Genomic DNA, 72,089 nt, shown 5'->3' on the forward strand with positions numbered 1-72,089 from the left:
AGGTGAACAGGAAATTGTCCGCCTTGTGCTGCAGCGGAATGTTGTCATTGTACATAGCCTTTATTACCTTCTTAAAGGTTTGTACGAACCTCTCAGCCAATCCATTTGTGGCTGGATGATACGGGGCGGATGTGTAATGCCTTACCCCATTCTTTTTCAAGAACCTCCGGAACTCTTCAGACACAAACTGTGGTCCGTTGTCGGAGCAAATCTGTTCTGGCAAGCCATTCCTGGCAAAAATGGTCCGTAGGACTGCAATAGTTTTCTCCATGGTTGTGGAGGACATTTTGATGACCTCAGGCCATTTCGAGTGCGCATCCACGGCTATTAAAAACATTAAGTCCATGAATGGACCAGCAAAATCAACATGCACTCGTTGCCATGGAAATGAGGGCCACTCCCATGGGTGTAGAGGGGCCTGTGATGGTGCATTTTGGACTTTCTGGCATCCTGAGCAGCTCTTGGTCAGGTCCTGGATTTGTTTAGCGATTCCCGACCACCACACATAAGCCGTGGCTAGGCTTTTCATTTTTACTCCTCCCAGATGACCCTCATGAAGCTCATTGAGCACTCTATCCCATAACTTGGGTGGAATTACCACTCGGGATCCGCACATCAAGGTCCCCCGGCACACTGACAGCTATTCTCTCCTTGTCGAGAATGCTGTCAACAGCGAGTCACCGTGTGCTGGCCATCCCTTCACCGTCAAATCATATACCCGAGACAGTGTCGGGTCATTTCGGGTTTCCTTTTCGATACAAGCATTAGTTACCGGTAGGTATTAAACGAAAGTCGAATGGAATATTTCGACAGGATCCACAGCTGGTGCTTCCTCAACAGTAGGCTGTGGCAGGTGTGATAGCCCATCACCATTTCCATGCTGTATGGTGCCCTTATATTCAATCTGAGAGTGGTGCGCCCCTAGAAAAGGTGACCATCTTTGTAATCATTGCGCAGTATTCACCGGAACGCCCTTCTTCGGATTAAAAATGGAGACAAGAGGCTGGTGATCAGTCAGCAAGGTGAATTTCTGCCCATGCAGATAGAGTCATAGAGTCATAGAGTTTTACAGCAAAGAAAGAGGCCCTTCGGCCCATCGTGTCTGCACCGCCCATCCATCCCTGTCCAGTCTAATCCCATTTTCCAGCATTTGGTCCATAGCCTTGTATGCAATGGCATTTCAAGTGCTCATCCAAATGCTTCTTGAATGTTGTGAGGGTTCCTGCCTCTACCACCCTTTCAGGCATTGAGTTCCACATTCCAACCACCCTCTGGGTGAAGAAGTTCCTCCTCAAATCCCCTCTAAATCTCCTGCCCCTTACCCTGAATCTATGCCACCTTGTTATTGACCCCCCTACTAAGGGGAAAAGTTCCTCTTTATCTACCCTATCTATGCCCCTCATCATTTTGTACACCTCAATCAGGTCCCCCCTCAGCCTTCTTTGCTTCAAGGAAAACAGCCCCAGCCTGTCCAGCCTCTCTTCATAGCTGAGGCGCTCCATGCCAGGTAACATCCTGGTGAATCTTCTCTGCACCCTCTCCAAAGCAATCACATCCTTCCTATAGTGAGGCGACCAGAACTGCACACAGTACTCCAGCTGTGGCCTCACCAGCGTTTTGTACAGTTCCATCATAACCTCCCTGCTCTTATATTCTATGCCTCGGCTAATGAAGGCAAGTATCCCATATGCCTTTTTAACCAACTTATCTACCTGTTCTGCTGCCTTCAGGGATCTATGTACATGTACACCAAGGTCCCTCTGACCCTTTGTACTTCCTAGGGTCCTACCACTCATTGTATATTCCCTTGCCTTATTTGTCCGTCCAAAATGCATCACCTCGCACTTTTCAGGGTTAAATTCCATTTGCCACTTTTCCGCCCATCTGACCAACCCGTTTATATCGTCCTGTAGCCTGAGGCTTTCCTGCTCGCAATATACCACCCCACCAATTTTCGTGTCATCTGCGAACTTACTGATCATACCTTTTACATTCTCATCCAAATCATTTATGTAGATCACAAACAACAAGGGACCCAGCACCGATCCCTGAGGTACCCCACTGGACACAGGCTTCCAGTCACAAAAGCAACCTTCGACCATCAACCTCTGCCTCCTGCCACTCAGCCAGTTTAGGATCCAACGCGCCAAGGCACCCTTGATCCCATGGGCTGTTATCTTCTTGACGAGTCTCCTATGCGGGACTTTGTCAAAAGCTTTATTGAAGTCCATTTAAACCACATCTACAGCATTTCCCTCATCCACCCCCCTAGGCACCCCCTCGAAAAATTCAATCAGATTTGTCAGACATGATTTACCCTTGACAAAGCCATGCTGACTATCCCCGATTAATCCTTGCCTCTCCAAGTGGAGACTAATTTTGTCCCTCAGAATTTTTTCCAATAATTTCCCTACCACAGATGTTAGGCTCACTGGCCTGTAATTCCATGGTTTATCCCTGCTACCCTTCTTGAATAATGGTACTACGTTAACTGTTCTCCAGTCCTCTGGTACATCCCCTGTGGCCAGAGAGGTTCTGAAAATTTGTGTCAGAGCCCCTGCAATCTCCTCCTTTGCCTCCCACGGCAGCCTGGGATACATCGCGTCCGGGCCTGGGGATTTATCCACTTTTTGGCCTGCTAAAACCGCTGGCACCTCCTCCCTCTCGATGCTAATATGTTCAAGTATGTCACAGTCCCCATGCCCGATTTCTATGTCTGCATCGTCTTTCTCCATAGTGAACACAGATGCAAAAAATTCATTTAAAACCCCGCCTACCTCATCTGGCTCTACACACAGATTGCCACTTTGGTCCCTAATGGGCCCTACCCTTTCCCTGGTTATCCTCTTGCCCTTAATATACTTATAAAACATCTTAGGATTTTCCTTTATTTTGCTCGCCAGTGTTATTTCATGGCCCCTCCTCGCCCTCCTAATTTCTTTTTTATGTACGCCCCTGCACTTTTTATACTCATCTAGGGCTTCTTCCGTCTTTAGTCTTTTGTAACTGCCAAAAGCCCCCCTTTTATTCCAAATGCATTTTTGTAGATCCCTTGTCATCCAAGGTTCCCTTTGCTTGTTGGTCCCACCCTTGACCTTTACAGGAACATGTTGGCGTTGTACTCTCTCTATTTCCCTTCTGAAAGTCTCCCACTGTTTTGATGTTGATTTTCCTATAAGTAGCTGCTCGCAGTCCACTTTGGCCAGATCCTGCCTTATCATATTAAAATCGGCCTTCCCCCAATTTAGAACCCTTATTTCTGGGCCGTCTTTGTCCTTTTCCATGACCACCTTAAATGTCACCGAATTATGGTCACTGTCGCCAAAATGCTCTCCTACTGACACTTCCACCACTTGCCCGGCAACATTCCCTAGAATTAGGTCCAGTACCGCCCCCTCTCTTGTAGGACTTTCTACATGTTGGCTCAAAAAGCTCTCCTGGATGCACTTTAAGAATTCTGCACCCTCTCAGCCTTTCACACTCTGACTATCCCAAATTATATTGGGGAAGTTGAAATCCCCCACTATTATTACCCTATTATTTTCGCACCTTTCTGAGATTTGCCTACATATCTGTTCCTCTATCTCCCCCTGAATGTTTGGGCGCCTACAGTACACTCCCAGCAATGTGCTTGCCCCCTTTTTGTTTTTAAGTTCGACCCATATGGCCTCAGTAGAGGAACCCGCTAATATATCATCCCTCCTTACAGCAGTAATTGACTCCTTAATTAATATTGAAACACCCCCTCCCCTTTTACACCCCCCTCTGTCTCGCCTGAAGATTCTATACCCCGGAATATTGAGCTGCCAGTCCTGACCCTCCCTCAACCATGTCTCCGTGATAGCAACAATATCGTACTCCCATGTGTTCAACAACAACTTCAGTTCATCCACCTTATTTGCAAGACTCCTTGCATTAAAATAAATGCCTTCCAGCCCTGCCATATTCTCTTTTGCCTTCACATATTTGCTCTGCCTTCCCAGCTGACTTGTTTTTCCCTCTGTATTTGGCTGTAAATCACCCCCTACTATAGCTCCACTCTGTACCCCATCCCACTGCCAAGTTAGTTTAAACCCCCCCCAGCAGTGCTAGCAAACCTCCCCGCAAGGATATTGGTTCCCCTCTGGTTCAGGTGTAAACCGTCTGACTTGTACAAGTCCCACCTTTTCCAGAAGCAGACCCAGTGATCCAGGAAACTAAAGCCCTCCCTCCTGCACCATCCCTTTAGCCACGCATTCATCTGTTCTATCTTCCTATTCCTATACTCACTAGCACGTGGCACCGGGAGTAATCCAGAGATTACAACCCTTGAGGTCCTGCTCCTTAATCCTTCACCTAGCTCCCTAAATTCTTGCTGCAGGACTTCATCCCTCTTTTTACCTATGTCGTTGGTACCAATGTGGACCACGACCACTGGCTGTTCACCCTCCTCCTCCAGAATGCCCTGCAGCCGCTCAGTGACATCCTTGACCCTGGCACCGGGGAGGCAACAAACCATCCTGGATTCACGTCTTCGGCCACAGAAACGCCTATCTGTTCCCCTTACTATAGAATCCCCTACCACTATTGCTCTCCCACTCTTTTTCCCCCCTTCCTGGGCAGCAGGAGCACCCCCAGTGCCAGGAAGTTGGCTGCTGCTGCCTTCCCCTGGTGTGTCATCCCCCTCAACAGTATCCAAAGCGGTATACTTGTTTGAAAGGGGGATGTCCGCAGGGGTTCACTGCACTACCTGCCTGCCTTTGTTGCTCCGCCTGATGGTCACCCCCTCTGCTGCCCTACTCTGAGGAATGAACAACTCGCTAAACGTGCTATCTTCGAGCCTCTCAGCATCGCGCATGCTCCATAATTCATCCACCCGCAGCTCGAGCGCCACAATGCGGTCTACAAGTAGCTGCAGCTGGATGCATTTCCTGCACACATGGTCGTCAGGGGCACTGGCAGCATCCCTGACTTTCCACATGGAGCAAGAGTAGCAGAACACGGGTCTGAGCTCTCCTGCCATGAATTACTCCCTTAATTAATTAAAAAATTTATTCAATACCCCAGTTACAGGTATACTCTAGGGCGTTTTATTTACCAACTGTCCCCACTACACCACAGAAATGTAACACAACAGAATTCAAGCTTGTATTGAAAAGAGAGAAATACTCACCAACCAATCACTTACCTGCTCCCTGGTGACGTCACACTTGGTTATTGAACTTTTTCACTCCCCACACTAGGCTGAGGGCCTCCCTGTCAATCTGGGCATAGTTACGCTCGGCTGAGGTTAGTGATCGTGACGGAAAGGCTATTGGCCTCTCTGAGCCATCCGAGAATTTGTGCGACAGCACCGCTCCAATCCCAGAGGGTGACGCACCACATGCCAACCGAATTGGTAATGCTGGGTTGTAATGGGCCAATACCTCTTTCGATGTGATTAGTGTTTTGCTCTTCTGGAAAGCTCGTTTACATTCGTCACTCCACTTCCATGGCACCCCAGTTTGCAGTAGGGTGTTCAGTGGGTGTAATTTTGTAGTCAAATTTGGCAAGAACTTATGGTAGTAGTTTACCAACCCGAGGAACGACCTCAGTTCTGACACATTTTCCGGTGCTGCAGCCTGGACTACTGCCTCAATCTTCTCTGGGGTCTTATGTAACCCCTCTTTATCGACAACGTGGCCACAATACGAGATAGTTCCCCCCTTAAAGGCATATACATTACATAACCCGTGCTGTACCTGTCCTGAGAGTATATGATGAGCAGTGTAGAGGGAGCTTTACACTGTATCTAGCCCGTCCTGTACCTGCGCTGGGAGTGTTTGAAGGAACAGTACAGATGGAGCGTTACTCTGTATCTAGCCCGTCCTGTATCTGCCCTGGGAGTGTTTGATTGGAGGTTGTAGATGGAGCTTTACTCTGTTTCTAACCCGTGCTGTACCTGCCCATGGAAGGTTTGATGCGACAGTGTAGAGGGAGCTTTACTCTGGTGAGACTCTAAACTATTATTTTGGATCGGTCTTCACAGTAGAAGATATTAAACACATCCCAATAATAATAAATAATCAAGAGGCTATAGGGAGGGAGGAACTTAAAACAATCTCTATCGCTAGAGAAAAAGTATTAGGCAAGCTAATGCGTGTAAAGGCTGATTAGTCTCCTGGACGCGATTGCCTGTATCCTGGGGTCTTAAAAGAAGTGTTTGCAGCTATAGTGGTTGCATTGTTTGTAATCTACCAAAATTCCCTGGATTCTGGAGAGGTCCCAGCAGATTGGGAAACGTCAAATGTAACACCACTATTCAAGAAAGGAGGCGGACAAAAAGCAGGAAACGGAAGGCAAGTTAGCCTAACATCTGTCATTGGCAAAATGTTGAAATCCATTATTAAGGAGTTAATAGCAGGACATTTAGAAAATCATAAGACAGTCAAACAGAGTCAGCATGGGTTTATGAAAGAGATATCGTGATTGACAACTTTGCTAGTGTTCTTTGAGGATGTAACAAACATGCTGGATACACGGCAACCAGTAGATGTAGAGTATTTGGATTTCAGGAAGGCATTCGATAAGTGCCACATAAAAGGTTACTGCACAAGATAAGAGCTCACGGGGTTTGGGGTAATATATTGGCATGGATAGCGGATTGGCTAACTAACAGAAAACAGAGAGTCACGAAAAATGGGTTATTTGCCGGTTGAAAATCACTAACTATTGGAGTGCCACAGGGATCAGTGCTGGGGCCTCAACATTTTGCAATATATATTAATAACTTGGATGAAGGAACCGAGTGTACTGTAGACAAGTTTGCTGATGATACAATGAAAGATGTTTAACACTTTGTGAGGAGGAGACAAAGTGTCTGCAAAGGGATATAGATAGGTTAAGTGAGTGGGAAAAATTGGCAGATGGAGTACAATGCGGGAAAATGAGAGTTTATCCACTTTGGAAGGAAGAATGAAAAAACAAATTATTATTTAAAGTGGTGAGACTACAAAATGCTGCCGTAAAAAAGGCATCTGGGGCTCTTAGTACATGAAACACAAAAGTTAGCGTGCAGGTACAGCAATAATTAGGAACGCTAATGCAATGTTGGCCTTTATTACAAGGGGAATGGAGTATAAAAGTAGATACGTTTCGATGCAAATTTACAGGGCACTGGTGAGACCACACCTGGAGTACTGCGTACAGTTTTGGTCGCCATATTTAAGGAAGGATATATTTGCATTGGAGGCAGTGCAGAGAAGGTTCACTATGTTGATTTCTGGGATGAAGTGCTTGACGTATGGTTGAGCAGGTTGGGCTTATACTCAGTGGAGTTTAGAAGAATGAGAGGTGATCTTATTGAAACATATAAGATTCTGATGGGGATTGACAGGGTGGATCCTGAGAGGAAGTTTCCGCTAAGGGGGTATCTAGATCTAGGGGGCATAGTTTGAGAATAAGAGTTTGCCCATTTCAGCCGGAGATGAGGAGGATTTTCTTCTCTCAGTGGGTCGTGAATCTCTGAAACTCTCTACCCGAGAGAGCTGTGGAGGAAGATTCATTGACTATATTGAAATGGAGATTGACAGACATTTGAACTATAAGGGATTCAAGGGGTTTGCAGAGTGAGTGGTGCAGTGGTGTTGAGGCCAAGATTGGATCAGCTATGATCTTATTGATTGGCGGAGCAGGCTTGAGGGCTCGACTGGCATACTCCTGCTCCTGTTGCTTATGTTTTTCGTATGTTTCTCTTATGTATCTAAGACGTGCTGTACCTGCCCCGGGAGTGGTTGATGGGGTAGTGTAGGTGGAGCTTTACTCTGTATCCAACTAGTCCTGTACCTGCCCTCGGAGTATTGGAGTAGAGAGTGTAGATTGAGCTTTACTCTGTATCTAACCCGTGCTGTACGTGCCTTCAGAAGATTTGATTGCACGATGTAGATGGAGCTTGACTCTCTATATAACCCTTCCCATAACTGCCCTGGGAGTGTTTTATCGTACACTGTTGAGGGAACTTTATCCTATATCATACGGGTACTGTTCCTAATCCGATGATTCAACCACTTGATACCACAGATGACCCCTCCACTTATTCTCTCTGATGCTTTGAGCGGGGTCTGAGACAGGACTGAATGCACAAGCTGTGTACATGCCCAATGAGAATGCGCACCAGGAGCAGAGCCTGGCCATAAGACCCTGGAAATAATCGAATGTGCGGAGCTCCGGCTGCTATATGACATTACTCCAGGCTGCTATATAAATGTCTCCTGTCTCCTTTGTGGTGTCACCTGGAGCCAAGTTTGCGCCCCCGGTTATGCCCCATCAGTGGTGTGTCATTTTGGGCAGAGCTGGTGTGGTCAGCAGATATTGTGAATGATGTTACTTCCTATATATAAGGGCAGACAAAATAACTATTTTAAATTAAAGTAATTAATTCAAATAAATTGTAAATATTTTAAAATTAAATATATTAATATTCTCAAAAATTGTCTCTTTGTTTTTCTGTAACAAAGTTTATAATTAAGATGAATCATGTTTATCTTAAAAGTTTCTTTGATTGAGCAGTATCCCAGGAAGGTGGAGAGAGTGAAGACGAATCATCACTACACTAACTGGGGTGCGAGAAAGGTCGCTAGGTTCATACAGAAGATCTGGTGGGACCAAAACACCCAGTGTCGAAGACCAGAAATGGGAAGCTTCAAGAATGATTGCAAATGTGAGGAGCCTTACTGAGAATCTCTTCAGTCGATGATTTCGCCGCGGTCAGAGTCTAAAAAGGTTTTGGGAGAAGTTTAGCATCTGGCATAATACTCGGCATTTGATGCAGTAATTTGACTGGGGATTCACTGGTATGTAAAACTAACGGATATCTCTAGTTCTTGATCCACTCCCCAGAGGGAATAGTTTATTCTATCTGCTCTACCAAAACTCATATCATCTTCAAGACCTCTATTATGTAACTTCTTAATTCTCTGTTCCAAGGAGAATAGTCCTAACTGTTCAAACTTATCCTCATAACTGAAGATCATCGTCTCTGGTAACATCCTGGTGAACCTCCTCTGTTTCCTTTCTAAGGCTTCTACATCCTTCCTGAAATGTGGAGCTCAGCAATGTCAACAATGCTCCAGCTGAGGATTTGCCAGTGATGTATAAAGTTCTAGCATGCGCTTTTAGCTTTTATATTGTATTCTTCTATTAAAAAATCTAAGTAATGTATAACATTTTTTAAGCACTTATCAACTTGCCCTGCCACCTTTAAGGATTTGTGTATGTGGACATCAAGGTCCCTGTGTACATTTGAACTTTTCAAAATTGTGCCATTTATAGTATATTGACTTTATATTTTAGTCCTCCAAAGTGCCACACTTACAATACTCCGCACTTCTCTGCCATGCTTCTTCCCATTGCACCATCCTAGCTATGAAATCCTGAAGACTATAACTATCCTGAACACTATCATCTACGTTTCCAAGTGCATCATGTGAAAACGAGATAATACTGCTCTCTCGGCTGTTTATAAAAAATTAAAAGAATAATGACTTAAAATGATACTTGATGAACACCATAGACAGCTACACCGCCCACTCGCCCCCAGTCTCAATAAACATCCACTCACTTCTACCATTGGCTTCCTGTCACTGAGCCTTTGTTGTATCCTTATCACCACTTTCCCCTTAATTCGCTCGGCTTATATCTTCTTAACAAGCCACATATCCAAGTTTGCTGATGACACAAAATAGGCAGCTTTGTCAGCAATTTAGATGGAAGCATAACATTACAAAGAATTATTAATAGATTAATTGACTGGACAGAACTATTGCAAATTGATTTTAATGTAGGCAATTGTGAGGTCACCGACTTTGGACGTAAAAAGGATACATCAGGTTAATTTCTAAATGGTTAATAACTAGAAAAGCTGAGGGCCCAAAGAAAGTTGTGGATCACAAAAATGTCATGGACAGGTGCAACTATACAAATCCCTGGTTAAACCACACCTGGAATACTCTGTCAGTCCTGTGCACCACACCTTCGGAAGGATGTATTGTCTTGGAGCGAGTGCAGTGTAGATTTACCAGAAAGATACATAGACTACAAGGGTTATATTAGGAGGTAGAGCTTAAGTAAATGGTTGGATTCCCTGGAATTTAGAAGGTTAAGATGTGAGTAGAATTAAGTTTTCAAGATATTAAGGGGAACTGATAGGATAGATAGAGAAAAAATATTTCCGATATTTGGGGAGTCCAGGTCTGATGAACACTTCTATATGCAAAGGATGGTAGACATTTGGAACGCTCTTCCACAAACAGCAGTTGATGCTAGGTTAATTGTTAATTTTAAATCTGAAATGGATGGATTTTTGTTAACTAAAGGTATTAAGGGATATGGGCCAAAGGTGAGTATATGGATTTCTGTCGTAGATCAGCAATGATCTCAATGAATAGCGGAATAGGCTCGAGGGTCTAAGTGACCTACTCCTGTTCCTGTTTAATGTCACTGCATTTGGGGAGGGCTAAGAACGAAAGGGGATACACGTTAAATGGTAGGAAATTGAGTAGTGCAGAATAACAAAGGGAACTTGGAGTACATTTCCACAGACTCTTGAAGGTAGCAGGCCAGGTTGATAAGGTTATTAAGAAGGCATACGGAATGCTTGCCATTATTAGCCGTGGCATAGAATGCAAGAGCAGGGGGGTTATGCTTCAACTGTATAAAACACTAGTTATGCATCAGCTAGAGTAATGCGTGCAGTTCTGGTCACTACATTGCAGGAACGATGTGATGGCACTGGAGAGGGTACATAGGAGATTTACAAAGATGTTGCTGGGAGTAGAGAATCTTAGCCATGAGGAAATACTGGATCGGCTGGGTCTGTTTTCCTTGGAACAGAGGAGGCTGAGGGCAGACCTTATTGTGCTGCATAAAATGATGTGGGGCCGAGATAATGTGGTTACAAAAGGACATATTTCCCTTAGCAGAGGGGTCAAAAACCAGGGGGCACAGAATTATATTAGTTGGTGCAAGATTTGGAGTGAAAGGTATTCACCCAGAGGGTTGTGGGGTCCTTGAACTCGCTGCCTGAAAGGGTGGTAGAGGCAGGAACCCTAACCACATTTAAAAAGTACTTGGAAGTGCACTTGGGCTGCGTTAACTGCAGGGCTGCGGACCAAGAGCTGGGAAGTGGGATTAGGCTGGATAGCTCTTTGTTGGCCGGCGTGGACACGATGGGCCGAACTGGCCGCCTTCTGTGCTGTAACTTTCTATGACTCTATGATTCTAGGAGGGGACAGATAGAGTAACAAAGGTAATAAGGCATCAGTGACTAAGGTGACAGCAGGGAAAAAGAGAAATATGTCAAATCTCAAGGCAGTATATTTGAATACGCAAAGCATTCGCAACAAAATAGGTTAATTAATAGCGCAGATAAAAATTAACAAGTTTGATCTAATAGCCATAATGGAGACATGGTTGCAAAGTTGCCAACGTTGGGAAAATAATATTCCAGGATACATAAAGTCTAGAAGGGATAGGTTAAATGGAAAAGGATGAGGGGTAGCCCTGATAATAAAGGATGGAATACAGACAGCAGAGAGCAAGAACCTTAGCTCTGAAAATCAAGAAGTAGAATTAGTTTGTGTGGAGCTAAGAAACAGGAAGGGGCTGAAAAAATTGGCGGGAGTTTTTTATAGGCCCCTAAACATTAGTTGTAATGTAGGGCAGAGTATAAATCAGGAAATTAGAGGCGAGTGTAGCAAGGGTAATATAGTAATGATGGAGGACTTTAATCTACATATGGACTGGGAAACCAAATTTGCAGTAACAGCGTGGAGGATGATTTCATGAAATGTATGCAAGATAGTTTTCTAGATAAGTGTGTTGAGGAACCGACGAGGGAACAGGAACTTAGAGCTAGTACTGTGAATGGAGAAAGGATGAATTAATAACCCTGTAGTAAAGGGGCACTTTGGGATGTGTGACTATAATAATATGACATTTTTATATTGAGTTTGAAATTGAGTTAGCTAAATCCGAATCTAAGGTATGAGGGGCGAGTTGGCTAAGGAAGATTGCGAAAATACATTAAAAAGTATGACAGTGGACGAGCAATGGCTAGCATTTAAAGAATTGATACATAATTTACACCAAATATACATTCCATTAAGGCACAAAAACCCCAAAGGAAAAGTGGTCCAACCGTGGCTAACAAGAGAAGTTAAAGATAGTATTAGGTCAAAGGAAGTGGTTTTTAATGCGGCCGGAAAGAGTAGTAAGTCTGAGGATTGGGAGGATTTTAGTATTCAACAAAGGAGGACCAAGGAATTGATGAAGAAAGTGAAAATAGAATATGAAAGTAAACTAGCGAGAGACATAAAAAGAGTCTGTAAAAGCTTCTATAAATATGTAAAAAGGAAAAGATTAGCGAAAGCAAATGTGGTTCACTTACAGACTGAGAGAAGAAAAATTATAATGGGTAGTAAGGACATGGCAGAGAAATTAAACAAATATGTTGTGTCTGTCTTCACAGAAGAAGAGGCAAAAAAACTTCACGGAAATAGTGGAAAACCAGGGGTGTAGCGAGAATGAGGACGGAAGTTTATTAGGATTAGTAAAAAAATAGTATTGGAGAAATTAATGGAACTGAAAGCCGATAAATCCCATGGATCTGATGGCCTGCATCCTAGTGTTGGCTATAGAGATAGTGAAAGTATTGGTTGTCATTTTCCAAAATTCCATAGAGTCTAGAATGTTTCCCGTGGCTTGTAAGGTAGCAAATGTAACGCCACTATTTAAGAAAGGAGAGAGAGAGAAAATGGGGAACTACAGACTAATTAACCTGACATCATTAGTAGGGAAAATGCTAGAATCTATTTTCAAGAACGTGGTAAAAGGGCACTTAGAAAATAATAGTAGGATTGAGCAGAGACAACATGGATTTATGAAAGGGAAACCGTGTTTGACAAAACTTTTAGGGTTTTTTAGTTTGTAACTAGCAGAATAGATAAGGGGGACCAGTGGACGTGGTGTATTTGGATATTCAGAAGGCATTCGATAAGGTGACACTCAAGCGGTTATTAAAAAATTAGGGCTCATGGGATTGGGGGTACGATACCAGCATGGATTGAGTATTGGTTAATGAACTGAAAAGGGAGAGTAGGAATAAATGTGTCATTTTCGGGTTGGCAGGCTGTGACTAGTGGGGTACCGCAAGGATCAATGCTTGGGCCACAGCTATTCACAATCTAGATCAATTATTTGGATGAGGGGACCAAGTGAAATAGATACAAATTTACTGATGGTAAATGGAATATAATGTGGAGAAATATGACGTTATCCACCTTTGTAGGAAAAACAGGAAAGCAGATTTCTTTTAAATGGTGCGAGATTGAGAAATGTTGATGTTCAGAGTGAACTGGGTATCCTTGTACACGAATCACTGAAATTTAACATGCAGTGCAGAAAGCAATTAGGAAAGCAAATGGTATGTTGCCCTTTTTTACAAGAGGATTTGAGTAGAAGAATCAAGACGTCTTCCTGCAATTATATAGAGCCCTGGTGAGACCACTCCTGGAGTATTGTGTACAATTTTGGGCTCCTTACCTAAGGAAGGATATACTTGCCATTGAGGGATTGCAATGAAGTTTCACCAGACTATTTCCTGGGATGGGGGGATTCTCCACTGAGGACAGATTGAGTAGACTAGGCCTATGTTTTCTAGAATTTAGAAGAATGAGAGGTGATCTCATTGAAACATGCAAAATACTTTCAGGGCTTGACAGGGTAGATGCAGTGAGGATGTATCCCCTGGCTGCGCAGTCCAGAACCAGGGGTCACAGACTCAGAATAGGGAGTCAGCAATTTAGGATTGAGATGAGGAGAAATTTCGTCAATCAGAGGTTGGTGAAACTTAGGAATTTTCTACCCCAACTGGCTGTGGATGATGAGTCGGTGAGTATATTCAGACAGAGATCGATAGATTTTTGAAAACTAAGGGAATCAGGGAAGATGGGGATAGTTCAGGAAAGTGGAGATGAGGTTTGTAGATCAGATACGATCTTATTGAACAGTGGAGCAGGCTCGAAGGGCTAAATTGCCTAATCCTGCTCTTATTTCTTATGTTCTAGTGTTCTTATGAATGCAAGCTAAGTAAGCGCTTCCATCATTTTCTGACAATCCGCCCACTGTTTGTGTGAGATTCCGGCCGTGTAGCACGTCTGGGAGATCCCATTGCTGAAGTAGACAAGTTGAAAGTAGTTAAGAAAGTATTAGTGGATTTGGAATTAAAATTCATTCATCCATTGAGAATAGGAGACACCTTGGGTAGACGTCATTATGTAGGGAGCAATATTAAGGATAACGTTAAAGCTTTTAAATTATCCAAAAATGCTGGCAAGTAGATAGTAAGGACTAGCAAAGACTGCTTGGTAAATATTCGGAGTAGTTCACAAGTGAAGCACTAAAGGAGGGCTTATATGATCGGCAGCGATCAACCGGTTTTTAAGTACAATTACAGTATTCAACCAAACAACATGGGAATCTGGAATCTAGGGACACAGACACCGCGAGATAAAGGAATGGGGACTGACAGGAATGACAGTTTACTGACACTGTTACAAGTTTCCTCAATTAGAGAACATTTATGAGGATCTGACAGCGGCTGAATTAATCGCAGTGCTTAAAAAAAGGCCAGGAGAGATCCAGTGGGTGAGCAGCTGGGAGGGGTGCAATGTAAAAGGGAATTCTATTGGTGTAAGGGACGATATGTCACCTTTAACTAACCTGCTTCGGTTTCTGAAACACATCACTGCCCTGTAGGGCAGGGGAAATGAACTTGAAATCACACAGTCGCATTGAAGCAGCAGACAAGGTCCCACATCTACAAATGGCGAGGAATTATGGGATGGGCTGGGAGATCTGGAACTGCACAGAGAGCTCATTACAAAATGTAAGAAGGTTATTGACAAATCGGAACCTGTAAGGGAGGGGTGACTATTGAACATCTGGGATCTTCCTTGATGCCAGTTTATTTATCATCATTTGTTCAATAGAAGCTCAACGGGGATGTGTGTATCTTCCAACCAAAAAAATTGGTAATAATACCAACAGAGGTAACTCTGTAAATCCATAGAAATGTAATGGGTGGGAGTAGTTCAATTGCCGCATTCTATCTGTACTGGATTCTTTGACACATCAATCAAAAATTATCGACACTCTTCCCCTCTCTTTCCACAGACAATTACTTTCTCGTTTTGAAATATTCACCTAATTTTCCCTTAACTATTCCCTGAGTTAAAAAAATCCAAGCTCCAGCAACCCTTTGCAGAAAGAAGGTTCTGCTAATCTCTCTGCTCATTACTTTTGGGACAATTTGAATCGACCACCCTTTATTGCTTGCTCCCCAATTAGATGGAATAATCTCTCCCTCTTCACTCTGACAAATTGTTCATAATTATTAAAAGCTCTACTAAATCTGCTCTTAGATTTCGCTGCTCCAGTGAAGATAGTCCCAATATCTTGCCCCTCATCACCAATATAGTTCTGATCCATGGCACGGTCCTGGGTTATCTACATTGCCCAATCTCAGTGGAGCTAATGGCCGTTCCACATTGAGGGTTTGAATCTGTACCTGGTTTTCCAACGGTGGCCTCGTCAGCATCTTGTAAAGGTTTATCAAAACATATGTTTCTTGTGATCTATGCTCATGTCTGCAAAACAGATATTTCTGTTGGTTTTCCCTTGGATTTATGCACTGGCAGGCATACTTTCTTGGAATTAATGTTTTGGATCTCTATCGCTGTTCATCCAAACCCTGCAGCTCCTTCCCATTGAGAGTCTGCACCCATTCCTTGGCGTTTCTGAAAGATTGAGTGGAGATCACCGATGAACAATTTGTAACTGATTCTAAGTTGCTGGGATATTTTAATTATTATTTGGAACAATATGCAGCCGCATAACAAGATGGTAATTTCCAAAGATTCTTTCTGACCATTTGCAAATGTTCAGCCAAAGACAAGAATGCTTTACATCACTTTCATTTTACCTGATTTCAGGCATTGTTTTTAACAGGTCACTTGCAACAATTGTAATAGTTTCGAACGTTATGAATAAACATTAATTCTTACATTCCTTAACATTTGTTTGGGAGACTGATACAGAATAACAATAATATTACCCATGATATTTTTATCGACAGCGCTGAACAAGAGCAGACACCATCTTTGTGCTGACTGAGAGACACCAGTCAGCGCACAATCGAGACTTTAAGTCAGTATCTGGGACAACAGAGGTGAAAGGTCACATCGATGAGCCGAGATCCGAAAGTTTCCTCCATTCGAACACTGATCACGTGAAAATCGTCAATGGGGAATGGAGTCCGATAGAGAGATCCCCACCTACAATATTCACATCAAACTTCCAGGAAAGTTACCAATATCGGCGATCGCAAGACCTTTGATTGTTTCGGCACAGAATGAAACTTTATTGATGATTTTAAACTGGTGCGCCCGATTCCAGTACCTGCAGTGTAAGTTGGATTCCTCTGTTGTCCACATGTCCGACTCCACTGCGGAACCTCAACATTGTTATCTATGATCCCTGAAATTGAAATGTGCTAAATTAGCAGGAATAGTTTATGATTACTCAGCAAAAGCACCCTAAAACTAAAGCAATGCCGACATCAAACGCATGCTGCAAAATGGTAGAAATGTTTACGAAAGAACTCACACTTCCTGAAAGAAGGACATTCTACGGTTGAAAGGACGTTGAAATTGAGCTTCAGTTTAAAAAAAAGCTTTCGTTTAACCTGCTTATTTTTACTCTCATTTTCTAACTAATCTCAGAATTAGTGTCCAGGAGGATTTCACCACATTCTGCAGCTCTTCTCTGAATTTGCTCTGCGTCTCTGCATCAATACACGGGTTTTGAAAGCAACTCAAAAACTTCAACAACGCTCCGGTTTCAGTGGCGATATATCCAGGATTTGTGTGGTTGCCTCGGTAATTAGTGGTGCTTGTCAGTCTGGTAGTTACTAAACTCACGGCATTTGTCAGCCACAATAGTATTAAACTGCCCGAAATAGTGAACAATAAAATGATGGATTTCCTTCGGTTCTCCATCTCTGTATCACTGTGACTCTCACTCCTGTGACCCCGGAGTCCCCTGCGGGATCTGCTGGCCACTAAAATACGTCGAATGGTTAAAGAATTAAACAAGGCGATTAAAGTAAAAGGAATCCAAAGGACCCAGGCGCTGTGAAACCAGACGTAAGCTATGCCTAGAGGTGAGGTAAAAAAGCCTACACTGTTCCGGCAGCCCAAATGCACCTTGTTAATTAGTTGTTCAGATTCAAATGCAAACAAAACGGGGATGTCCTTTAAATAGATGAGGACCGTGAACGATGTTATAACCGCGGCCGCAGTTCTCTCGGTGCAATACTTTGCTTTTAACCTTTCGCAGCAGATAACAACACATCGGTCAAATGTGAAGGAAACGGTGAACCAAACAAACAAATCGAGGTTGACAGCAGTCATATATAGAATGAACTTACACGCTGGAGTCTGGGACAGGAATGAAAGTGGAAAGTGATAACTAATAATATGATACATTATTACATTAATGATGATGACCATTAGATCTGCTGTTGCCATGGCCACCATGTAGACAGAGATACACTTGGAAAGGCCGCAGTTTCCTCGGGAGAGAATCACCATTGTCACGAGTTTCGCTGTAAGAAAGAGAGAGGAGAAAAATAATGTTCAAGTGTCTGAATGAAATAGATAGGGCAATACTTGTGGAGAGCACTTTACTCCATTCAGTGTGATTATCAGTATGGAGCAGCGTGAGAACAGGACTGGTATTGGAACCATTATCTGGGAAACGGACTCATACATTTTAATGAGCTACTGCAGCGCTCACTCTGCACGGGGCTGGGGCTGGAGGGGCGTGAAGACGGTCCGAAAAACCGCCAAAGTCCTTGTGTAGCTGCTTCAAAGAACATTGTAAAATCAGTGAGGTTATTTAATTAAGGGAAGCATGGAAATTATAAATAGGCGGTTCACGAGTTGGTTCCAGTCACTACCGACTAATTAATACTGACATCTAATAAGCAACTTACCTTTTCTGACAAGGCTGACCAGGTACACAGTTAATCCCGATAAACAGTAAACAGGTTACAATGGCTCACCAGGGAGAGCGACGGCTGCGAGAATCGGGTAATAAATCTCTGTTATCTGCAGAATAGTTGGTTGACCCATTTTCTATGTGAATGGAAGAATTCTGTGTCAGAGCTGAAAGACTCTGACTGGCGCACGGCTGAGGCAATGGAAGGGAACCTATATTTATCCACACATCAATCCTCCAGCGAGTCAATCAGGTTAAATCATAATTAGCATTTGTTACAGTCATTGATCAAATAGACTCAGGTAAGTTGTTTTTCATCTGATACGTCAGATTAATAGAAATAGTTGAAATTGATATGGGAAAGTTTACCAAATAACATATAATTAAATCATTCGTACAATTAGTGTGTTCAATCTCTCAGTACTGCTGCTGCCTCTGTTTCTACAGGAGCAATGAAGGCAGCCCCCTAGCCCTACACGTCCTGACCCTATACTTGACTCAGTTTTATTGCTCCAAACCCTCCAGAACAGGCGGTGATCAAATCTTCCGGTATTGGTGATGACTACAGTCATGCGGTATTAAAGGTAACCGCGTTCCTCTGGTAGCTGTAGTAAAGGTACACTTACACAAGAGGTGAGAGTGATCCTCCTGTACTTGTGGCAGCCCTACACTTAAACTAGAGGTGACTGTGTTTCTCTGGTGCTGTTGCTGCCCCTACACGTACACTAGAGGAGACAGTGCTCCCCTGGTACTAGAGGTACCCCTGCACTTACAATAGAGTAGACAGTGCTCCTTCAGTACTGGCGGTACACCTGCACTTACACTGGAGGGGAAAGTGCTGCTTCAGTAATAGTGGTGCCCCTACACGTACACTAGAGGATACAGTACTCCTTCAGTACTAGTGGTGCCACTACACATACACTAGAAGAGCAGTTTACTTCATTACTAGTCGTGCCCCTACAATTACACTAGAGGAGAAAGTGCTCCTTCAGTATTGTGGTTCACTACACTGATACTTGATTACCTTGCTCCTGCGGTGCTAGATATACCCTTGCACTTAGACTACTGCTGGAAGTTAACGTCCTGTTATAGTGGTTCCCACACTTTCACAAGCAGTGCTCCTTCTTCTATGGAACGAGTGATAACCCTACATATATACTAGAGGTGTCCGTGCTTCCGCAGAAGTAGTGGTAACCCCAAACTTTCAATGGTAGTGACAGTGATGTTCTGGTATTAGCGATAACCTACAATTAATCACGAGCTGACCATCCTCGACAGGTGCAAGTGTCACCCCTACACATACAATAGAGGTGCTCCTCCTGTACTATTGGTAATCCTCTACTTATATTAGAGGTGAACACGCTACTCCGTGTCTAGTGTTACCCTACACTTATACTAGGTGTGAACATGTTCCCCCTTACTAGTGGTACCCTTACACTTACACATATACTGAAAATGCTCTTATGGTATTAGTGGCAGCCTACATTTACACAAGAGCAGACCGTACTCCTCCTGTACTAGCAGCACCCCTACACTTACACTAATGCTGAACGTGTTCCCTACACTTTAACCAGCGGTGATCCTGCTTCTACGGTATGAGTGTTAACCCTACATATATATGAGAGGTGACCATGCTTCACCAGTAGCAGTGGAAACCCCAAACTTACAATGGTAGTGAAAGTGATGTTCTGGTATTAGTGATAACATGCAATTAATCACGAGCTGACTGTTCTCGACAGGTGCCAGTGGCACCGCTAAACATACGCCAGTTGTGACCCTGCTCCTCTGGTAATAGGGTGTCTGCACTTACACCAGATATGACAATGCTTTTCCTCTGCTACAGCTAATTATATTCCTATTCGAGGCCCCAATCTTGTTATACGGACGGAGACCCATCTATTGCCCTACTGGCGATGAATCTGCTGTTGCAGCGCCAGCGATATACCTGCAGCTGGAACAAAAGAAAGAATACAAGAATATAAGATATTATGAGGGTGCTGGATAGAGTGGACAGGAAGGGCCTTTTTCATTTAGCTGGGAGGTCAATAACCTGAAGGCATAGTTTTAAAATAAGTGGTAGAAGGATTAAACAGGAGAGGATGAGAACTGTTTCCAGCCAGAAGGTGTTGGGGCTCTGGAACTCACTGTCTGAAATGGTGGTAGAGACAGAATAACTCATCACTTTTAAACAGTACTTGGATATGGACTTGAAGTGCCATAACCTACAGGGCTACGGACCAAAAGCTGGAACGTGAGATTAGGCAGGCAAACTATTTCTCGGCTGGCACAGACACGATGGGTCGAATGGCCTCCTTCTGTACCATACATTCTCTGCCGTACATTTCTATGATTCTATTCGGCCCTTCGAGCCTGCTCCACTATTGAATCAGATCATGGATGAACTTCTACCTCAAACCCAGCTTCACACACTGTCCCCAAGTCCGTTGGTTCCCTGAGTATGCAAAAATCTATCGATCTCTGTGTTGAAAATAGTCAAGGACAGAGCATCGACAGCCCTCTGGGGTAGCGGATTACAAAGATTGACAACCCTCTGAGTGAAGGAATATCGCCACAAATCAATCCTAAATGGCCGGCTTCTTATTCTGATATTGTGACACCGAGTTCTAGATTCTCTGGACAGGAGAAACATCGTTCCAGCAATTACCCTGTCAAGCTCTTTAAGAATGATATACGTTTCAATGAGATCACCCCTCATTCTTCAAAACTCTAGGAATTATAGGCCTAATTTACTCAGTCTCTCCTCAGCCTAGGAATCAGTCGAGACAATCTGTAAGGCAAGTTTATCCTTCATTAATTAAGGAGAGCAAAATTGTACACAGTACTCCAGGTGTTGTCTCGCCAAGGCCCTACATAATTGCAATAAGACTTCTCTAATCTTATACCCCAATGCTTTTGTAAAGAAGACGAAAATACCATTTCATTTCCTAATTCTTTGCTGCATCTGCATGTTAACTTTCCTTGATTTCTGTACAATGACACCCAGGTCCCTCTGAATAACAACATTTCCCCATCCCTCAACATTTAAAACATAATCTGCTTTTCTATTTTTCCTACTAAAGTGGATAACTTCACTTTTTTCCACAGTAGATTTCAGCTGCCATGCTCTTACTCATTCACTTAACCAGTCTATATGAATTTGCAGCGTATTTGCATCCTCGTCACAGCTTACATAAGAACATAAGAACATAAGAAATAGCAGCAGCAGTAGGCCAATCGGCCCCTCGATCCTGCTCCACCATTCAATAAGATCATGGCTGATCTGATCCTAACCTCAAATCTTCTATCACTCTCCATCCCACCCGATCCCATGTGATCTCCCGGGAGAGGCGAAAAACCAGTTAAAAAACCCAATGGCGAATTTGGGAGATAAAAATCTGGGAAATTCCTCTCCGACCCATCTAGGCGATCGAAACTCGTCCAGGAGATCACTCTGTCCCTATATTTTCTACAGTACTTACCTTCTGTAAAGGCGATGTCCACCCCAGCCAGGAACAGGAATAAAACCATCTCCTGAAATCTAACACAGAATTAGAACACAAGAAGTAGGAGCAGAACCAGGCTACACAGCCCCTGGGCCCGCTCCACTAGCCACAGGGCCATGACCATTCCGAACCTAGACTCATGTCCAATTTCCTGCCCGCTCCCCGTTACCCTTAATTCCCTTTACTTCTAGGAAACTATCTATTTCTATTTTAAATTTATGAATGATGTAGCTTCCACAGCTTTCTGGGGCAGCAAATTCCACAAACATACCACTCTCTGAGTGAAGAAGTTTCTCCTCATCTCAGTTTTGAATGAGCAGCCCCTTATTCTAAGATTATGCCCCCAAGTTCTAGTTTCACCCATCATTGGGAACATCCTCACCGCATCCACGCGATCAAGCCCCTTCACAATCTTATATGTTTCAAAAAGATCGCCTCTCATTCTTCTGATCTCCAATGAGTAGAATCCCAATCTACTCAGCCTCTCCTCATATGACCACCCCCTCATCCCCGGGATTAACCGAGTGAACCTTCTTTGTACTGACTCGAGAGCAAGTATGTCATTCTTAAGTATGGACACCAAAACTGTATGCAGTATTCCAGGTGTGGTCTCACCAATACCTTGTATAACTGCAGCAATACCTCCCTGTTTTTATATTATCTCCCCCTAGCAATAAGAGCCAACATTCTATTGGCCTTCTTGATCACTTGCTGCACCTGCACACTAACTTTTTGAGTTTCGTGCACCAGGACCCCCAGATCCCTTTGTACTACAGTACTTTCCAGTTTCTTGCCATTAAGGTAATTAATTGCTCTATGATTTTTCCTACCAAATTGCATAATCTCACACTTTCCAATATTGTATTCCATCTGCCACATCCCTGCCCACTTACTTAGCCTGTTTATGTCACTTTGCAGGTTTTTTATGTCCTCCTCACTCACTACTTTCCCTCCCATCTTTGTATCATCTGCAAACATTGATATGTTACACTCGGCACCCTCCTCCAAATCGTTAATATAGATTGTAAAGAGTTGGGGACCCAGCACTGACCCCTGCGGAACACCAATGGTTACTGACTGCCAGTCTGAGAACGAATCATTTTTCCCAACTCTATGCTTTCTGTTAGAGAGCCAATCCTCCAGCCATGCCAGAATATTACCCCCAATCCCGTGATTTTTATCTTAAGCAATAATCTTTTGTGTGGCACCTTGTTAAATGCCTTTTGGAAGTCTAAATACACTACGTCCACTGGTTCTCCTTTATCCACCCTGTATGTTACTTCCTCAAAGAACTCAAGCAAATTTGTCAAACATGACTTCCCCTTCATGAAACCATGCTGAGTTTGTCCTATTAAATTATGTTTATCCAAATGTCCCGTTACTGTCTCCTTAATAATAGACGCCAACATTTTACCAACCACAGATGTTAGGCTAACAGGTCTATAGTTTCCAGCCTTCTGCCTACTACCCTTTTTAAGTAAGTGTGTTACATTAGCAGTTTTCCAATCTGCCAGGACCTTTGCTGAGTCCAGGGAGTTTTGGAAAATTATTGCCAATGCATCCACAATCCCTACCTCCACTTCCCTCAAGACCCTAGGATGTAAGCCATCAGGTCCAGGGGATTTATGCGGCTTGAGTCCCATTATTTTACCAAGTAACACTTCCTTTGTGATTTTAATCATCTTTAACTCCTCTCCCCCTAGAGCCCCCTGTTTGTCCATGTTGGGATATTCTTAGTGTCATCTACCGTAAAGACTGATACAAAATATTTGTTCAGTGTTTTTGCCATCTCCATGTTTCCCACCATTAATTTCCCGGTCTCATCCTCTAAGGGACCAACATTTACTTTAGCCACCCTTTTTCTTTTTATATAACTATAGAATCTTTTGCTATCTGTTTTTATATTTTTTGCTAATTTACTTTCATAATCTATCTTCCCCTGCTTAATCAATCTTTTAGTTATTTTTTGCTATCTTTTAAAGACTCCCCAATCTTCTATCCTCCCACTAGATTTGGCTACCTTATATGCCCTTGTTTTTAGTCGGATACTATCCTTAATTACTTTACTTAGCCACGGATGGCAATCTTTTCTTTTGCACCCTTTTGTCCTCAGTGGAATATATATTTTTTGGAAGTTGTAAAATAACTCCGTAAATGTACACCACTGATCATGTACCATCTTAGCCTTTAATCTATTTTCCCATTCCACTCTAATCAATTCCGCTCTCATACCTTCATAGTCTCCTTTATTCAAGCTCAGCACGCTTGTTTGAGATCCAACCTTCTCACCCTTTACTTGAATATGGAATTCAAACATGTTATGGTCACTCATTCCAAGCAGATCCATTACTAGGACATTTTTTATTAATACTGTCTCATTACACAGGACCAAATCTAAGGTTGCTTGCCCCCTGGTCGGTTCGGTTACATACTGCTCAAGAAACCCGTCCCTAATACACTCAATGAACTCATCGTCAAGGCTTCTCTGCCCAATTTGATTTCTCCATTTAATATGTTCGTTAAAATCCCCCATAATTATAGCTGTTCCCTTATTACAAGCCTCAACAATTTCCTGATTAATAATCCGTCCAACAGAGTTGCAACTGTTCGGAGGCCTATAGACTACGCCCACTAGTGTTTTTTTCCCCTTATTATTCCTTATCTCCACCCAAACTGTTTCACTACCCTGCTCCTTTGACCCAATATCATTTCTTTGTATTATAGTGATTCCTTCCTTTATTATCATAGCCACCCCACCTCCCCTGCCTTCCTGCCTGTCCTTCCTGATTGTTAAATAACCTGGTATGTTTAATTCCCAGTCATGGTCACCCTGCAGCCATGTTTCTGTAATGGCCACAAGATCATGCCCATATGCAGTTATTTGTGCCGTTAACTGAGTCATGATGTTACGAATGCTACGTGCATTCAGATAAAGAACTTTCAAATATGTTTTGTGACACTTAGTCCCTGTTTTTTCCCCTTTTACTACTTTACCTTTTACTCCATACCTTCTGTCCTTTCCTGACACGTTCTGTTTTTTAATTTCCCCACTGCTACCTAAGTCTATGACCTTCTCCGTTGATTTTCTGTTATATGCTCTCTAGAAACCTCCCCCCCCCCCACTAGTTAGTTTAAAGCCTTCTCTACAGTCCTAATTATATGATTCGCCAGGACTCTAGTCCCAGCACTGGCCAAGTGGAGTCCGTCCCAACGGAACAGCTCCCCCCTGTCCCATTACTGGTGCCAGTGTCCCAAGAAGCAAAACCCATTTCTCCCACACCAGTCTTTGAGCCACGCATTTAACTCTTTAATTTTATTTATCCTAACTCAATTCGCTCGTGGCTCAGGTTCTGTTTTTTAATTTGTCCGCTAGCTGCTCATACTCCTTTAACAGAACCTTCTTCCTTGTCCTATCTACGTCGTTTGTACCAACATGCACCACGACAACTGGATCCTCCCCCTCCCAATCCAAGTTTCTTTCCAGCCCGGAAGAGATGTCCTTAACCCTGGCACTGGGCCGGCAAACAGCCATTGGGACTCCCGCTCTTGACTGCAGAGAACCCTATCTATCCCCCTAATGATACTATCCCCTACCACTACAACATTTCTTTTTACTCCCTCCACTTGAATGGCCCCCTGTACCACGGTGCTGTGGCCAGGTTTCTCATCCTCCCTGTTACCCCGCTCCTGCCCTCACAGGGAGTAAGAACCTCGATCCTGCTTGACAAGAGAAAGGGCTGCGGCTCCTTCAACACTACATCCTGGATCCCTGTAACTTCCTCACTCCTCGTCACACCGTCCTGTCCCTGACCAAGGAATACATCTGCAGTAATTAATTTCATAGGTGTGACCACCTCCTGAAACATAGAGTCCAGGAACTTCTCCCCCTCCCTGATGTGTCGCAGTGTCTGAAGCTCGGTCTCAAGCTCTTTAACATCGAGCTTGAGTTCCTCTAGCAGCAAACACTTATCGCAAATATAATCACCATTAGCCTCAATGGGGTCCACCAGCTCCCATATTTCGCAACGGTGACACATCACCTGTTCACCCATACCTGTTTAATTAATTAAATTTCTTATTATTAGTTATGAAGACCCTCTGCCCCGATATAGATGATAATATTACACCACTATTTAATAGGACTTATCAACTTAAAGTTATAGAAGAAAAGGAAGAGGACCTACCAACCAGCTGATCACCAACCTCCCTCATGAATGCTGTCTGGGGGACCTGTCCGGTTGAATTGTCTCGCTGCTCCACGTCCTCAGTGTTGGATGAGCCTAAGAGAGGGAAGCAAAACAGAGCAATAAGCAACCCCTCACCTCCCACTTGCCCAAACTCTCACACTTACCAAAGTCTGCTTAAACTCAATGCGATTGCACCTAGCTTTGTATCATCAGCCAATTTGGATATATTATACTTAGCCCCTCATCGAAACCATTGATATAGATTGTAAATAGCTGCAGCCCAAGGACTGATCCTTGCAGTACCCCACTAGTTACAGCCTACCAACCTTAAAATGACCCGTTTATTCATATTCTGTTTTCTGTCCGATAACCAATCCCCAATCCATGGTAATATATGACTCCCAATCCGATGAGCCCTTATCTTACATAGCAGCCTTTTATTTGGCACCCTATCGAATGCCTTTTGGAAATCCAAATATACTATGCCCACTGTTTCCCCTTATCGACCCTGCTAGTTACAACTTCAAGAAATTCTATTAGAATCATAAATCTGTGTTGAAGGTGCCCAATCATATTTTGATTTTCTAAGTGCTTCGTTACCAAATCCCAATAATAGATAATTTGATTATCATTTTATCTAATACTGATGTCAGGCGAACTGACCTGTTCTGCGCAATGTTCTCTCCTCCTATTTCTTGAAAAGCGGGGTTTCTGCTGAAACTCACAAATCATGCGGTGGGGGGGAGGGCGATGTTTAATCTAGGAAATAGTGGAAGACCAAAACCAAGGCATCCACTAGCTCTGTAGCCACCTCATTTAAAACCCGAGGATGTTGGCCATCAGGTCCTGGGAATTAATCGGTTTTTAGTCCCATTAATTTCTCCAGCCTATTTCTTTACTGATACTAATGTTTTTAAGTTTCTCCTTCCGATTAGATCCATGGTTTCCCACTATTTCTGGATTGTTTTTTTATGTATTCTTCTGCGAGGACAGATAGAAAGTATTTATTTAATGTATCTGCCATTTCCTTACTCAGCATTACAATTTCTCCACTTCATCTGTAATGGTCCTTAAACGGAACTTGGGAGGCTGCCCAGAGAATGTAAATGCAGCAGTTTTGGACTTGTCAGATGGTACAGGAATAGGAACTGGGCTCACTCTCTTAACTTTTGCCTCCTTCCCTTCCTCAGGGGCTGGCTGGCTGTCGGTGCTAAACGAATTTTCCTGTGTCTCGACCAACGAGCTCATTGGATGATTGGCATCAGAAGCTTGCAGATTTTAAGCAGAGATAGCCGGAAGCCCAATTTCAGTTAGTTTCGTCCTCACGCCTTTGAGCCCATGTTCAACTTATGCAACACGCTTGGCAATCATTTCCAGCACTAGACACAGTTCTTCGCCAGTGTAGACAATGAGAGCGAAAATCGGGGAGAACTACTGTAAGGCGGCTGGTCCACATCGTCATCCACATCATCCTGCATTTATATAGTGCCTTTTAATGAAGTAAAATTGTCCAAGGCGCTTCACAGGTGCAATTGTCAAACACAATTTAGATGGGCAGAACTGCGGCAAATGGAATTTAGATGGACAGAAGAGTGGCAAATAGAATTTAACCCTGTAAAGTGTGAGGTGATGCATTTTGCGAGGACTAACAAGGCAAGGCAATACACAATGAATGGTAGGATCCGAGGAAGGACAGAGGATCAGAGGGACCTTGGTGTGCATGTACATATCTCTCTGAAGGCAGCAGGACAGGAAGATGAGGTGGTTAGAAAGGCATATGGGATACTTGCCTTCATTAACCGAGTCATAAAATATAAGAGCAGGGAGGTTATGATGGAGCTGTACAAAACGCTAGTTAGTCCACAGCTGGAATACTGTGTGCAGTTCTGGTCGCCACACTATAGGAGGGATGTGATTGCATTGGAGAGGTTGCAGAGGAGATTCATCAGGATGTTACCTGGGCTGGAGCGCTTCAGCTATGAAGAGAGACTGGACAGGCTGGGGTTGTTTTCCTTTGAGCAGAAAAGGCTGAGGCTGTTGTAAATTATGCCGGGCATAGACAGGGTAGATAGAAAGGAACATTTTCCCCTAATCTGCTCCAGCCCTACAACACACTGAGATATTTAATTCCTCCAATGCTGTGCTCTTGCTCATCCTCGATTTTTACCGCTCCACCTTTGGCGGCCGTGCCTTCAGCTTCAAATGCCCTAAACCCTGGTAAAACTTGCATAAACTTGAACCACTCTCTCCCTCTCTCTCTCCTCCACTAAGGCGCTGCTTAAAACCGATCACTTTGGCCAAGCTTGTATTAACCTGTCCTAATATCTGCATATGTGGCTCGGTATCAAATTAGTCATCGAGCCCTAGAGTTATACAGCACAGAACGAGGCCCTTCAGACCATCGTGTCCGCACCGGCCATCAAGCCCTGTCTATTCTAATCCCATTTTCCAGCACTGGGCCCGTTGCCTTGTATGCTATGACATTTCACGTGCTCATCTAAATGTTTCTTGAATGTTGTGTGGGTCCCTGCCTCGACCACCCTTTCAGGCCGTGAGTTCCAGATTCCACCCATCCTCTGGGTGAAAACGTTTTCCCTCAAATCCCCTCTAAACCTCCTGCCCCTTACCTTGAAACTCTGCCCCCTGGTTATTGAACCTTCTACTGAGGGGAAAGGTTCTACCCTAGCTATGCCCCTCATAATTATGTACACCTCAACCATGTCACCCTCAGCCTTCCCTGCTCTAAGGAAATCAACCCAGATTGTCCAGTCTCTCTTCATAGCTGAAACGCTCCAGCCCAGGTAACATCCTGCTGAATCTCCTATGCACCCTCTCCAATGCAATCACATCCTTCCTATAGTGTGGCGACCAGAACTGCACAAGTTATCCAGCTGTGGCCTGATTAATGTTTTGTACAGCTCCTTCATAACCTCCCTGCCCTTATATTATAAACCTCGGCTAATGAACGCAAGTATCCCATATGCCTTTTTAACCACCATATCTATCTGTCCTGTTGCCTTCAGGGGTCTACGTACATGCACACCCAGGTCCCTCTGTCCTTCCTAGTATCCTACCATTCATTATGTATTCCCTTGCCTTGTTAGTCCTCCCAAAGTGCATCACCTCACACATTTGCCACAGTTCTGCCCATCTAACCATCCCATCTATATCGTCCTGTAGCATGAGACTTCCCTCCTCGCTATTTACCACTCCACCAATTTTAGTATCATCTACAAACTTACTGATCATACCTCCTACTTTGAAATCTAAATCATTAATGTACACTACAAACAGCAAAGCACCCAGCGCCGATCCCTACGGTACACCACTGGACACAGGCTTCCCATCACAAAAAGAACCTTCGACCATCACCCTCAGCTAGTATTATTTTATGATGCTATTTAAACCTAAACGTCCATTGAAATTAAGAACTTGGATTTCTATAGCACCGTTCACCACCTCGGGACCAACGCACTTTAAGTAACTTTGATGTAATGTCACTGCTGTAATGTAGGAAAGGTGGAAGCTAATGTGCGCAGAGCCAGCTACCACAATCAGCAATGTGAGAATGACCACTTAAACGTTTTTAGTGATGTTGGTTGATTGGTCAATATTGGCCCAGGACACCAAAGAAACAAAAGAAAGACTTGCATTTATATAGCATCTTTCACGACCAGCGGATGATCAAACAACTTTACAGCCAATGAAGTACTTTTGAATCGTAGTCACTGTTGTAATGTGGGAAGTGAGGCAGCGAATGTGCGCATAGCAAGCTCCCACAAACAGTAATGTGATAATGATTAGATAATCCGTTTTGGTTATGTTGGTTGACAGAGAAATATTGGCCAGGAGACCCGGGATAACGCCCCTACTCTTCTTCAAGGGATCTTTAACGTCCACCTGAGCATGCAGACGGGGCCTCGGTTTAACAGCTCAGATGAAAGACGGCACCTCCGACAGTGTAGCGCTCCCTCAGCACTGCACTGGAGTGTCAGCCTAGCTTTATGTGCTCAAATTCCTGGAGTGGGAATTGGGCCCACAACCTTATGATTCAGAGGCGCGGGTGCTACCCACTGAGCCACAGCTGACACCAGGGAGAACTCCTATGCTCCGCTTCAATATAGAGGGAGTCTTGCTTCAAAGCCTTATCTGAAAGTCTGCACTTCCATGAGTGCAGCTTTCCCTTAGTACTGGCACTGGGAGTGTCATCCTAGATTGCTTGCTGGAGTAGGAATCTAGCCCTCAACCATATAATTCTATGGTGAGCATGCAATCACTGGCCAAATTCTGACTCTTAATTACAGAGAACGCTAAATAAATGACCTCTCCCTTTTCAGCAGCTAAAACGCGCGGCCAATTCCCCTCTCGATGTACGCTGTAGGTTGATAATAGCAGAGTTGAAGAGGTCAATATGCTGGCACTGACCCAATGCTTGCGTATTAGTTTTGTTATTTCGTTTTCATAACAGAATGTGACAGATATCTGCCAGCATGGGCACGGTCATTCGAATGGCCTCCATTTGTGCTGCACCATTCACTGTTTCAATTTAGTTGTGGAATAATGCTGACTATACACGAGTGGTGGATGGTATACAAGGGTGTTTTACCAAATAATTTTCTGACTGTGAGATCGAGTAAATGTTAAAATTTCTTACTTCCTGTTTTCACCTCCACTCAATACATCCGACCAGTCAATAACAAATCTGGGTTTAGGTGGTGATCGACAAAGTGATTCGAAGATGGCAGGACACGCACATCTGCATGAGATTATCTGGGTCAGGCCTGTGCTTTGCAGCAGTTTCTGCACATTGTCTATATCAACCCAACCACAGCCAATGGTTTCGGCAGCTGCACATCTGTTGGAGGTTTACAATTTGAGTTTAAGTTCTGTCAAATCTATTAGTGGGAGAGGTGTCCCTGAAAAAAACAGCGAAGCAGAGGGATGTTGCTATGTTTTATTCATTTCTGCAGAGTTAAGTCAGTTTAGTTTATTTTGAGATGCTGCAAGGATTTATGATATTTGGCAATGTTGAACTGATGCCTCAGGTTGAGCCCATTTCCCAAGTTGGGTCGCTGGGGTTTGATCTGAACTTTGCACCAAACTGTAAACTGAGTGCAGACCAGTAAGTGAAACGTCAGTTGTTGGGCAAACGCTTCAAATAAAAAATCCGAGATAAAATTAGGGAGCACCTAGAAATGCAGGGGTTAAAAAAGGGCTGTCTGCATGGGTTTAAGAAAGTCAAGTCATGTTTGACAACTTGTACCGATTGCATAGATGGAGTGGATGAAGTGAAGAAGTAAAGACATAGCATGAATTTGTATCAGGTGTTTGATAAAGTTTTCCACAAGAGGCGTGTTCGCAACTTACAAAAAATGGCGGACAGACAGCGACCTACTAGTCCATTCAGCCTGTCCCGGAGAGTTGTGAAACCCCGTGCTTCACAGTGTATAAACTCGCCTCCCCATCCAAAACCACGTGATCTACTGGAAGAGGCGGCAAAACAGATGAAAATCCAGGATCATGAGTGGTAACAAATGTGAAAAACTCCTCTCCCACCCCTTTAGGTGGTTACACTGGCCCAGATTAACTTTAACGTGTATCTTCCCTTTGTACCAAGTGACCTCTGCACCAGCCAGTTGCAGGCCCAGCCCTCGCTTGATGGTATTGATGCATCCACCACACAAGCCAGTAGCCTGTTCCACTGGTCCACTATACCTTGATGAAATAACTTTCTCCTAAAATCTTGCCTCGATCTGGCACTTGAGCACCTGGTCCACCCTAACCTATTTAGTTGAAGCATTTTGTCCAGAAAAAGGGAATTTAATCCCAGCATCATCTTATAAATCTTAATAATTTCACCACTATACCTACGCTTTTCCAAAATATGCAGGCCCATCTCTTTCAGCCAATTGTGGTAACTAGGATACTTGAAAAAGAGTATTAATCTTGTGGCCCTCCTCTCCACCTAATCTATCCTAAAGTTCACCAATCTTTGGAAGGGACCAAAATGGTGCACATTTCTCAAACTGAGGCCTGACCAAGGGCTTGTAAAAGAACAAAATGCTTCGCGTCTTTATATAGTTAATTATCCTGTAACTACACCCTAGATTAATGAGACCCTTTGGATCAGAGAATATGTAGAAGCTTGATTAAAAATGCGTTTGATGGAAAAGATTCAAAAAGTTAGCTTGAATTAATGTTAGCTAGATTGAGAAAGGTTAGAGCTGCGTTTGAAGTGTACTACAGGAATCCAGTTTTGTGCTTTGTGTTTTACGATAATTTAAATTTGGAAATAGCAAGAATAATTTCGAAATTTGCTGAGACAGAAACGTAAGAAGCTTGCTAAACAGCGATCAGGACTGTCAGCACTTTCAGGAAATAGGTTTGAGAAGTGGGGATAGAGATGGCTGCTGGATTTTAATAGGGATAAGTGTGGCTTATTAGATTTTGTAAGGAATGGAAAGACACTGAAAGGTGTCACTGAACAGAGACACCTAATGTTCAAAGACACAATTCCTTTGATGTACCCATGCCAGTAGGTAAAGTCATGTAAGAAGTCCAACTGCATTTTGGATTTTGGAATGTAGGAAAAGGATGAACCCATTCAAATCCTGGAGCGTTTTCCACCATTCCATTAGATATTAGCTGCTCTGTACCTTAACTCCATCCACCCACCTTGGTTCTGCAACCCTTAATATAGTTGCGAACAAAAATCTATTAATCTTAGTTTTACATTTTTGAATTGACATGGCCTCAACAGCTCTTTTAGGGAAAGAGTTCCAGATTTTCATTACCATTTGAGTGAAGACGTGCTTCCTTACATCAGCCCTGACCGTTCCTTGCTCTAATTTTAAGGCTATGCCTACCTATTTCTGGACTCCCCCACCATTTAAAAAAAAATTCTATCAAATAACTTAAGTATTTTAAAAACGTCAATTTGCATCACCCTTCTTCATAATCTATATTCAAGGGCCGTAGATTCCGAGAGTTACGACATCAGCACTTTTGGAATCTGACTCCAATTCTTCTGATGATGTCACCAAGGGGCAGTTGTGAATGAGGAAGGGGAGAGGGCGAAGCTTAAATCTTTGTGAAAACGCCAAAGGTAACAGGGGCAGGAGAGCAGCCCTTGCTGGAGACACTATGGCTATACTTGGATAGGTAAGAATGGAATCAAACGGGAGGAGTCCATTTTGTGCTGGAATCTAAAGCTACACCAAAATATGCAGCTGCTGAAACCACTGGCTGTGTTTCGATTTCCATTGATTTTGTGCACAACCTGCTACATAGCACAGCCCCGACCCAGATCATGTCATGCGGATGTGCATGTCCTGCCGTCTTAGACTCATGTTTTAGATCACCACCTAAACCGAGATGTTTTATTGACTCGTCAGATGCACGGTATGAATGTGAGAACAGGAAATAGAAAATTACTTTTAGTGCTTTCTTGAAGTCATGCACTTATTTGGTAACAATATCCTTTTTACATCATCTACTGCTTGTTGATAGACAACTTTATTTCTCCAACTAAATATGTCACATTTTGTTACGAATACTAAGCAAACCTAACAAGATAATTTGGTGTCAGTATCAGAGTGCTGACTCATTTAGCTCTACCTAGATGGTACTCAGCCCAGAGAGCGGTCAGTTGCCTGCATATTCTAGCCATTGTAAAGGGAGAGGTCGTTTACTCTGAAGTCTCCATAACAAAAGTACCAAAACTAAGCAGCAACCCAATATGTGGTTGAAATTGGATATAGGCCGGAACATAAAACAGGTCGAATTGATACTTGGAGAATAGCGGGTGAACAAGTGAAATTATTGGAAAAAATTCTGAGGGACAGAATTGGTCTCCACTTGGAGAGGCAGGGATTGATTAGGGATAGCCAGCATGGCTTTGTCAATGGAAGATCATGTCTGACCAATTTGATTGAATTTTTCGAGGGGGTGACTAGGTGTGTGGATGAGGGTAGTGCAGGCTCCCAATGTACTGATTGGGCAGCACTGAGAGAGGGAAGGACTCACAATGTACTGATTGGGCAGCACTGAGAGAGGGACAGGCTCACAATGTACTGATTGGGCAGCACTGAGAGAGGGACAGGCTCACAATGTACTGATTGGAGAGCACTGAGAGAGGGACAGACTCACAATTTACTGATTTGGCAGCACTGAGAGAGGTACAGATTCACAATGTACTGATTGGGCAGCACTGAGAGAGGGACAGACTCACAATGTACTGATTGGAGAGCACTGAGAGAGGGACAGGCTAACAATGTACTGATTGTGCAGCACTGAGAGAGGGACAGACTCACAATGTAATGATTGTGCAGCAATGAGAGAGGGACAGACTCCCAATGTACTGGTTGGGCAGCACTGAGAGAGGGACAGGCTCACAATGTACTGATTGGGCAGCACTGAGAGAGGGACAGACTCACGATGTCCAGATTGGGCAGCACTGAGAGGGGGACAGACACACAATGTACTGATTGGGCAGCACTGAGAGAGGGGCAGGCTCACAATGTACTGATTGACCAGCACTGAGAGAGGGACAGGCTCACAATGTACTAACTGGGCAGCACTGGGAGAGGGACAGGCTCACAATGCACTGATTGGAGAGCACTGAGTGAGGGACAGGCTCACAATGTACTGATTGGACAGCACTGAGAGAGGGACAGGCTCACAATGTGCCTATGGGCAAACCTGAGAGAGGGACAGGCTCGCAATGTACTGATTGGGCAGCACTGAGAGAGGAACAGGCTCACAATGTACTGATTGGGCAGCACTGAGAGGGACAGACTCACAATGTACTGATGGGCAGCACTGAGAGAGGGACAGGCTCACAATGTACTGATTGGGCAGCACTGAGAGAGGGACAGGCTCACAATGTATTGCTAGGGCAGCACTGAGAGAGGCACAGGCTCACAATGTACTGATTGGGCAGCACTGAGAGAGGGACAGGTACACAATTTACTGATTGACCAGCACTGAGAGAGGGACAGGCTCACAGTGTACTGATTGAGCAGCACTGAGAGAGGGACAAGATCACAATGTACTGATTGGGCAGCACTGAGAGAGGGACAGGCTCACAATGTACTGAGTGGGCAGCACTGAGAGAGGGAAAGGCTCACAATATACTGATTGGGCAGCACCGAGTGAGGGACAGGCTCACAATGTACTGATTGGGCAGCACTGAGAGAGGGACAGACTCACAATGTACTGATTGGGCAGTACTGAGAGAGGGACAGGCTCACAATGTCCTGATTGGGCAGCACTGAGAGGGGGACAGGATCACAATGTACTGATTGGCTGCACTGAGGGAGGGACAGACTCACAATGTACTGATGTTCCCCAATTTTTGTTCAGCTCTTGGGTGAGCTCTTGGCAAATTCTATACATTTCCGTTTAACATTTCACAGGGAAATGTTAATGTTATTGTGAAGGCAGAAAGGGGATAACAACAACAACAACTTGAATTGACATAGCCCCTTTAACTTAGTAATAACGTCCAGAGAGACTCAGCAGGAGCGTAATCAGATAAAAGGAAACACCGAGCCAAATAAAGAGATATTACAACGGGGGACCAAAAGCCTGGTAAAAAAGATTGAATTTTAAGAGTGAACAGGCGATAAGTAGAGGCGGATAGGGTTGGAGGGGGAATTCCAGATTTCAGGTTCGAGGCTGCTGAGAACACAGCCAGCAATAGTGGAGAGGTGAAAATCAGGATGCACAATGTTCAAAATTGAGGAGTGCAGAGATCTCGGAGGGCTCTGGGCCTGCAGAGTTAGGGATGGCTGAGATCATGGAGGAATGGGAGATAAGGATGATAATTTCAAAATCAAGACTTTGCCAGACAGGGAGCCAAAGTAGGTCAGCGAGCACATGGGTGATGTGTGAACGGGACTCTGTGCGAGTTCCGATAGGTGCAGCAGAGTTCGGGATAAGCTCAAATTTATAGAGGATGGAATGTTGGTGGTTGGTAAGCCTTAGCCTGTTGGAATAACTTAGACTGGAGATAACAAAGGCATAGATGAGGAGTTCATCATTAGATGGGCTGAGGCAGGGGCGCAGACAGTGAATGTTACAGAGTTGGAAGTAGGTGGTCTTGTTGATGGAGAGTGTATGGGAGCGAAAGGTCAGCTCAGGATCTAATAGGATGCATTGGTTGCAAACACTCTGGTTCAGCCTCACACCGTTGCCAGGGAGAGGGATGGAATCCGTGGCTAGGGAATGGAGATTATGGCCGCGACCAAAGATAATGGCTTTGGTCTGTCCAATATTTAATAGGAGGAAGTGTTTGCTCAGCTAATATTGGATGTCGGACAAGCTGCATGACGCACCAGAGACAATGCAGGACCTGAGAGAGATGGTGGTGCGGAAGAGCTGATTCTCTTCAGTGAAATCAAAAATTGTGTTTTCGAATGATGTCACCAAGGGGCAGAATGTAGATCATAAATAAGAGGAGGTCAATGATACATCCATGGGGATACCAGAGGTAACAGTGTGGGAGCAGGTAGAGGAGACAATGCAGGAGATTTGATTCTCTTTATGACTATGGAGGCCATTCGGCACATGGAGCCCGTGCCAGCAATCGGGTCAGTCCAATTCCCACGCTCTACCCTCGTAGCCCTGAAAGTTTATTTCCCCCAAGTGCCTATCCAGTCTCCCTTTGAAAACATTGACAGGCCTAGAAATTGGGTTGGGGCGCCAAAGTGGCGCAAAAGTCGCCTGAGCGCAGGATTTAGCGCAGCGATCGGAGTAATACCGATCACCAGAAATTCAGTTTCAGTGCCCCTCGAGGGACACGGGGTGAGGCTCGAGGTGCTCCGCGTCGCTCTTAGGGCGCTGAAACTGATTATCACAGCGCAATGTGCCGCAGCGCCACATGCTGCGGCACGGCACGCTGCGGTACTGCAGGCCTTCCTCCCACTGTTAAGGGGGAGGTGCCTGCAAAAGCGCAATCCCCGCTCGCGAGTGCCGGCCAATGAGCCCGGCACCAAGGAGAAGTGCCGGGCTCTCGGGAAACAGCCGGCAATGCCGCGCGGGGGGGGGGATTAGGAGGCCGGGGACGGAGGTGCTGGCAGGCAGCCGCCGAAAAAGCGGCCGCCCCGCACCTCCTCCTTAACTTAATCCGCTGCCGGCATAGTAACGCCCCGTGAACCGGGCGCGGGTAGCCAACGACGGAACTGCGGTGTTCGCTACCAAATATCGCGAACGGGGCACGAATGGGGCACTGCGCACACCGATGACGTCATCGGTGGTGGCGCAGCGCAACAGACTAACGCCACCATTAGCGCCCCTCCTGAATATCGCGGGAGGTGCAGCCAGTGGTGCTAAAGCAACTGCTTGCCTCTTTAGGCGCTAACAGGTGGTGCTACTCACCCAATTTCTCCCCCTGAGTGTCTCCGCTTCTACCACTTCCATTGGCAGTGAGTTCAAGTTCCTCACCACTCGCTGTGTAAAAACGTTTTTCCTCACATCCCCCCTGTATCTCTTGCACAAAAACTTAAATCTGTGACCTCGTCCTTGTACCATCAACTAGTGGGAACATCCTTTCCCAATCTAGCCTATCCAAACCCATCATAAGCTTGTACACCTCTATCAAATCACCCCTCAACCTCCTTTGCTCTATTGAAAACAAATCCAGCTTCTCCAACCTGTCCTTGTAGCTAAGATCCCCCATCCCCAGAACCATTCTGGTAAATCTCCTCTGCCCCCTCTCAAGGGCCTTGACATCCTTCCTAAAGTGCAGTGACCAGAACTGGACGCAATATTCCAGTTGTGGCCTAACCAGCGCTTTATAAATGTTCAGCATAACTTCTCTACTTTTGCAATCAATACCTCTATTTATCAAACCCAAGATCCCATATCGTTTGCTAACCACTGTCTCAAAATGCCCTGCATCCTTCACGAAGTATGCACATTAAGTCCCAGGGCACTCTGTCCCTGCACACTCTAAAACTGTGCCATCATGAGTATATTGCCTCTCCCTTTCCTTCTGATAAAATGCATCACCTTACACTTCTCTGTTTTAAACTCCATCTGCCACTTGTCTGCCCAGTCTGCTAGCCTTTCTATACCCTCCTGCCATCAATTGGTATCATCCTCACTGTTTCCCACACCCCCACATTTGTTGCCATCGGCAAATTCAGAAATGCTACTTTTTATTCCAATATCCAGCTCCTATATATCAGTGGCCCCAGCACTGATCTTTGGGAACACCACTGGCTACCATCCTCCAGTCTGAAAAAGAGCCAGTTACCACAACTCATTGTTTTCTGTCCTGAAGCCAATTCCTTATCCAAGCTGCCACTGACCCATCTACTCCATGAGCCTCAATTTTGTTAACCAGCCTTCTATGTGGTACTTTGTCAAAAGCTTTCCTAAAATCCATGTAGACAACATCTACAACATTCCTTTCACCAATCCTCCCTGTTAATTCATCAAATAATTCAATTAGATTAGTCAAACACGATCTGCCTTTTACAAATCCGTGTTGGCTCTCCTTAATTAGCTTAAACCTCTCCAAGCCCCCGTCACTTTTTTCCTTGATTATTGTTTCTAAATCTTTACCCACTACTGATGTTAAACTGGCCGGCTGTAGTTACTACGATTGTCCTTACACCTTTCTTGAATGGTATCACATTTGCCACTTTCCAATCCTCAGGCACCTACCCCGCATCTAGGAAAGATTGGAAAATTATGGCAAGCACTTATGGCTATCTCCTCCCCCAATTCCCTTAGCAATCTGTGATGCAAGCCATCTGGACCAGGCGAGTTATCCACTCTAAGCAGACACAGCCTTTCCAGTACATCCTGTCTATCAATTTTCAGCCCTTCCATTGCTTCTAACATTTCCACTGCTACTGGTATTTTGTCAGCATTCACCTCCTTAGTAAACACCGATACACAGTGCTCATTGAGTATTCTAGCCTTGCCCTGCGCCTCTGAGCATATAGCACCTTCTTAGTCACTAATAGGCCCTACCCCGCCTCTTACTACCCAATTATTGTTTACATGACGGTAGAGGATTTTTGGGTTCCGTTTTATGTTATCCGCCATTCTACTTTCATAATCTCCCTTTACCAATCTTATTTTCATCTTCACCTCCCCTCTCAAGTTATTGAATTTGATCTCGTTCTCCCTTGAAGAATTCACCTGACATGCACCATAAAACCTTTTTTTGGTTTTGTCATCTTCTCTACCTCCCTCGTCATCCAAGAAGCCCTTGCTTTGGTTCCTTTACGCTTCCCTCTTCTTGGAATGTACCTAGCCTGTACTTGGAACATCTCCTCCTTAAACATCACCCATTGTTCTGTTACAGGTTTTCCTGTCAGCCTTTGATTCCATTTTTCTCTAGCTAGATCCTTTCACATCCCATTGAAGTTAGCCCTATTCCAGTTTAGAAGTTCCACTCTGGACTGTTCCTTGCTCCTCTCCATTGCTAATCTAAAACATATGATATGATGATCATTCGTACCCAAGTGTTCACCCACAGACACTTGGTCGACCTGGCCCACCTCATTACCCAGCAACAGATTCAGCAATGCCTCCTCCCTAGTTGGGTCAAAAACATACTGGTCAAGGAATTTCTAATGAAAATATTTCAGAAATTCCTTCCACTCCTTTCCCGTTACCCTAGCATTATCCCAATCGATATTTCGGTAATTAAAGTCCACCAATATCACCACTCTATAGTGCTTGCATGTCTCTGCGATTTTCTGCAGATAATCTCCTCTACCTCTCTCACTATTTGGAGGCCTATATAAAACATTACAATGTCTTCCTTAATCAGCACTGCCACCCTTTTTTCCTTCCCTATCTTTTATGTACCCTTGAATATTAAGTGCCCAGTCCTCACCGTGTTTATGCCACATTTCCGTTATTGACAGAACATCATATTACCAGATGGCTAATTGTGCTTGTAGCTCAATAAACTTATTCATCAAACTTTGTGCGGTTATGTTCATGCATTCTAAACACATTTTTGAATTTTTTGTAGTCTTTCTTGGTCTGCTCCTATCTAATATGGTATTACTGCCGCCTCCAGTGTTACTTTCTTCACTAGTATTATGCAACACTCTCACTCTTTCATGCACATTATTCCTCTTTTCTACTCCCCTATGCTGGTGCTGGTGCCCAAGAAATTTAATCTGCCCGGCTTGTACAGGTCCCAGCTTCCCCAGAAACGGTCCCAATGCCTCAGGAATCTAAAGCCCTCCCTCCTGCACCATCTTTGCAGCCACACATTCATCTGTTGTACCCTCCTATTCCTGAACTCACCAGCCTGTGACACCGGGAGTAATCCGGAGATTACCACCTTTGAGTTCCCACGTTTAATCTCTCTCCTAGTTCCCTAAATGCTGCCTGCAGGACCTCATCCCTCTTTCTGCTTATGTTGTTGGTACCGATATGGAGAACGACCTCTGGCTGTTCACCTTCCCCGCTCAGAGTGTCCCACAGCCGCTCAGTGACATCCTTGATCCCGGCACCAGGGATGCAACATACCATCCTGGAGTCACTTCTACGGCCGCAGAACACCTGTCTGCTCCCCCAACTATCAAATCCCTTACCACTATTGCTCTGCCGCTCTTTTTACTCCCTCCCAACCCGTGCAGCTGAACCACCTGTGGTGCTGTGGACCTGAATCTGGCTGCTGTCCGCAGAGGAAACATCGCACTCACCCGTACGCAGAACAGAATACTGGTTGAAGACAGAGATGCACTCTGGGGCTCCTGCACTCTCTGCTGGGTTCTCCTCTTCTGTCTGGTCACCCATTCCCTCTCTGCCTGCATACTCTTAAGCTGTGGGGTGAAAACCTCCAGAAATGTGCTATTCACGTTACTGAGCCTCGCGGATGCACCGCAGTGACTCCAGCTGCCGCTCAATCTCTGAAACACGGATCTCGAGCTGCCGTAGCTGGAGTCCCTTCCTGCACATGCGGTCGTCCAGGCTATGTGAAGCGTCCAGGATATCCCACATGGCACAGGATGTGAACTCCACGGGACTGAGCTGCCCTGCATTTCTTCTACTTAATAGATAAGGAATGGAATGGAATTAAGAAAGATGATTAAGGGCACCAGGAATTTTAGATGAGGAAAGGTCAAGGAAATGGGATTAGTTTCTTTTACTGAAGCGATCTCTTGGTCTTGTAATTGAAGTTGTCTGATTTTTAATGGTATTAACAACATTGCTGCAGGAACAGGCTCACTGAGAAGAGAATCAGGTACTAACAAAAAGTTCCAATTGGTAGGTAAGGATTAAGATGGAATTGAGGTTCAATTATTTCACTGAAAGGTTAATAGAATCGGGGATCAAGTTACCAGGGAAGGGCATTTGGTGCAATGTCAATGGGACCGAAAGACAATTAGATGAGTTTGTGCAGACACTGAACAGATAGGTAGGTGAGATCTTCAATGTTGTCCAACATCACCTTCAGTGTGCCCGTGCAGCCGTTGGTCGCCTGAGGAAGAGAGTGTTTGATAAGCAGGACCTCAAACCCGGCACTAAGCTCATGGTCTACAGAGCAGCAGTGATACCCGCCCTGCTGTATGCCTCAGAGACATGGAACATGTACAGCAGGCATCTCAATGCACTGGACAGGTACCACCAACGCGGCCTCCGCAAGATCCAGCAAATCCATTGGCAGGATAGGCGCACCAATGTCAGTGTTCTCGCTCAGGCCAACATCGAAGCTTTGATCATGCTCTATCAGCTCCGCATGCCCGATAAGAGACACCCAAAACAAGCACTCTAGTGAGAGCTCCGACATGGCAAAAGAGCCCCAGGTGGGCAGGGGAATGCTTCAAGGACACCCTCAAATCCTCCTTGATAAATTGCAAAATTCCAACTGACACCTGAAAACCCCTGGCCAAAGACCGCACAAAGTGGATAAGAAGCATCCGGGAAGGTGGCGAACACCTCGGGTCTCTTCGCTGGGAGCAAGCGGAAGCAAACTGCATGGAGTGCACGTCAATCCAAGCACCTCACCCACCCACCCCTTCAATCACAGTCTGCCCCACCTGCGACAGAGACTGCAGTTTCCGCATTGGACACATCAGTCACCCGAGAACTCATTTTATACATGGAAGCAAGTCATCCTCGGTTCCGAAGGACTGCCTAACAAGTAAGAAGAGAAATACAGAGACAGACTTAAGGTAACCAACACTTTGTAAAGATGCTCTCCACGTACAGACATTAGAGAGACAATTGTGAATTGGTCGAATGGCTGCCAGTGCTACAGAATGTAGCAAGCAATTAGGAAAGCAAATGGTATGTTCCCTATTATTACCAAGATGATTTGAGTATAAAAGTAAAGAAGTCTTGCTGCAATTATGTAGGGCCCTGGTGAGACCACACCGGGAGTATTGTGTACACTCTTGTGCCTAGAAATTCATTATAGCCACTTTTGGGGCGGTAAAGTCGGGCGGCCGCTAAAGTTTGCACCTGGCGCAAATTCGAGGCCACTTCTCCGATATTCATTAGCTTCGCCCTAACAGTTTGCTCGAATGCTAAAACTGGCGATGCACGCCTCTCTTTAGGCGCTAAGCCAGAGGTGCTGAGCGAGAGCGCCGAGGCCGGGTACAGCGCAGGTGTGGCCATTTCTTGATTGACAGCAGACATCCTGGCGCCGGCCAGCTCTTAAGGGGGAAGGGTCGACTTGGTCTGCTGCCACGCCCTGGATATTGGAGCCCTGCAGCTAGGCCTGAACACTGCTGCTGGACCCAAATAGTGCCTGAAACCATGGAGAAGGCCCGTGAACCAGCGCAGCGCTTCTTAGAGCTTGATCTGAGGGTGCTGGTTGGTGCTGTGGAGAAGAGACGCCATATTTTGTTTCCGGACAATGGCAGGAAGCCGCCGGCCCGCGTCTACTGGAGAGCCTGGAGGCATGTCGCCACCAAGGTGTCATCCAACAGCGAGGTCCCCAGGAGCGGTGTCCAATGCCGCAAAAAGCTAAATGACCTCGCCAGGATTGTCACGGTGAGTACCCTTTCCAGTGTCCTCCTCATCCTTGCATGTGCACCTCACATTATGGGCAAAGGGACCTGAAAGCCCTAATGCCCAGCCCTCATGCAGCAGCTATGGGACACTCATGAACATCAATTGCACATTGTGCACTTAACACACGGGCCAGGCTATTCGACCATGGGAGGCAGTGCACACAAGATCAGGGCTGCATAATGTACTTAGAGGCCGTCCTTTCTCTTGCAGGCCAAGCTGGCCAATAATAAGAGGAGCCGGACTGCGACCGGGGGAGCGGACCCCAGATCCGTGCGCTCACCGAGCTGCAACATTGCATGGAGCGCATTATGGGTGCCCGGGTGATTGGCCCCATTGTATCTGGAGATGCCGACCCTGTTCTGGGCACCAATGGTAAGGACATCACCTTTTGGACCTCTCTCGTCCCACTTGTGCGTCAGATCTACATCCTTTGCCACTGTCCGACCAATGCGCTGAATGCCACCACTCATGCATTCCTCGCTGACGCCCTCTCCTCACTCTAAAGCTACTCTTGTGCCTTCCTGCTTTCACATGGTGAGGAGGAGGTCCCTGAAGTTGCCAGTGACAGCCCCTCAGAAGAGGAGGAGGAGCAAGAGGAAGGCGGCCCATCAGGGGAACCCTCAGACGCGGCAAGCCATGCCAATGTAGGGGACACGTCTTCCCTGGAGGGGAGCGTGGGGGAAGTGTCGGAGGGGAGGGTAGCTTGTGGGACCAGCGGCCTGCAGAAACGCGGGAGGGGGTGGAAGCTCAGCGGCCTTCTCCTCAGAGGGGGGAAGGGTCGGAGGGAAGTCCAATTGCTGGGCCCAGCGGCGTCCAGCAACGCAGGAAGTGTCGGCCAGCTCGGCGGCCTTCTCCCCAGAGGGAGAGTCCGGCCTCCCCTCCGGAGATGGCCAATGCCGAGGAGATGCGCCGCCTCGAGGACTTGTCCATGGACTCGGAGGGCCAGCACACGGAGCTCATGGGGGTAGTGGCACGGTTGCCTGAGGCCATCGAGCCCCTGTCTCGGAGTGTGACCGAGTTCGGGGCCTCACAGGCCACCAGTCGGGCGGAATTTGGGGCAGCTCAGGCAGCGAATGGCCAGGTGATCAGTGGTGCCGTGCAGTCACTGGGTGCTCTGATGCGGTCACTGAACAGGTCAACACGGGCACTCACGGCTGCCACACTCACTGTCTCAGCCAGGCAACGCCAGGGTACCCGGCGCGCTTCAGCAGCACAGCGGTCTTTCCCTCGGCAGATTGGTGCGCATGCTGCAGTGCTGGCCCGGCCGAGTGCCAGTGTCTCAGACGACCAGCGAGCACCTGCCATCCACCAGCTTGCCCCCATTCCTCCAGCCGCCACTGCCACTCCCCCAGTGGAGCTGGCAGGAGCTGCTGCAGCGACTGATGCTGGCCAGCCACAGCTGCAGCATTCACCAGCCGGCCCCTCGGCGGCCAGACCTCGTCTAGGACGACCCCCAAGGGCATCTGCCGTCACGACATGTGCCCCTCAGGAGCCTGCCCCCAGCAGTGCAGCAGCCAATGGCCTCACTTTGAGGAGGAGCAGCAGGGCGTGCAGGGGCCGTCAAAGTTTGCAGAAGGCATCGCCCTCGAGGGCCACTAAGTAGAGGGTGTGTCCAAATGTTCTGTTTTCTGGAATGTGTGTTTTGTGAAGGCTGAGGATGAAGGCTATTTTTGTTTACATCTTTTGTTAATGCTCCCCAGGTTGTGGGAGTGAGTCATGTGTGTGAGTGTTTTTGGGGGTTTCGTCTGTTTTTGATTTTCATGTGGGAAGGGCCCTGAGTTTGTACAATAAACCATTTTATTTATTCACATTGTCCATGTTTGATCTTTGAAGTGTTTGTTGCCTTAACCGCCTGATGGCTTGCGGAGCGGATGCAATCATGTTCTTTCATTGGCTCAAGCCATTTCCTGACAGGGGGCCTACAAGTGACGGTCAATAAGCCACCGACGGGCGGCCCTTGGACCTTCTGCCTCCCTCCTGGGCTGGTACTCCTCGTCCTCCTCCTCCTCCTCCTGAGATGGTGGTCCAACGTGAGGTGGCAGTGCCTGAGTCCTGCGGATAGCCAGGTTGTGCAACATGCAGCAAACGACGACGAACTGGGAGACTTGATCCTGTGAATACTGGAGGGCTCCCCCAGAGCGATCCAGACAGCGGAACCGTTGCTTGAGGACGCCGATTGTTTGTTCTATGATGTTCCTAGTCGCTTGATGGCTCTCGTTGTATGCCTCTTCAGCAGGGGTCATGGGCGCACGGAGTGGGGTCATGAGCCAGGTACACAAAGGATAGCCTTTGGCACCGATAAGCCATCCTCTTGGGTGCGGCTGTGCCTGGAACTTGTCAGCCACAGTTGCCTGCCGCAGGATAAAGGCATCGTGGCTGCTGCCTGGAAAGCAGGCATTGACAGCTAGGATGCGCTGCCTGTGGTCACACACCAGCTGTACGTTGAGGGAATGGTAGCCCTTCCGGTTGTGGTATTCCTCGGCATGCTCCAGAGGTGCCCGCAAAGCCACATGCGTGCAGTCAATGGCGCCCTGCACCAAGGGGAAGCCCGCTATTCTTGCAAATCCCACTGCAAGCTGCTGCTGCTTGTCCAGGGTCATGGGGAAGATGAATTGACGTCTCCTTCTGAAAAGGGCATTGGTCACCTGGTGGATGCAGCAATGCACGGCGAACTGGGAGATTTTAGCGATGTCCCCAGCAGTGGATTGGAAGGAGCCGGTGGCATAGAAGTTGAGAGCCACCGTCACCTTCACTGCCACCGACAGAGACGTCCTGCGCATTAGCTGTGGACGCAGATCTCTGTGCAGCAGCTGGCAGATGTCTGCAACCACCTCCCTTCTGAATCGCAGCCACCTAACAAACTGCGCGGCAGACATGGTGAGATAGGAGGACTGCTGGCGGTATACCCTGGGTGGGTAAGGCCTCACTTGGCGACGCCTGTTGCCCCCTCTGCATCTAGCCAGGGCTGCCACTCTCTCACGGCATCTGTAAGCCCTTCCGGCATAAGGCTGAAACTCAGCTTTGGCACCCAATCCAGCCCCCATTATATGCTGGCAAACACTGAGATCACAATGAAGGCAAAGGTAATTGGTAAGTCTGGCCTGAGCCAAAAATACCTGTCCTAGTGTTGGGCCAAAGCAGTAAGCTCTCCTCCTTGGTCTCTCTCCAAAAAACCGTTGCACAAGAGTGAATGCTGCAAAATGACTGGCCTTTATAGTGCAGGGTAAGTGCCCTTTAATTTGCACTCCCCGCGGCCCGCCTCGGCTGTGTACCATTCCACTTCACAGTCATTAGGGCCGCCCAGTGCACAATGGGGCAGCGCGAGTGAAGTTTCGGTTCCGGGCGCACAAAGGGCGTTGCACGACAAAATGACGTCATGATCTGCGCGCGCAGCAGGGCGCGCGCTAAGACTTTGCGCCGGCGCTAAATGTCTACTGAAGTTGGGGCGAGGCGCAGATCATGCTGCGCCCGGGCGCTAAGCACCTAGCGCTAGAGATCTACTCCTCCTAAGGCGCTAACGGCTGGTGCGCCCAACTGAATTTCTAGGCCTTGGTCTCCTCACCTAACGAAGAGGGATTGCAACGAAGGTGCACCAGACTTGTTCCTGGAATGGGAAGATTGACCTATGGAGGAGAGATTGACCCAGAAATTCTGGTCGGGGGCTTCCCGTGGGTGCAAGCCCCCGATCTGCACTTACGTTGCGTGCCGGCCGTTGAGCTGTGGGCTCCCGTGGTATTCCAATCCGGGGCCTGGCCCAGCTGCCGGTGCACAGTGCTTGCGTATCCCAGGGGCACAGTTAGTTTGATGCGTCCCCTGGGATCACGTGGGCCATGGGCAGCCAATTTGAGCAGGGAATGCTCCATTCATAAGTCTGACAGGAAGTGCTGTCAATACTTATAAATACTACGGCCCTAAAATAGCACTAAATCTTAAAATAAATTTAAAAAACCATCACATTTTTAAAATAAACTATAAGTTACATGAACTAACAATTTTAAACAAACAGGCCTAGAAATTGGGTATAGCCCCGCTTGGGGTGTTAGAATTGTCGCAGCGCAAAGTTTATAGCCAGATGCAACTTATCGCCACCTGGCGCGATATTGGGTTGCATCATCCCTAAAGGTGAATGAGGTGCGAGTTCAGGTGTTACACGGGACTCCTAAGGTGCTAAACCTCTGGCACAACCCAATATCAGAGCGGACGGGCGCAGCGCAGGTGCTCTCAATTACCGATGACCACGAGACTTCTAGGCGCCAGCCAGCTCTTAAAGGGGTGGGTCAGTCAGCTTCAGCATCCACACTCTGCGCCTTGCAGGCCTTCAAACCGGCGCAGGCCCTTCTCTGGCGCTAAAAACTTGGACCAGATGGAGAAGGTGAGACCGAGAGCAGAGCGCTTCATCAATGAAGCTCTGGAGCGATTGGTGGCCACAGTGGAGTGCCGGCGAGATGTTCTCTACCCAGACAATGGCAGGAGGCCGAATCATAAGGACTACCGACGAGCTTGGAGGGATGTATGCCAGAGGGTCAACTCCAGCCGCATGGTGACCAGGAGCCCTGTCCAATGCAGAAAGAAATTCAATGACCTCACTCGGGTCGTGAGGTTGGGTGTTGTTTCTGCAAACTTCTGCATCCCTTCATTTGCACCTGACTTTATGGCTACAGGGTGGCCTGTGCCCCATTGGCGATCTGCCAGCAAGCACCCATGGACCTTTCTGGGCACACACATGCACATTTGACTCAAGGCGTCATGTAAGGGCTCTTGCACCATGGGGGGCATGAGATGTTCAATCAAGGCATCAGTTAACATAACTTCCCCTCCTTTCCCCTGCAGTCCAAGCTGGCGAGGATTGGGAAAGTCCAGCTTCGCACTGGTGGAGGACCTTCACAAGTGGCCACTCTCACGGACCTCGAAGAGAGAGTCCACCAGATACTTGGAGGACGTCTGAGTGGTCTTGTAACCACTGCAGCTGCGGATCCCATTGTCGACAATGATGGTAAGGTTCTCACCTTTTCCAACTGTCTGCTTCCACTTGTTCCCCCCGCCAGCATGCTTTCTCATTGTGGACCCATGTCATAGCCTTCCTGCAATCTGGCATCCCTTGCTGCTAAGCTGTCCTTTTGCTAAAGCCACTCTTCCACATCTCTGCTTTCAGATGCTGCATCACCAGCTCGGGAGCAAGGCCCTCAAGCTGCCAGTGCCAGTGCCTCCAAAGGCTCAATGAGAAAATTAGTGTCCAACAGAAGGTCAGCAACGATCAGAATGGCCAGCCCAAATGGCTGCAGCTTTTAAACTAGTGCTGTCCCCTTTAAATAGCGCCCCCGAATCCGAGAAGGGCCTGGGAAAGCTCCATCCAAAGTCACTAATAGCGGCAGGCGGAAAGGTTGCGGGCGCCACCAAATATTCGGTCTGGGGCGCCAAAAAGGCATTGCACACTGAAATGACATCATGATCTGCCTGCGCCCGCGGGCGCATGCAAAGAGTTAGCGCCGGCGCTAAAAGGATACTCAATATGGGAGGTGGTGCTATATTCACTGCAACAGCCCGAAAATTGGGTGACGCCCCAATTCTCGGGCTCTTTAGGCCCTAATCGCTGGCGCTACCAACCGAATTTCTTAAAATTCGGTTGGCTGTGCCTCCCATTAGCGCCTAAAGAAGCCGAGAAGTGGGGCACTAACCAACTTGTGCCTGGGCGCAGTGAGCCCTGCCATCTTCCCATGTTGTGCGGACATTTTGCGCTGGCACTAAACATTAGCGACCACTCACCAGCGCATGCAGACCATGATGTCATTTCAGTGTGCAACACCTTTTGGGCACCCCGGACCGGAAATTCCGTGGTGCCCACCTGCGTTCAGCTTGGCGCTAATAAGGCCAAGTTACCTGGAACGTTTCCCAGTCGCTGTCGGGCTCGTGGGGCGCTATTTACAGGGGGCTGTTGTGGATTAATCTTGGTAGACATTTTTGGACCACAACTTCTTGGAAAGAGAGAGAGAGATGCTCAGAGACAAACAGAGAGCCATTTCTGCAGTGAGCCAGCGCTGGCTGAGGAACATTAGCCTTCTGAACATCACTTTGCAGTTGGTGAGCTTCTCAGCCGGAATAACTTTCAGTGCGCTTTTACTATGGGGGCTGCATTGGATGCGAACGTCGTGCTTCTCAATCATTTGGACAGGGCACAGAGACGCAGGGATAGAGTGGCAGGCATGGCCAGACGGAGGAGGGCCTACAGACGTTGGCCAATGAGACCTTACACTGCCAGGGTTTTCTGCAAACAGTTTTCATTTATCAACCTGTCGGAGGAGCAGTGTGTCAGAAGGCTGCGCTTCAGAAAGGAGGTGGTCACTGAGCTCTGCCACCTGCTTCAGCCAGATCTGCAGCCTCAACTAACGTGCAGGACATCTTGGTCGGTGGCTGTGAAGATCAGTGTTGCTCTAAACCTCTATGCAAGCGGCTCCTTTCAGGCCACTACTGGAGACATTGCCAACATCTCACAGTTCGCGGTGCATTGCTGCATCTGTCAAGTGACTAATGCCCCCTTTAGAAGGAGACAGCAGTACATCTCCGTCCCAATGACCCCGGACAAGCAGCGAGCGTGTGCAGAGGGCTTTGCAACGATTGTGGGCTTCCCCATGGTGCAGGGCGCAATTGACTGCACGCATGTGGCTTTGCGGGTGCCTCTGGAGAATGCGGAGGATTACTGCAACTGAAAGGGGTTCCATTCTATGAATGTGCAGCTGGTCTATGACCACCGACAGCTGATACTCGCTCTGAATGCCCAGTTTCCAGGCAGCAGCCACGACGCCTTCATCCTGCACCAGACTTCTGTGGCAAACCTTTTCGAGGTCCCGGCTCACCCAGGAGGCTGGCTTATTGGGGAAAAGGACTATCCTCTGTGCCCCAGGCTAATGACCCCGGTCCTTTCACCCAGCACCTCTGCTGAAGAAAGATAGAATGAGAGCCATCAAGCGACCAGGAACGTCACGGAGCACACAATCGACGTGCTGAATCAAAGGTTCCGCTGTCTGGACCATTCTGGAGGAGCCCTTCAGTACTCGCCTGAGCGACTCTCCCACTTTGTCGTTGTGTGTTGCATGCTGCATAACCTGGCAATCCTCAGGACTCAGCAAATGCCACCAGACATTGAAGCACCAGCAGAGGAGGAGGAGGAGGAGGAGGAGGAGCAGCAGCACCAAGATGGGAGGGAGGGACAAACTGCAAGGTCCGTCCATCAGAGGCTTATAGCAAGTTGCTTCGAGGCCCCTCTCAGGGGATGCTTGCTGCCATTCCAAAAACATGGATGGAACCATTCTGCTACACCTAAGCCGGCCAAGGGCAAAATTTGTCCAAAGAACAGATATGGCAATTGTGAATAAAGAAAGTTGTTTACTGTACAAAATGTGCTTCCTTCCCACCTGACAAAGCAATGGCAACAGAAAGCTAAACATACAGATTGCCACATAAGTTTACTCTCACACCCGGGAGCCTGTCCAAAACATAACTATCATTCAGACCAGCATCCTCTGCCTTGAATGATACAAATAACACGATTCAGCAGCACCTTCTACTTTTTCCCCCTCGATGGTGATCTGCTTCCCTTTCGGCATTGGCCCCTTCCCGCCCTGCAGCTCCTCCGTAATGGGACACCAGTGGCTGCAACAAGGCTGGTGGAGGCCTGCTGACTGTCTGATACCGCAGATGCCCCTGAGGGACGGCCTGGACGAGCTCTGGGTATGGAGGGTCTGGCTCCTGACTGCTCCAACTCTGCATGGGCGGAAGCAATCTGTCCTGCAGGTGGTGACAACTGCAGTGGAGAAGTGCCAGTGGTGACATCAGCAATGCTGTCATCCTGAGAGCAGACAGCAGCTCCCTGGTCGGCCGACACACTGGCACTCTGATGGGCAAGCACCGCAGCATGCGCAACAATCGGCTGCTGCACAGATTGCTGGCTTGCTGTGGTGCTGCAAGGGCCCCGGGGAATCCTGCCCAATCCAGCGAGGGTGGCAGCAGTCAGTGCTCGCGTGGCCTCAACCTGCGTTTGCATGAGACCAGCGAGTGACTGCGTGGCAGCACTCAGACCTTGCGTGGCAGGTGCCATTGCTTCGTGGAAGCCCTGACAACCCTTGCCAGTGCTTTGCTGAAGTCCTGCACACTCCTTGCAAGTGCTGCGCTGAAGTCCTTCACACTCACTGCCTGTGCTGCGCTGAAGTCTTGGACACTCCTTGCCAGTGTCTCAATGGATTCGGGCATCATTCCCACTGCAGCCATGAGCTCAGTGTACCTGAGGCCAGCCTGGGCGTTCATTTCAGCGAGGGCACGCACATCCTCTGCGTTCTATGCAGCAGGACTCGCGGCCCGACTTGCCCTCCGGAGAGATGGCTCCCGAGCTTCCCTACCCCCCTCGCATTGCTGTAGGTCGCTGGTTCCTGGAGCTGGGTCCTCCTCAGAGCATTCCCCCCCGTTCCCCTTCAGGGAAGGAGTCTCCACAGTCTGGAGATTGGCTGGCTCACCTGAGGGTTGAGCGGATGTTCTGGCTTCCTCCTCCTCGTCGCCTCTGGAGTCAGTCGCCATGGCAGCTTGTGGGCCCGCCTCCCGAGCTGGTGATGCAGCATCTGAAAGCAGGGAGGTTCAAGAGTGGCTTTAGTGAAAGAATAGGGTGGCATCAAGGGATGCATGAGTGTTGCAATGCTCTGAATTGGGTTGAAAATGAAAAAGCATGCTGGCGTGGGGACCAACTGTAAGGAGAGAGGTCGAAAAGGTCATGGCCTTACCATCACTGCCCACAATGGCATCGGCATCTCCAGAGGCGACGGGGCCAGTCATCCAGCTTGCGATGCTCTGGTGGACTCGCTCCACCAGGTCTGTAAGGGTCTGCAGGTGAGGCCGGCCTCCTCCCGTCCGAAGCTGCTGTCTGCGGTTACCCACCAGCTTGCCCTGCAAGAGAAAGGACGGGGTGTGATGAAACATGCTGCCCTGATCTGGCACCACATGCCTCCCATGGTCGAATAGCCCTTACATGATGCACTGAGCTGAATGTGCGTGTGTGTTTCCAGAAAGGGCCATGGGTTCTGCAAGGCAGCTGGCCATTGGGGCTTTGCAGACCCTCTGGCCATCAAGTGAGGTGCAGATGGAGGGATGAAGATGATTCTGGAAAAGGCACTCACTCTGACGACCCGAGAGAGGTCGTTGAACTTCCTCCTGCATTGCACAGGAGCCCTCGGAACCATGCTGCTGGAGGTGACTCTTTGGGACACTTCCCTCCAAGCTCCGCGGTACTCAGTTTGATGAGGCCTTCTGCCATTCTGCAGGTACAGCACAGCTCGCTGGCACTCCACTGCGTCAACCAGAGCATCCAATGCCCCCTCGGTGAAGCGCTGTGCTCTCCCTCTGGCCCTCTCCATGTGGGTGAAGCTTTGGCCGCCACAGGTAGGTTACCGCTGATTTTGAGGCCTACAAGGCGCAGAGTGTGGCTGCAGAAGCAAATCGAACCGGCCCTTTAAGAGCTGGCTGGCGCCAGCGTTTCTGGGTGAATTCAATAACTGCTGGCAGCTGTGCTGCGCCCGCCTGCAGAGAAATTGCTTTGCGCCGCTGGGTTAGCGCTTTAATAACACCGTGCAGCACCTGATTTTGCGCCGCAATCACTTCCAGGGGCGGTGCAACCCAATATCGCTCGAGATGGTGAGAAATGGGCCTGGTGCTAATCTTTGCGCACCGCCAGATCTAGCGCCCCAAAAGGAGCGAAACCGAATTTTTCCCCCTAGAGCTATACAGCACAGAAACAGGCCCTTCGGCCCATCATGTCCGTGCCGGCCATCAGACCCTGTCTATTCTAATCCCATATTCCTGCACTTGGCCTGTAGCCTTGTATGCTATGACGTTTCAAGTACACATCTAAATGCATCTTAAATGTTGTGAGGGTTTCTTCCTCTACCACCCTTTCAGGCAGTGAGTTCCAGATTCCAACCAACCTCCGAATGAAATTTTTTTCCCGCAAATTCCCTCTAAACGCCCTGACCCCTTAACTTGAAACTATGCACCCTGGTTATTGACCCCTCTACTAAGAGTAAAAGTTCCTTTCTAGCTACCCTATCTATGCCCCTCATAATTTTGTACACCTCACTCAGGTCCCACCTCAACCTGCTCTGCTCCAAGGAAAACAACCCCAGCCTCTCGTTATAGCTGAAATGCTCCAGCCCAGGTAACATCCTGGTGAATCTCCTCTGCACCCTCTCCAATGCAATCATATCCTTCCTTTAGTGTGGCGACCAGAACTGCACACAATATTCCAGCTGTGGCCTCACTAGCGTTTTGTACAGCTCCATCATAACCTCCCTGCTCTTATATTCAATGCCCCAGCTAATGAAGGCAAGTATCCCATACGCCTTTTTAACCAACTTATCTAACAGTCCTGCTGCCTTCAGGGATCTATGTACATGCACACCAAGGTCCCTCTGATCCTCTGTCCTTCCTAGGATCCTATCATTCATCGTGTCTTCCCTTGCCTTGTTAGTCCTCCCAAAATGCATCACCTCACAATATTCAGGCTTAAATTAAATTTCCCACTGTTTTGCCCATCTAAGCATCCCGGCTATATCGTCCAGCAGCCTGAGGCTTCCCTCCTCGCTATTTACCACTCCACTAATTTTCGTGTAATCTGCGAACTTACTGATCATACCTCCTACCTTCATATCTAAATCATTAATGTACACGACAATCAGCAAAGGACACAGCACCGATCCCTGCAGTACACCACTGGATACAGATTTCCAGTCACAAAAACAACCTTTGACCATTACCCTCTGCCCCCTGCTACCAAGCCAATTTTGGATCCAATGTACCAAATTGCCCTGGATCCCATGGGCTGTTACCTTCTAGACCAGTCTCCCATGTGAGACTTTGTCAAAAGCCTACTGAAGCCCGTGTAGGCTACATCAACTGCACTACCCTCATCCACACACCTAGTCACCCATTCGAAAAATTCAATCAACTTGGTCAGACATGATCTCCCCCTGACAAAGCCATGCAGACAATCCCTGATTAATCCCTCCGTCTCCAAGTGGAGACTAATTTTGTCTCTCAGAACTTTTTACAATAATTTCCCCACCACTGATGTTAGGCTCACTAGCCTTTAATTCCCTGGTTCATCCCTACTAACCTTCTTGAACAATGGTACTGCTTCAGCTGTTCTGCAGTCCACTGGCACCTCTCCTGTGGCCAGAGAGGTTCTGCAAATTTGTGTCAGATCCCTTGCCATCTCCTCCATTCTATGCTTACGTCACCCTTCTCCACAATGAATAAAGATGAAAAATATTCATTTAATACTTCACCTACATCTTCCAGGTTTTAAACTGCCGCCGCGCTCGATGTTCCACTAGGTCCGCTCTGTTCTATATCCGGTATTATTGCTACACTACATTTGCACTAAAGGTGAACCTACTATTCTCGTACTGCTGGTACCAGTGAAATTATACTAGAGGTGGCCGTGCTCCACGGGTACCAGTAGTACCTCTACATTTACATTAGGATTGACAATGCTCCTTCGGTTCTAGTGGTACCACTACACTTACAGCAGATGTAACCGTGCTCCTCTCGTACTTGTGGCCCCCAAAACATAAACTTGACGTGAATGTGCTGCTCAAAATGTGGCACTTGCACTATATGCGATCGTGCTGCTCAGGTAACCGACACAGACACTAAAGGTGATTTTTCTCCCCTTGTACTTATTGTACATACACTTATTCAAGGGATGAGCATTCGCCTCCTGTATTTTGGTTTCCCTACAGTTACACTAGAGGTGACAGTGCTCATCTTGTACCAGTGGTAATGTACACTTACAGTAGAGGTAACCCTACATTTAGACTAGATTGGTGCATGCTGCTCCAGAAATAGACGTATCAATAAAATTACATTCGTGGTTACCTTGCTCCTCCTACACTCGTGGTACTCCTGCAGTTGTACTAGAGGTGACCATGTTCTCCTGCACTTGTGGTACCCCTAAACTAGCAATAGAGGTGACCGTGTTCCTCCTATACTAGTGGTACCCCTAAACTAACACTAGTGTTGACCATGCTCTTCCTACACTAGTGTTGACCGTTCTCCTCCTACACAAGTTGTACCCGTACACTAACGATAGTTTTGACGTTGCTCGTCCTACACTAAGGTGACCGTGCTCCTCCTAAACTAGTGGAACCCCTACACTAACACTAATGTTGACCGTGCTCCTCCAAAACTAGTGGTAACCCTACACTAACACTAGTGTTGGCCATGCTCCTTCTACACGAGTGGAACTCGGACACTAACACTAGTGTTGACCGGGCTCCTCCTACACTAGTGATGACCGTGCTCCTCCTGCACTAGTGGTGACCGTGCTCCTCCTTCACTAGAGGTGACCGTGCTCCTCCTTCACTGGAGGTGACTGTGCTCCTCCTACACTAGTGTTGACCGTGCTCCTCCTTTACTTGAGGTGACCGTGCTCCTCCTACACTAGTGGTAATCCTACACTTACACAAGAGGTATCCATGCTCCTCTGGTTCAAGTTGTACCGCTACACTGAAACTAGGTGTCCCCATGTTGCACTTGTATTAGTGGTACCCCTACAATTACACTAGATTTAACATTGCACCTCCGGTACTAGTGGTAATCCTACATTTACACTAGTAGTGACCGTGCTCCTTCAGTACCTGTTCTTACCTACACATACACTAGAGTTAACATTGCACCACCGGTACTTGTGGTAATCCTACATTTACACTAGAAGTGACCATGCTCCTTCAGTACCTGTTGTACACTACGCATACACTAGAAATAACAGTGCTCCTCAGGTATTGTTGTACTCCTACATTTACATTGGTAGTGACCGTATTCCTTCAGTACCTGTGGTACCCTAAACATACACGAGAAGTGTACCTGTTCCTCTGGTACAAGTGTTACTCCTACACTTACAGTAGTGGTTAATGAGCTCGTCCTGTACTCGTGGTTCCTTACACTTCCACGAGCAATGATGCTGAATTAACGGTACTAGTGGTAAGCTTACACTTAACAACAACAGCTACTTGTTTATTTTATAGTGCCTTTAAAGTAGTAAAACTTGCCAACGCGCTTCACATGAACATTATCCAACAAGTATTGACACCAATTCGCAATGATTGAGCGGTTAAAATCAGCGAAGCTCATGAGGCAGGATTTGGATAAGCACAGATATCTCGGGGGCTGTCAGGCTTGAGGTGATTACAGAGATAGGGAGCGGCTAGGCCATATATAGATTTGAGAACAAGAATGAGAATTTTAAAATCGAGGCGTTTCTTAACCAGGAGCCACTTTCGGTCAGCGCGCACAAGGATAAAGTGTGAACAGGGCTTAGTGCGAGTTAGGAGACGGGCAGCAGCATTTTGGATGACCTCAAGTTAACGGAAAGTAAAATGTGGGAGACCGGCCAGGGGTGCGCTGGAATAGACAAGTCAGGATGTAAGAAGGGCTTGGATAAGGGTTTCAGCCGGAGCTGAGCTGAGACAGGGGCTTGGACGGGGATGTTCTAGAGGTGGAAATAGACGGTCTCAGTGACGGTGCAGATTTGTGGTCGGAAGCTCATCTCGGGGTCAAATATGTTGCCAGGGTTAGAAACAGTCTGGATCAGACTCAGACATTTGCCAGGGTGAGGGATGGAGTCCGGTGCTAGGGAACGGTCTTCCTGGGTGAGACCAAGGAAAATGACTTTTGTCTTCCATATAGTTTGTTGGAGAAAATTTCTGCTCATCCAGTAATGGTTGTCGGAAAAGCAGTGTGACAATTTAGGAAAGGTGGAGGCGTCGAGAGTGGTGTAAATGTGGAAACTGATGATGTGATTTCGGATGTGGCACATGTAGGCTGAGGGCACCCAGCTGTACCTCACCATCACATCTCCCCACACCTCCAATGGCTCGAAATTGTCGCACTGCTTGTCCGACATCCAGCACTGTATGAGCAGAATTCTCCTCCTAATAAATGTTGGGAAGACCGAAGCCATTGTATTCAGTTCCCACCACAAACCCCATCTCATAGCCACCGACTCCATCCCTCTCCCTACATTAAAGTTGACCGTGCTCCTCCGGTACTGGTGATGCTCCTACACTTTCACTAGAGGTTGCCATGCTGCTCCTGTACTCGTAGCACCTACACTTAAATGAGATGTGGCCGTGCTACTTCTGTATTACTCATACCACTATATTTACCCTAGAGGGGACCACGCTCCACCGGTACTGGTGCAACCACTGTACTTCCATCAAGTGATACCGCGCTCCTAAAATACTGGTGATGCATGACACTTACACAAGAGGTGGCCCGTTCAGAACATGTGGTGGAAATGCCTCCTGCTGATTTTCTGACGGACCAAAATTTCCAGCAACCGCTCTGCCAGCTGGATGAAAATGGGAGTTAAAACTACTGGAATTTCCCCCTCTGCCGTCCGTATTCCGACTCACAAACCACCCACCAAAGACACGCTGCTTGTTGCTCGGTGGTGGTTGTCAGGAGCGATTCCTATTGGAACCACTTTACTAGGATTGTGTACTTGGGAAAACTTTATTTCTGCAGAGTCTATGTTTTGGGACTTTTACTAACTTTTACCAGCTTGCAAACGGTTTCTCCATCACCACCGGTGCTGTGGGGTTAACTTCGACCTTCCCCTGTACCTGTGTCTATGGAAAGCAGGAAGAGGGAAATTAGTAGGAGCAGCAGGGCAAGCAGGCAGCTGGTGACTCGCTTCAGGAAGAAGTCGCCCTGGAGAGCCCAGTGCCCGCTGTCAGATATATGTGGCCACAGGTCAGAGGAGGCACTGGAACAGGAATAAGATCAGAGACATCTGAAATATAAACCAGTCCGCTATCACGGAGCTCTCCTCCACAACTAGAGGCTCCCATCGGGAAACAACCGGATTCTCGTTCTACAAACAACTACATAGAATCTACAGCACAGAACCAGGCAATTCGGCCCCACTGATTCAGGCCAGTGATTATGTTCCACACGAGCAACCTCCCACCCTACTTCATGTAAAGCTATCAGCATATCCTTTTTTCCCCTTTCTCCCTCGTACTTATCTAGCTTGCACTTAAATGCATCTAAGCTATTTACCTCAATTATTTCATGTAGGTACATAAGAAAATAAAGGTAAGAGCAGGAATAGGCCATACGATTACTCGAGCCTGCTCCGTTATTCTATAAGGTCATTGCCGATCATCGATATCAACTCCACCTTCCCACCGGATCTCCATATCCCTTGATTCCCCGAGAGTCCAAAAATCTATCTATCTCAGCGTGGAATATATGTAAAGACTCTGCATGCACAGCCCTCTGGGGCAGAGAATTGCACAGATTCGCAACCCTCTGAGTGAAGAAATTCATCCTCATCTCAGTCATAAATGGCCGACCCCTTATCCTGAGACTATGCCCCCTAGCACTAGACACTCCAGCCAGGGGACTCAATCTCTCAGCATCGACCTTATCAATGCACTTCAGAATCTTGTATGCTTCAATGAGTTCACCTCTCAATCGTTTAAACTCCAGAGAGTATAAGCCCATTCTACACAATCTTACATCATAGGACAGCCCTCTCATCCCAGGAATCAATCTAGTTTAGCTTTGTTGTACCGCCTCCAAGGCAAGTATATCCTTCCTTAGATAAGGAGACCAAAACTTTGCACAGTACTCCAGGTGTTTTCTCACCATGTACCTGTACAATTGGAGGAAGACTTCCTTACTCTTTTACTCCAAACCCCCTTGCAATAAAGGACAACATGCCGTTTGCCTTCCTTATTGCTTGCTGTACCTGCACACTGGCTTTCTGTGATTTTACACGAGGACACCCAACTCTCTCTGAACAACAACAATTGAAAGTTTCTCACCAGTTAAAAAATATTCAGTTTTGCTCTTCTTCCTAATAAAGTGAAAAACCTCACATTTCCCTACACTATACTCCATCTGTCACCTTACTTCCCACTCATTCAGTCTATCTATATCCGTTTGCAGACTTTTTGTGTTCTCCTCGCAGATTACTGTCCCACCTAGCTTTGTATAATCAGCAAACTTGGATACATTGCACTCGGTCCCTTCATCCACGTCATTAATATAGATTGTATATAGCTGAGGCCCAAACAATGATCCTTGCGGCACTTCACTAGTTACAGCCTGCCAAACTGAAAAAGGTCCGTTTATCCCTACTCTCTGTTTTCTGTCCATTAACCAATCCTCTATCCATGCTACTATATTATCCCCAACCCCATGAGCCCTAATCTTGTGTAATAAACTTATATTTGGCACCTTATCGAATGCTTTTTGGAAATCAAGATATACTACATCCATTGTTTCTCCTTTATCTATCCTGCTAGTTACATCCTCAAAAAAACACTAATAAATTTGTCAAACACGATTGCCCTTTCAGAAAATCATTTTGACTCTGCCTATAGTAGCGGGTTGCAAATGCTCACAACTCTCTGAGTAAAGACGTTTCTCCTGAATTCCCTGTTGGATTTATTAGTGAATATCCAATGCGGTGCCTAGTATAGGATACTCCAGCAAGTGGAAATATCTTGTTGACATCTACCCTATCAAAAATCCTCAGAGGTTTTAAGATCTCTGTCGGGTAACCCATCAGCCTTCTCTTTTCTAGAGAAAAAAGCCCCAGCATTATCAATTTTTCCTGATAGTTATAAACTCTCATTTCTGGTGTAAACCTTGTAAATATTTGCAGATTTTTTTTAAGTGGTCTCTGCATCCTTTATGGATTATGTCTATCTCGCCGGGACACCCCACCTTGCCCAAGTTATTTACCCTTATCGAATTATGCTAAAAATGAGAGGAAAACATTCTGTGTGCATTCCTCTTTTGATAACCCCCGGTGCCCCTCCCTTTTCCGACAATTATAATCCCTTTCACCACAGCCTCTCCCCTCTCCTCAGTGGGATTTCGGCACCAGGTGGTTCTGACCTGATTGACTGATGCTGTCCAACACGTTTCTTGTGGGACTGAGGGGCATTTCATTAGATTTGGTGATTGGTTGTTTCCCCTTTCAGATGAAAGTGAAGAGAGTGAAGCTGCTCCGCGTGGCTTTGTCTGGAATGTAAGCCAGGAGCCAGAAAGTGGTCCTTAATGTGGGGGATAACAGGGGCAAAAGCAGACAATACACGTCATGTGAGTCTTCCACTGGTTTCCAACATGTCAGTCTTATTGAAGGAAGGCCTGTCGGGAAAGGATGGGGTGGGGTGAAGGGTATTGATGTGCCTCCTGCACTTTGCTATCCAGCTGTCTGGTGATCAATGCAATGAGGCCCGGGAGCTGGCAAAGCTGAACATGGTTATAATAGCGCACTTTTACATGGGGCACTGACTCATGTTATCTTGGCTGCTCTGGAAAGTTCACTGATCATCGCCTGCCTTTCAGTAGCCATTGTATAGTAAGATTAGTAGTTGAGAGACTTTCTTTGGTACACTCACCACATCCTCCCAGCCCGAAACCTGCCCACTCAATGTCTATTTCATTTTATTGTTTGGATTGCCGGAAACCTCACGCTGCTTTGCTCTGAGTGTTATGTTCCACTGGCAGTGGACTGGGTTCTACTGAATGAATTGGGTCCGTTTCCTCACTACTTGTGATTGACCAATAAACGGGGGCTCTCTGTTTTCTAACCACCGGGCGTGGTTTCAGTGTAAACGCATTCTTTCCACCTGGCACGTGAAGGGCTTGCACTCTTTATAAGGAACATTCGGATATTCAGCATAACAGCGCGAGCTGGAGCTGGCCTCATCCAAAGGGTGGAGTGTTCTCCACATCTTGAGCCTTCCCATCACGCTCCCATTTATGGTCAGGACTATCGTTGCTCCGTTGGCCAATCAGGCGTTTATTCTCCATCAGCTATTAGATAATCTGGACAGTGGGACATTAACCTGAGGCGTCACATTGCTCCCTCTCGTTTTTCCCATTAGAGCAAATCCGCTCGGAGCCAATACATTCCATCATCTGAGCAGTGCAGATTGAGTACAACTTGACATGGTGAAGTCTGTAGGGAGCAGTTGAGGGCCCATTAGTTAAGAAAAGTCACTGAGCTGTGACACTCTCTGCCCCAGTGCTGATTGATGATGAACGCTTTGTGAATCATGGTCAGTTTCCTTTCCTGTGCTGAACCAGGAGATTGCGATGATCAGCGGTTCAGTACCGCTAAAGGAATCAGTACAACCCAACCCCACGGATCATAGTAAATGGACCGAACCACCTAAATACATGTGAGTGACCGGATTGGTCAGGATGGATTGGTTATGACAAAAGAATCAGCCCCACTCATCATTGTAAATGTACTGAACAATCTAGATATGTGTGGGTGAGGGAACTGGCCAGGATGGACTGCTCATTACAACAACAACAATGCTCATTTATGTAGCGCATTTAACATATTCAAATATCCCAAGGTACGTCACATGAGCTTGATCAGACAAAATAGGGTAGCGAACGAAAGAAGGAGCCATGAGGACAGGTGAACTAAAGCATGAACAGAGGTAGGTTCTAAGGAGAATCTTAAAGGAGAGAAATGGAGCGGCTTAGGGAGGTGTTTCCAGAGTTTTGGGCATAGACATCTAAATGCACGGCCTCCAATGATTGGGGTGGGGGAAGGAAGTGGAGAACACAAACGAGGCCAGAGAATCAGTTCTAGGAGGGTCGTAGGGCTGGAGGAGGTTACACAGATTGGGAGCGGCGAGGTCATGGAGGGATATGAGCAGGAGAATGAGAAATTTAAAATTTGCACGTTGCTGGAACAGGATCCAAAGTAGTTCAATGAACAGAGGGTGATATGTGAACAGGACCTGGTGCGAGTTCGGTTATGGGCAGCATTGTTTCGGGTGAGCTGCACAGGTTATGGAGGGTGGAAGATAGGAGTCGGGACAGGATAGCATTCGACAAACCAGGTCTGGAGGTGGCAAAGCCTGGAGGGTTTTGGGCGGCAGAAGGGTGGGTGAGAGTTGGGTGAAGTTACACAGTCTTTGAAATGGAGACGATCTGGGGTCAGAAGCTCAGCTCAGGTTCAAATGAGGGCCGTGGATGTGAAAGGATGTTGAGAAAGAGCGGGTAGAGTGATTGGAAGTAATTGTTATGGTGGAGGGTAATCGCCGACGAGGACAGATTGTGATGAATAGTCAGCTCCCCTGTCGTAGCACTCCATTTTATAGAGTCATAGTGGGAAAAATTCGGTTGGCTGCACCACCCATTAGCGCCTAATGAGGCCGAGAAGTGGGGCACTAACCAACTTGTGCCCGGGATCAGTGAGCCCTGCGCCTTTTCCCATGTTGTGTGGAAATTTTGCGCCCGCGCTAAATTTAGTGGCCGCTCACCAGCGCACGCAGATCATGAAGTAATTTCACTGTGCAACGCATTTGGGGCACCCCGGACCAGAAATTCAGTGGCGCCCCCCTGCATTCAGCCTAGCGCTAATAAGGACAAGTTACCTGGAACGTTTCCCAGTAGCTGCCGGGCTCGGGGGGTGCTATTTAAAGGGGACAGTTCTGGATTAATCTTGGTAGCCATTGTTGGACCACAACTTCTTGGAAAGAGAGAGAGAGTTGCTCAGAGACAAACGGAGAGCCATTTCTGCATTGAGCCAGCGCTGGCAGAGGAACTTTAGCCTTCTGAACATCACTTTACAGTTGGTGAGCTTCTCAGCCGGAATAACTTTCAGTGCACTTTTACTATGGGGGCTGCATTGGTTGCGAACGTCGTGCTTCTCAATCATTTAGACAGGGCACAGAGATGCAGGGTTAGAGTGGCAGGCATGGCCAGACGGAGGAGGGCCTACAGACGTCGCCCCACGAGACCATACGCTGCCAGGTTTTTCCGCAAGCAGTTTACATTTATCAACCTGTCAGAGAAGCAATGTTTCTGAAGGCTGCACTTCAGTAAGGAGGTGGTCACTGAGCTCTGCCACCTGCTTCAGCCAGATCTGCAGCCTCAAATAAGGTGCAGGACATCTCTGTCGGTGGCTGTGAAGATCACTGTTGCTCTAAACTTCTATGCAAACGGCTCCTTTCAGGCCACTATTGGAGATATTGCCAAAATCTCACAGTTCGCGGTGCATTGCTGCATCCATTAAGTGACTAATGCCCTCTTTAGAAGGAGACAGCAGTACATCTCCTTCCCATTGACCCCGGACAAGCAGCGAGAGTGCACAGAGAGCTTTGCAACGATTGTGGGCTTCCGTATGGTGCAGGGCGCCATTGACTGCACGCATGTGGCTTTGTGGGTGCCTCTAGAGACTGCTGAGGATTACCGCAACTGAAAGGGGTTCCATTCTTTGAATGTGCAGCTGGTCTATGACCACCGACAGCTGATACTCGCGGTGAATGACCAGTTTCTAGGCAGCAGCCATGACGCCTTCATCCTGCGCCAGACTTCAGTGGCAGACCTTTTCGAGGTCCCGGCTCACCCAGGAGGCTGGCATCTCAGGGACAACGACTATCCTCTGTGCTCCAGGCTAATGACCCCGGTCCTTTCGCCCAGCACCCCTGCTGCAGAAGGATACAATAAGAGCCATCAAGCGACCAGGACCGTCGTGGGGCACACAATCGACGTGCTGAATCAAAGGTTCCGCTGTCTGGACCATTCTGGAGGAGCCCTTCAGTACTCACCTGAGCGAGTCGCCCACTTTGTCGTTGTGTGTTGCATGCTGCATAACCTGGCAATCCTCAGGATCCAGCCAATGCCACCAGACATTGAAGCACCAGCAGAGGAGGAGGAGGAGGAGGAGGAGAAGGAGGAGCAGCAGCACCAAGACGGGAGGGAGGAACAAACTGCGAGGGCCGTCCGTCAGAGGCTTCTAGCAATTTGCTTCTAGGCCCCTCTCAGGGAAAGCTTGCTGCCATTCCAAGAACATGAATGGAACCATTCTGCAACCCCTAAGCCAGTCAAGGTCAAAATTTGTCCAAAGAATAGATATGGCCATTGTGAATAAAGAAAATTGTTTATTGTACAAAATGTGCTTCCTTCCTGCCTGTAAAAGCAATGGCAACAGAAAGCTAAACATACAGACTGCCACATTATTTACTCTCACACCCGGGAGACTGGTCAAAACATTACTAATATTCAGACCAGCATCCTCTGCCTTGAATGAAACAAATAACACGATTCAGCAGCACCTTCTACTTTTTCCCCCTCGATGGTGATCTGCTTCCCTTTCGGCATTGGCTCCTTCCCGCCCTGCAGCTCCTCCGTAATGGGACCCCAGTGGCTGCAATAAGGCTGGTGGAGGCCTGCTGACAGTCTGATACGGCAGATGCCCCTGAGGGTCGGCCTGGACGAGCTCTGGGCATGGAGGGTCCGGTTCCTGACTGCTCCAACTCTGGATGGGTGGAACCATTCTGTCCTGCAGGTGGTGGCAACTGCAGTGGAGAAGTGCCAGTGGTGGCATCAGGAATGCTGTCATCCTGAGAGCGGACAGCAGCTCCCTGGTCGGCCGACACACTGGCACTCTGATTGGCCAGCACCACAGCATGCGCAGCAATCGGCTGCTGCAAAGATTGTTGGCTTGAGGTGGTGCTGCAAGGGCCCCGGGGAATCCTGCCCGATCCAGCGAGGGTGGCAGCAGTCAGTGCTCACGTTTCCTCAATCTGCTTCTGCATGAGGCCAGCGAGTGACAGCGTGGCAGCACTCAGCACTTGCTTGGCAGGTGCCATTGCTTCGTGGAAGCCCTGGACAACCCTTGCCAGTGCTTCACTGAATTCCTGCGCAGTCCTTGCAAGTGCTGCGCTGAAGTCCTGCACACTCGCTGTCTGTGCTGTGCTGAAGTCTTGGACACTCCTTGACAGTGTCTCAATGGATTCGGGCATCCTTCCCACTGCAGCCATGAGCACAGTGTACCTGAGGCCAGCCTGGGCGTTCATTTCAGCGAGGGCATGCACCTCCTCTGCGTTTTGTGCAGCAGGTCTCGTGGCCCGACTCGCCCTCTGCAGAGATGGCCCCCAAGCTTCCCTACCCGCCTTGCATTGCTGCAGGTCGCTGGTTCCTGGAGCTGGGTCCTCCTCAGAGCATTCCCCCCCGCTCCCCTCCAGGGAAGGTGTCTCCCCAGTCTGGAGATGGGCTGGCTCGCCTGCCGGTTGAGCGGATGTTCCGGCTTCCTCCTCCTCGTCGCCTCCGGAGTCAGTCACCATGGCAGCTTGTGGGCCCGCCTCCCGAGCTGGTGATGCAGCATCTGAAAGCAGGGAGGTTCAAGAGTGGCTTTAGCGAAAGGACAGGGTGGCAGCAAGGGATGCATGAGTGCTGCAATGCTCTGAATTGGGTTGAAAGTGAAAAAGCATGCTGGTGTGGGGACCAACTGGAAGGAGAGACGTCAAAAGGTCATGGCCTTACCATCACTGTCCACAATGGGATTGGCATTTCCAGAGGCGACGGGGCCAGTCATCCGGCTTGCGACGATCTGGTGGACTCGCTCCACCAGGTCTGTAAGGGTCTGCAGGTGAGGACGGCCTCGTCCGGTCTGAAGCTGCTGTCTGCGGTTACTCGCCAGCTTGCCCTGCAAGAGAAAGGACGGGGTGTGATGAAACATGCTGCCCTGATCTGGCAGCACATGCCTCCCATCGTCGAATAGCCCTTACATGATGCACTGAGCTGAATGTGCGTGTATGTTTCCAGAAAGGGCCATGGGTTCTGGATGACAGCTGGCCATTGTGGCTTTGCAGACCCTCTCGCCATAAAGTGAGGTGCAGATGGAGGGATGAAGATGATTCTGGAAAAGGCACTCACCCTGACGACCCGAGTGAGGTCGTTGAACTTCTTCCTGCTTTGCACAGGGGTCCTTGGAACCATGCTGCTGGAGGTGACTCTTTGGGACACCTCCCTCCAAGCTCTGCAGTACTCGGTTTGATGAGGCCTCCTGCCTTTCTGCGGGTACAGCACAGTTCGTCAGCGCTCCACTGCATCAACCAGAGCATCCAATACCCCCTCGATGAAGCACTGCCCTCTCCATGTGGGTGAAGTTTTCGCCGCCACAAATAGATTACCGCTGCTTTTGAGGCCTACAAGGCGCAGAGTGTGGCTGCAGAGGTGAACCGACCCGACCCTTTAAGAGCTGGCCGGCGCCAGCGTGTCTGGGTGAATTCAATAATTGCCGGCACCTGTGCTGCGCCCGCCTGCAGAATAATTGCTTTGCGCCGCTGGGTTAGCGCGTTAAGAACACCGTGCAGCGCCTGATTTTGCGCCGCAATCACTTCCAGGTGCGATGCAACCCAATATCGCTCGAGGTGGTGAGAACTTGTGCCTGGCGCTAATCTTTGCGCACTGCCAAATCTAGCGCCCTAAACGGGGTGAAACCGAATTTTTCCCCCATAGAGCTATACAGCACAGAAACAGGCCCTTCGGCCCATCATGTCCGCGCCGGCCATCAGACCCTGTCTATTCTAATCCCATTTTCCTGCACTTGGTCTGTACCCTTTTATGCTATGAAGTTTCAAGTACACATCTAAATGCATCTTAAATCTTGTGAGGTTTTCTGCCTCTACCACCCTTTCAGGCAGTGAGTTCCAGATTCCAACCAGCCTCTGAATGAAAAAGTTTTTCCTCAATTCCCCTCTAAACGCCCTGACCCCTTAACTTGAAACTATGCACCCTGTTTATTGACCCCTCTACTAAGGGGAAATGATCCCTTCTATCTACCCTACCTATGCCCCTCATAATTTTGTACACCTCACTCAGGTCCCACCTCAGCCTGATCTGCTCTAAGGAAAACAACCCCAACCTCTCCTTATAGCTGAAACGCTCCAGCCCAGGTAACATCCTGGTGAATCTCCTCTGCACCCTCTCCAATGCAATCATATCCTTTCTATAGTGTGGCGACCAGAACTGCAAACAGCATTCCAGCTGTGGCCTCACTAGCTTTTTGTACAGCTCCATCATAACCTCCCTGCTCTTATATTCTATGCCCCAGCTAATGAAGGCAAGTATCCCATACGCCTTTTTAACCAACTTATCTAACAGTCCTTCTGCCTTCAGGGATCTATGTACATGCACACCAAGGTCCCTCTGATCCTCTGTCCTTCCTAGGATCCTATCATTCATCGTGTATTCCCTTGCCTTGTTAGTTCTCCGAAAATGCATCACCTCAGAATTTTCAGGCTTAAATTCCATTTGCCACTGTTTTGCCCATCAAACCATCCCGTCTATATCATCCTGCAGCCTGAAGCTTCCCTCCTCGCTATTTACCACTCCATTAATTTTCGTGTAATCTGCGAACTTACTGATCATACCTCCTACATTCATATCTAAATCAATAATGTACACGACAATCAGCAAAGGACCCAGCACCGACCCCTGCAGTACACCACTGGACACAGGTTTCCAGTCACAAAATCAACCTTCGACCATCACCTTCTGCCTCCTGCCACTGAGCCAATTTTGGATCCAATGTACCAAATTGCCCTGTGGATGACTCTATACTAACATTAATTGTGATGACCTTATTCTAACATTAATGACGGTGGCCCTAAGCTATCGTTACTGGTGTTGACACTACACTAACCTTATTTTTGGTCACCCTTCTACAATATTTCTGGTGGTGACCCTACACTACATTACTCGTGGTGACCTTAGCCAACATTACTGTTCGTGACTCTGCTCTATCATTACTGGTGGTGAGCCTACACTGACATTACTGGTGGTGACACAACTCTAACATTGCTGGTGATGACGCTACTCTAACATTACGGATGGTGAATCTACTCTATCATTACTGCTTTTGAACCTACTCTAACATTTCTAGTGATGACCCAACCCTAACATTATTGGCGGTGATCATATTCTATCATTACTGTTAGTGACACTACTCTAACAGTACTGCTGGCGATCCTACTGTATCATTACTGGTGGTGAATCTACTCTATTGTTACTGGTGGTGAGCCTAATCTATCGTTAATGGTGGTTAACCTACTCTAACATTACTGGTGTTGCTGTTAATTTAACATCAATAGTCGTGACCCTGCACTAACATTAGTGATGGTGAATCTACTCTAATTTTACTGCTGTTGACACTACTAAAACGTTAATGGCAGCAACCCTCATCTAGTATTACTTATGTTTATTGTCTCTAAGACTGATGGCAACCCGAATCTAACATTAGTGGCGTAGAGCTTACTTATGAATGAAGCATTCCCTGCTCCAATTGGTTCTCCATGGCCCACGTGATCCCAGGGGATGCATCGAACTAACTGCGCCCCTGGGTTATGCAAGCAGTGTGCGCCAGCAGTTGGAGGAGGTCCAGGATCAGAATTCCACGGGGGCCCACAGCTCAACGGCCGGCACGCAAGGTAATTGCAGGTCGGGGGCTTACACCCGCGGGAAGACCTCGACCCAAACTTCTGGGCCATTGTTTCCCAGGGCATAATTAGGTTAATCTTCCAAGAGAGTTACATCCTGTTGCCTATCATTATAATAATAAAACAGTTTTAAGAAACCTTAATATTATTGATGTATGAGGTTGCACTGTCCGTTCAAATAAAAAGTAACACATTTGCATCGATGTAAAAATTAGTGCCTTAATTCAGTTAAACATATACAAGTTAAGACAATTGTTTTAATTCTTCTTTGTATTAAGTACAAATTGAATATGTAGTTGGTTTGGTTCATATTCACTCATATTCTGACTCGGATTAATTGGTCTGACTGCGTGAAGTAGAAATTGAATAAACAGATGTTACAAATAAACTGGTGGGATAAGATCCTTCTGTTTGCCGGAGACTGAGAGATTTCGGTGCAAATAGCTTCAATCTCTTCTAATTTCAAAATGCAACATTACCTCAAGCAGGCATTTTAATTTACTTCTGGCGTTCCAAACAACAATCATCCAAAACCAGATATAGAAATAGAATTACGTAAAAGTTACAGCACAATAAAACAGACCAATCAGCCTAACAACTCACAGCTGGCGTTTAACATCAAAGTGGGGAAATTACCGACAACACAATTTCAGAGGATCTTGTTTATAACTCTGTACTTATATTCAGTATACAGCCGTTTGTGAACTATTCAACCACAGCTCGGGATTTCTAAATATGAATGTTAGCACAGCGAATTCTTATCACTACACAGGGGCCCAGAAATTCGGGTCTCCACGGGTGAGTATGCATGGGGTACTCAGCTGTATGCCCAATGGAAGTATCGGTTTCATGCATGCACTGCGCATGAGTGGGAAACCGGCACTTCCATTCCCCTGAAAGAAGGGGTTCAGAGGAGGAACGCGTGCACAGGAGAGGCAGTGCGTGCGCATCAAACTTACATATTTTTTGCAGGTTTTCCCAGGAGGGTAAGTCTCCAGCAGTTACACTTTTTAAAAGCAGGCGCAAGGCCTGAGTTTTACAAGTTAAGTGGCGAATTAATTAAAATTAAAGCATTTTTTCAACAGGTTTAGTATTTTTAAATACTTTAAAGAAAGGTAAGTTTATTTTAAACCCCGTTAGAAAATGTAATTATTTATTTCAAAAATTAAATTATTGTTTAAATCTGTTATTTCATGTAATTTATAGTTTATTTTAAAAATATGATTAAAAAAAATTATTTGAAGATTTAGTGATGTTTTGGGACTTATAGTGTTTATAGGTTTGACAGGTCTTCCAATCAAAATTATGAATGAAGCATTCCCTGCTACCATTGGCTCTCCATGGCCCAAGTGAACCCAGGGGACGCATCGATGTAACAGCGCCCCTGGGATATGCAAGCACTGTGCACCGGCAGTTGGTAGTGGCCCAGGATCGGAATCCCACGTGGGCCCACAGCTCAACGGCCGGCACGGTAGGTAAGTGCAGGTCAGGGGCTTGCAACCGCGGGAAGCCCCCGACCCAAATTTCTGGGCCAATGTATGTACTCTTTGGATTACATTTAAGACATGAGCGTCACTGAAACTTTCAGATGGAAGACATGCAACAATCCGAGAAGATGCTGTACTATTTATGCAGCTAAGCTTATCACATTTTAAGGTATATATTTAAGTTTGAGCGACGGTGCAAAACGGACGATATCAAATAGGCTTTTATATGGCCCCACCAGATTTTCCCCTCAATGGACTTAAATGAAAGGGAAATCGGTCGTGGCATGTTACGGTCGCCTAATTCCATATTGGTCATTATATACCATCGCTCAGAGTTAAAATTACTCCCATTGTTCCCAACCAGAGCCATGCCTCTTCGACAGAAATGAATTGAATGTTCAATATAAAGTCAGCATAACTTACCCGTGATTTTCGATCACCGATCGATGCTCTGGGTCCCGTGTTAGAGCCCGAGAGTCTTTGTGATTGAACACTTTGGTAATACTGCCGGATGTAAGGGAAGTTAGCGATTGGTTCGCGTTCGGGAACGGTTTTCATGTTCACTAGTAATGTGACTCGGACTCATTGGGCTGACTGGCCTGCTTTTATGTTGTAACTTCTGTACATTCCTTGGGTCACTAGCATCTCACAGCATGAGTCCAATCCCTTTATCGGCTCTAGAACTGTTCTAAGCAGTTAAATTCAGAGAAGAACAACATGTATTTGAAAGAAATCTCGCGGGAATACTGACCTGTCGTGAGAGTTTGGAAATTACACTTAGTCCTATCAGAGGAGAGACACTTCGGGGTGAAATACGACATGGGAGGTTAAGGAAAACAGGCGGAATCCCATTTCAGGATTGCTATAGGAGACGCATGATTTTGAGTTCCATTGAATTCAATGGGACTTAATATCGGGCACAACATATAACAATGACCCACGTGATACCTCCTGTTTTCCATTCCCACCCAGCGCCATTTTCAACCCCTCCCTGTGCCCTAATAATATTCCTCCGATGGTTATTTTGTCGGAATGTTAATCATTTCAAGGGAAGCATTTGGTACTCGCACTAAAAATGGAAAGCTGACTTTATATGAATGACCTGAATATGCAGCTTTGACCCACTGTTGTACAATTCTACAGAGTATACGACTTCTCCCTTTACAATGGATAAAATATGCAGATAATCGACCGCTCTCTGGGCTGAATACAGTCTCGATAGAGATAAACGGGTCATCACTCTGATACTGCCATAATATTAGTTCTGTTTAGTTTTCGTAACAAAATGTGATATATTTAGTTGTGGAAATAAAGTTGACAATCATCGAGTGGTGGACAGTTTAAGTGGGATATTGTTACCCAATACGTGCATTACTGCAAGAGAGACTAAATGTTATTTTTTTTGTTTCCTGTTCTCACATTCACTCCGTGCATCAGACAATTCAATAACCCAGCTCGATTTAGGGTGTAATCTAAATGTGAGTCGAAGACAGCGGGACACTCATGTACGCATTACATTATTTGGGTCAGGGCTGTGTTCGTAGCAGATTCTGCATATTGTCATTAGCAACCGAACCACAACCAGTAGTTTCAGCAGCTGCATATTTTGGTGTAGTTTGGGATTCCATCACAATGGAATCCTCCCGCTTGATTCCACATTTACCTATCCAAATATAGCCACATTATCTCCAGCAATGGCTGCTCTCCATGTCCCCGCACTGTTACTTTTGGAGATTCCCCAATGACTTAAGTCCCCCCTCTCCCCTTCCTCATTATCATAATCTGAAGACTTGGAGTCAGCTTGCACATGCGCTGAGTCTCGAACTCTACGACCCTTGAATATAGAAGATGATGAAGGGTGCTCCAATTGAGATGTTTAGGACACTTAACCTATTTGATAAGGAAGGTAGAAATAAAAAAAGTTATAATCTGTTGGGGAGTACAGAAATAGGGGGCATAACCTTAAAATTAAAACAAGACAGGTTCAGGATTGATTTTAGGAAGAAAGTCTTCACACAAAGGATAGTGAAAGTCTGGAACACGCTCCCCTCCCCCAAATCTGTTGATGCTGGGGATTAATTCAAAATGTATTACCGACATTAATAGATTTTTGTTCACAATGGCATTAAGGGTTACGGAGCCAACGTGATTGGATAGAGTTAAGAATAAGATCAGCCAATATCTAATGGAATGGTGGAAAATGTTCCAGGGGTTGAATGGCCTCATCCTTTTCGTATATTCCTAAATCCAAAATGCTGTTGGTCTTTTTTTTTCATAATTTTACCTACTTGTAGGGATATTTCGAAGAGATTGTGTCTTTGGACTTTTGACCTCTCTGTTCGGTGTCATCATTTATTACTGCTCCATTAAGTATATGCGATCATTCCTAACAAAATCTATTGGACTAGAAATTCAGTATAGCCACGTTTCGGGTGCTACAGCTGGGCGTTCGCTAAATTTTGTGCCTGGCGCAACCTAGCGCCATCTTAGCCGATATTCAATTGCATCACCCCAAGAGGTTGCTGCTGCGCT

Source organism: Somniosus microcephalus, unplaced genomic scaffold (assembly GCF_052327205.1).
Source record: "Somniosus microcephalus isolate GS21.2 unplaced genomic scaffold, FLI_Smic_1.0 unresolved_chr2, whole genome shotgun sequence".
In the NCBI taxonomy this organism is placed as follows: Eukaryota; Metazoa; Chordata; class Chondrichthyes; order Squaliformes; family Somniosidae; genus Somniosus; species Somniosus microcephalus.